General features: G+C 40.1%; 2 protein-coding genes and 1 long non-coding RNA gene across 5 annotated transcripts; 1 reads left to right on the plus strand and 2 right to left on the minus strand.

Moving 5' to 3' along the window:
• Positions 1–311: 311 nt before the first annotated feature.
• LOC119726116 (SMC5-SMC6 complex localization factor protein 1-like) lies at positions 312–22035 on the minus strand. 3 transcript variants are annotated; one of them, XM_038197725.1, is made up of 20 exons: positions 21678–22035; positions 20544–20708; positions 19669–19747; positions 18792–19035; positions 17392–17575; positions 16663–16765; positions 14545–14924; positions 13387–13449; positions 12846–13016; positions 11349–11539; positions 10826–10975; positions 9300–9456; positions 8321–8468; positions 7948–8114; positions 6019–6161; positions 5768–5865; positions 4062–4268; positions 3059–3187; positions 2785–2886; positions 312–1289 (listed from the first exon to the last, which is right to left on the minus strand). In XM_038197725.1, the coding sequence occupies exons 2-20, from the start codon at positions 20685–20687 to the stop codon at positions 730–732; spliced, it is 3420 nt and encodes a 1139-aa protein (XP_038053653.1). In that variant the 5' UTR covers positions 20688–20708; positions 21678–22035; the 3' UTR covers positions 312–729. The 3 variants fall into 3 exon arrangements, with proteins under 3 accessions (XP_038053653.1, XP_038053651.1, XP_038053652.1); XM_038197723.1 differs by having other exon boundaries at positions 2743–2886; positions 21678–22033; XM_038197724.1 differs by having other exon boundaries at positions 2743–2886; positions 20544–20712; positions 21678–22033.
• Positions 22036–25146: 3111 nt separating this feature from the next.
• On the plus strand, positions 25147–31161 carry LOC119726118 (B-cell CLL/lymphoma 7 protein family member B-A-like). The gene is made up of 6 exons (XM_038197726.1): positions 25147–25315; positions 26259–26467; positions 26715–26819; positions 27458–27565; positions 28472–28605; positions 29515–31161. The coding sequence occupies exons 1-6, from the start codon at positions 25218–25220 to the stop codon at positions 29578–29580; spliced, it is 720 nt and encodes a 239-aa protein (XP_038053654.1). The 5' UTR covers positions 25147–25217; the 3' UTR covers positions 29581–31161.
• An 8849-nt stretch (positions 31162–40010) lies between these two features.
• On the minus strand, positions 40011–42481 carry LOC119726188. The gene is made up of 3 exons (XR_005270797.1): positions 41894–42481; positions 41020–41177; positions 40011–40724 (listed from the first exon to the last, which is right to left on the minus strand). It is a non-coding gene; the product is annotated as an uncharacterized LOC119726188 (long non-coding RNA).
• Between the last annotated feature and the right edge of the window lie 29608 nt (positions 42482–72089).

A 72089-nucleotide genomic window follows, 5' to 3' on the forward strand; every position in this document is an offset into this window, starting at 1 on the left:
AATTTTGAATGTTCTGATTAACTGGACTTCATACTGTTAAAACCGTCTTCAATCAATGACCAATTAGCTCAGTGAATCATGATAAATATTAAAGGAATCTTTCTGACACAAGTAATTGGTATTTTAATTTACCAAAAGAGGATAAAAATTATTAAATGCAAAGAATCATTTACATTATGTAAAATGTTTGACCAACATAAGAAGTTGCAACTCATATTTCTGAACTAGGGAAACCATGATTGGCAAATAGAAATAAAAAATAAAAAGCTAGATTTGTACACTAAAACAATCATGGATCTTATTTTTTTTCCTCAGGAAACTTGCCCAACATGTGAGATACCATATCCCAGTTTTGTATGGACTTGCATTTGACTAACAATGACAATTGTTTAATTGTTTAATTGTTTAAAAAACTATTTTTTTTTACATTATAAGGAGGCTAAGGAATGTCTGGGGGTTTTTATTTTTTTTTCTAATTTTATTTTCACTATTCGAAAGGACAGCAGATCTTTGGCAGCTAGCTCATTTATGGCATTTTCAGGTCTTTCTTTCAAGTAAAGTCAACCAATGTCAAAGGTCAACCAGTGACCTTTTTGAAGGTTTTTTTTGGTGGTAATATTTTAGTCTCTGTCTTTGCTGAAGAGCCATATTTTCAGCTATACTTCTGATATCCAGATCTGTATTTAACCAGTCTGAGATGAAGGTTACGCATGCTAAGTGCAAACGTGCTTACAAGCACGACTCTATTAAAATTGTCATGTCGTGGAGCACTTTTTTACAGACATTACTGCGTTCCGTTCCGACCCATGGCCCAATACGGCTGAGGTGGTGAACAAAGCCGGCCAAGTGATTTCGTAGATTACACATCTCAGTAAGGTCGTCCATCAGAGGGCTCCCTATATCGGATGGATTCTGAGAACCTTGGGACTGTGAGTCAAAATCACATGCATCACTGCAAGATGGGGACATTACCATCTTGTACTGTACCAATGAGGGCAGTGTATTCCCCAAATTTGCATATTTGATCCCATTGGTCGACTGGTGGTGGAGGTCGAGACCAGCTTTGATGGATACCAGTTTGTGGGTTCTCAGGCAGGACTGCAGGAGGTGGCAAACCAGAACGCAAAACTGCTCGCATTTCTCCACTGTGACGAATATCTTGGGGTCCTGTATTGTGCCAAGCACACGGGTGTACACATCTTCGGTTGCCAAGGCGTTTTGCATGCCACCAGACAGACGTTTGGAGGGTGTGTCTGGTTGGCTGTGGTAGTGTTTCTGGCTATCCGAATCTGGAAACAAAATTGTTTATGCTTATGAAAGGCGTCATTGCTATCGAAATCAATATACTTGTGCCTTTGCCCTCCTTGTCCCATTTTGAGTGCAAATTGGAGAGAGCTCAGGGAGAAATGATCGGGTGTCTTACTTGGAATGTATGTTGCACACTTTGAAAGTCATCTGCCACAGAACACCACTTATTTTTACAAGATGCATGTCAGGTTAAACATAGGTCTGGCATCATAACACACATTTAAGTAAACACCAATCATTAAATATAACACAAATTTAAGGTATGAATGCGTATGCTAAAAGGATATCAGGGTGGAGTGTGTCAGCATTTCATATGCCGACATCAAGGTCACCAAATGACCTTGTGCATCATCAGCCCCACCAGCACACCTCAACCCATCCCACACCCCACCCCCTACACCGCGCTTCACCCAATCAACCACATCCAGTCCCCACGGCCCATATCCCCCAGCCTATCAAACCGTACCCCCACCCTATCAAACCACCCCCATCCCACCAAACCCCATCCCACCACATCCCTCACACCCAATACCCCACCCTATCAAACCATCCCCCATCCCATCCCCCTCACCACTGCACCCCAATCCCCCACGCCATCAAACTACCCCATGCACCCCTACACCCCATCCCCCGACCCACCCCCATCCTCCAACCCCAAATGCACCCCAACCCCTACCCCATCCCATCCCCCAAACCACCCCACTCCCAATCGTGAATCCCCCTTCAAACTCCCATGCACCCACACCAACCACCCCCATCCTGTCCCCCACACCACCACACCACCCCACCCCCAATGCACCCCCAGACCCAACCCCCACACCCCATCTTAAACCACCCTGCCATCCCATCCCCCCCAATCCCCACACCACCTCACCCAAAAAAACCCACCCCAATCCCCCGCCCCATCAAACTACCCCATCCCATCACCCAACCCCAAATCCCATATGCACCCCATCCCATCCCCACACCACCCAACTCCCATGCACCCCCACCCCAACCACCCCCATTCCATCCCCACACCGATTCCATCCCCACACCCAAACCCCACCCATCCCCCACCTTATCAAAGCACCCATATATCATCCCATCCAAGTCCACCCCCCCCCCATCCCCCATCCCCTATCTGGCCCATCTCCCTACAACACCCTATCCCCAACCCCATCACGCCAATCCCCCATCCCATTCCCTTCACCCTATCAAACCACCCCATCACCCAACCCCACCCCACCCCCATCCTATAAAACCACACCATCACCCCACATCACACCACCCCACCATCCCTCATTTGAGGACGTAGAGCTGATTTCTATTATTTTTTAAATCAAAATAGCAAGAAGCAAAAACCATTTTAATCTGAATGCAGACCAAAGACGGAAATTAGTATTAAATGGGCTCGGATCTGCTTCGCAGCTAGCCAAATATGGGAAAACCTACATGTGGAGATATTCTCTTTGTTGCAGTTATTGTCCCGTTTACCCTTTGAGGCATCCAGTTCCAGGGCACGCTTCATTGGGTCATCTAAGGCTACGTCCAATGGTGCTAATCCTGCTTTGTTTCTTGCCATCAATACTGCTTTACCTGAAGAGAATATGTACAAGAAACATGCTATTTGATTTTACACAAGACCAATCTAAGCTCTGTCAAATTTTTTTTAAAATCTGTTAAATAAAATAAAAAGTTAAAGACCCCCCCAGAGATTTTTTCAAGTAGACCTTTTAATATACCAATCTCAATGAAATATTTGCCTTACCCCCCGCCTTCACTAGCAGTCTTACTACCTCGACATGACCATTATTAACAGCGTCGTGTAGGGGTGTCGTGCCGCATTCTGTAGGTGCTGCTACGAGGTCCAACGAATCCTGACATTTCTTGCCATTACCTGAAAAATTAAATACAAATGTACATGCGCATGCACCATTAGTTAGTAATGCCAGAAAATATGTTTCAATGTTTATAATTTATTAAGCATTTTAAAGGATGGACAAGTACATTCTGTAACCCTTGGACAGGAAAATGGCCAGGTTTGTAGTGACATCCATCATGAGTCCGACCTCACAGATCCATTACAAGTCACCGAGTCCCAAGTCAAGTCACAAGCATTAAAAAGAACTGTCTCTTATTAATGTTAACATGGTTAACCTACTGTTAATTATGATCAGACTTGTGATGGACTTGTTACTGACTCAACTACAAACTCTGAAAAAGAAGATGTTGAAGGACACTTTAGTTTCGACACTCTGAAGTAAAATGTGGACCCTAATGTAGACTCGAGTGTCCAAAGTTGAGGGCCTAACTCGGTCAAAGCTGTCCGCTTTCTCCTGTAGTGAATCTTTTGTGGTTTTAGGACCAGTAATGGAAAATTCTACATAAAAGTAGTGAAGAACCGAATCTGAACTATTGTTTTTGTCGCCGATACCTGGAGTGTGTTTTAGGGAGTCAGGTTGGTGCAGTGGTTAGTTTCTTCGCCTTCCACAGTCATGGCCCAGGTTCGATTCCTGCCTTGATCACATGTGGATTGGCTTTTAGTCCCTACCTGATTCCGTGGGTTTTACCAAGAATATTCTTCTGGTTTTTTTTCCCCACCTCTAAAACTATAGTTTCTTTTCACTGTCTCCTCTCTACACCGAGGTTTCTTCAGGCTATCGAGCTACATTGACAATGACAATTTTAAGGAATCCTTGGTTTCATTACCAGAAAGAAATGACATAAGCTTTGTAATAGGTTAATTCTGTATAGAAAAAATGAAACCTCACCAACTGTGAAGTAAGCAGTGATTTTTTGTTTTGGCCGGTACTTGAGCAGTTCCCTAACACAGTCCACGTGGCCGTGATTGGCTGCTTCGTGTAGCGCCGTCCAGCCGGCAAAGTCCCTCAGGTTGACCTGGATGGCTGGACATGCCAGGAGCTCTCGGACTTTAGCCAGGTCATTCTTGATGCAGGCTACATGGAGTGGAGTCTCTCCTGTTGATCAAACAATACACCCATCCATTAGGCCCCGCCCACTGCACCTAGGCAACCAAGACTTCTACCGGATGCTTATCTTTCCGTGAATAATCATATAAGTAATGTGTGGTGCTGCTTCATTTGCCCTTCATAAAACTGGTACCATTAAACAATACATGTGTTGGATAAAAAAATTAACAGAAAAAGCGATTCATTCTTTGGTTATGTGTCATAGATACATGTAACAGCTTACTGTATGGACTGCCTGCTACTCAAATTAGTAAATGCAACGTATACAAAACTCTGCAGCTAGACTTGTCACCAGGACTCACACACGTGAATCATCACACCTCTTCTCCATGATTTGCACTGGTTGCCAATACGGGCAAGAATAGATTTTAAAGTTTTGGTTCTCACATATCAATGTATCCATGGTATAGCCCCTGTTTATCTTCAAAGTTTGGTTCAGGAGTACCAACCAGCTGCAAAACTGGGTTCTATCCATAAATCTGTTGACAACCCTAGTCATTAAAACTAAGTCCTATGGTTCCCACTCCTTCCAATCAGCTGCAGTTCAGTTAGGCCAAATAAAAAAGTCTTCCGTTTCTGGTAAGGAGCTTGCCCCAAAAGTGGTGCGGCGACACGGCTTCTTTTCTTTTTTTAACTTAGTTTTTTTTTTTAAATGTTCGCTGATGACTGCAGATGGTGCCCGACTAAATTTAGTGCAAAACGTATGGGAGACCAGAAAGACCACATACAGCTTATACTCGATCGTAACCCCATCTAAAAACACGTTAAAAATGTGCAGCAGCAGGATTCCAGTCAAACCAGTCAAACCAGTTTGGCGGTTTTGAAACATCATCTTACATTGAAAAAAAAAAAACTTTTTAATTTTGCCGATGCTCATGGCTTCGGCGACGCGTGTGCAGACCAGAAACCGGAGTCTTTTTTTTGGCCTTATGGAACAACTTGACAGATGTTTTCAAACAGGCCTTAATAGGGTTTGGCTTAATAGGTCTACTGACAATCCATTATTAGGTGAATCAAAGCTGTGATTATAAGTGTCTGATGAAAGTCATGTGTACATGTATTGCATATGACATGCAAGGCTGGTACTGCAGAGGTGCACATGTTGCTGCCCACATGTGAAGTGGGCGAAGCCTGATCCATTGGTCCCTTCGAATCCTGTCAAGGCCAACTTTTTGACTACGTTTTTCGGTCTCTACCCAATTTTTCCAGCTTTCCTTGAATTTAATTTTGAGAATTTTTTTTCTCAATATCTTACAGTGTAATTTTCTATAACATGTATTGTACGCACATCCCTACCGAAAGCCAAATAACAATGAATTTTCGCCCATCCCTACCGAAAGCCAAATAACAATAAATAAATTCACAAATTCCAAACTCCATCCAAGTCTAAGCTTGGCATTTTAATGCTTACAGTGCAGGCCAAAACAGCCATCTATATTTCTATAATTTTTTCTATAATTCCGTGGAATTAAAACCTTTTTCAGTACCTCTCATGTTCCTGCGGTTCACTTTGTTGTCCGCTTTGGTCGCTTTCTTGTAAAACTGGCTGGAGTGATGCAAATTCTTATCAGTGTGGTTGCTTGTCCTAAAAACCAAGGGAATTATAAATTGCATGCTCAAAAAGGTACAAGTTTGTCGTCCACAATTGACCGTAGTTGGAATCTGTTTCCATATTTTACACAGGTGTACCAGTGCTAAAAATCATGAGATGATCAACGGAAACAGAAAACAATCTTACGCCAGGGTCTTGAGGGGCACAGCTGCCGGTTTGTCCTTTCTTGCCTTCTTCCTTGGGTTCGTCGTTTCGTCTGCGATTTCTGGCGTTACACTGGACAGAGTACGTTTTGCCGTCGGGGGTATGAGATAAAAGTAGTAGTTCACCTGTTCCCAAAAATATAGAAGCAAATGATGAGAGATTTCGCTGCTAATGTGAGTGTACAAGATTGTATGTTTGAAAGCGAAAGAGCTTTCCTGTAGCAAGGGCACGTGATTATAGCAGCCACGCGCGTGTGTGCGTCGTGTCAACGCTTGCGCGCTCTTCGCCGAATAAAAAAAGGAACTACTTATGGGAATTTCCTACGGTGCTTCTTAAGACACACCGTTGGAAAGGCCTTCTTTCGTTGATTTCTTCAAAATGACAGCTTGCCAAAAAGAATAATTTCACAGGCAGTTTAGTTCCCTTACTATCTTTCAACCAAGTATGTTATTCAACAATAATTACGCCAGTTACTTTTGGATAGCTGCAAATGATGGACTCTGGCTTTAAATGAGCAGTTCTCTGCCCTTTCCGAACAGGCACATTTTCAACGGGCCCTGCACTAGTAAGATTATTAAATTGCAAAGTTGGCTACCTCATTTTCAGTTTCATTACACTTTTTAGCGTAATATGTATTGAATTTTCCTGTGAGTTTGAAATGTATTGTTTAATTAATTATTCCTAATGAAATTATTGTACCAACTGATATCTCTCTTAGTAGACACCAAAAATAACAATAACTAGATCTATGTCTAAGGACAGAACAGAGGGCTTTTTCCTGGATATACATTTAGGACTTTTTAACAATGCACTTTTAAGCTAAAGTCACCTGACATATGACATCACTTTTCACGCCTATATTTTTTAGATGCCCAGTTTCAAGTAGATCTACATGTAAATGCACCAAATATAAATTTATTTAAAGAAAAAAATATATAAAAATATGAAAAATTCATTAAAAAAAATCAATTGAAGTCATCGTGACGTTATCATTTCAACTTTTCATCTATAACGCATGTAGTTCTGTAGATAAAGGACTTAGAAATGTGCACAATTTTGATCAAGATCTGAGCATTAAAAATGTGCCATCGAAGTCTATGGGATTTGGGATAGAACCAAAAACAAATCTGAATCTGAACAAAAACCAAAGGCTTTTCCATAGATTGTGAAAATGCCAAGATCTACCTGCTTTTCCATTAAGGCCACAAAAAAAAAGTCTCCGGTTTCTGGTATGCCCGCGCGTCACCGTAGCCATGCGCGTCGGCAAAATGAAAAAGTTTTTTTTTCAATACAAGATGATGTCTCAAAACCGCCAAACTCACTGGTTTGACTGGAATCCTGCTGCTGCACAATTTTAACGTGTTTTTAGATGGGGTTATGATCGAGAATAAGCTTTATGTGGCCTCTCTGGACTCCCATATATTTGCACTAAGTTTAGTCGGGCACCATTCGCAGTCATCAGCCGACATTTGAAGCCACAAAAAAATTTTTAAAAACAGGTAAAAAAAAAAAAAAAAGCCGCGTCGCCGCACCACTTTTTGGGGCAAGCTCCATACCAGAAACCGGAGACTTTTTTTTTGTGGCCTAATGAGGAGTATAGAAAGTCCATCCCTAAAAAAGGGATAGACTTTCAAACCCCAGTCTGAAAGGCTTAATCTGATTAACAGTTATGTTACTGAATTGAAGGCTAGTTTTGTGGTTACATATTAAAGTTATGACAAGGGAAGTAGTGGTTTTACTTTTTTCTCTGAATTATCCTGAAATGTTCGCATTCCTCAGCTCATTAATAGTTAATTTTGAGCAAATCAGATTTAGTTTGCCATGGGACATTTCTGTATGATGCTCTTATTTTGAATGGACATTTTTTTCGTGCAGTATAGTTCCCTACACCCAAATGAGTAAACCACATACCACTTTCTTGAGAGACAGAAGCTCGCTTGCCATGTGCCTGTTTTCATCAGACACCACACTGTCATGGTAAGCACTAAACAGGCTTTCTGTCACCTTCAGCTTCAGCCAATCAGGATGCAGCAGGGATAACAGGATGTTCAGGGATTCTGTTTTATCGGCAAGTCCGTCTGCAAAGAGAGATAGGTTTCATAAATAGGCTATGTCACCTATGACGTCATTCCGACATGCAACTGACCAGCAAAATAATTTCCCAAACAATAAACACACATTAAGCAGTAAATGCACACACTCTCAAACCACCACACAAGAGATAGACATATACAATGCAACATCCTGCTCAGTAGCTTGTGAGACATTGGTTTGCGTGTCCTACCTTGCATTGCCATTGAGGCAATCTCCACAGCCAAGTCTTGATGAGCGCCACTCCCAAGGTTTCCCAGGATGCTGCTGTCCCCTGCAAACATCCTGCAACACTCCGCGGCTATCTCAACCAATGTTATAATCATCCTCAGACAGGGGTACTGCAAACGAAAAGTAGGAACGTGTCGCAGGTGATAAAATGTCGGCTTCCATGGAAACAATTCTTTTTCCAAAAAATATGGAATCTGTGAATGAACAGTAGCACTTCCTTAAGACTGTCTCTCTGCGTAAATATACGTGCAACCACTTTTTTCCCTAATGTGCACAAAACCTAAAGTGTCTTTGCGTCAATGCGTTCTAGATCCCTCAAAGGGTTGTGACTTGGAATAATTATGGAAACGGAACTGGCTTAGCGTGAATTAAGGACTCTATGACATACACATTGCGCAAGCCTTAAGTTAAGATAATTAGGAGAGTCGCCATTCACATGAGAGAGTTTAACCAATATTAACAGAGTAAAGGAGTCATAATGTCATAGGAGTCTGTCAGTCCGAATTTCATATGACACCGGTTTAGACTACGTGATAGTTTTTGTTGAATATACATTGATATTTAAAGACGTATTCCCCAGCCATTTCGAGTTTGATCCCAAAAAATAAAAATCATTTGCCATTTTGTCAATCAATATAAAAAATACATCATTCACTTTGAAATGCGCCATTGAAGAAAACAATAAAAACAGACAAATCCAAAGGTTGTAGTTATTTTATTATTTTTTTTACAAAATTCACATTGTTACAATAATAGGATCACCAATCTCAGGCAAGGTGGTGTATCACACATTTCTTACTATTAAAAGGGTAATTCATATTTTATAAGGGTCATTTATGATTTATTTTAATTAATTTATTATAAGGGTAATATATAAAGTCCATACTCAAATACTCAATTCATTCTTAATTTTTCAGTTGAAAAAGGCGTATAACTCTCACCATATCTGCCGTTTCTTCCACCAGTGAAACGGCTCGTAGCAGAAATGTTATCAACTGTCTGACGATCGGAGAGGAAGCCTTGATGTTAAGACTCGGCCACAGAATCTGTGACAACATGCAGTGCCGGGTCTTTCCCCTTTTGATGCCATTTTCTTCCCTGTATACCAACCAACAAGAAAGGTTTAAAATTCAGCAAGAAAACTCGGATGAGTTGTCTTAAGAATTCAGACCTGTAACAAAAACTGACAGTCTCAAGATAATGTATAATCATCGACATACCACTTTCGCTGATTTCAAACTCATACAAAATAAAGATGTATTTTTTGTATCAACAATTTTCAGCAATTTCACGTCATTTCCAGTACCCCGGTATGATAATACCCATCACCCTTTTCAAGGGTGCCAGTGCATGCGAGTCTCAATCACAAAAAAAATTTGGAAGAAAATGAGAGTTTCACAAAGCATTGTTGGTAGCTAAAACCTCCACTGTCAAATCATGTGTACCGCGGTGTCCACTGCGTACACATGATTGGTTCGATTTTGTTTCACCGGTGTACCGGTGAAACAAAATCTAACAAATGAGAGCTGAAATTTTAGGTCATCAGCACAAGTTGACCAGGGGTCCGGTGATACAAGCAAATTTTTTTATTACACTGTACATCTAAGCATCGAATGATAACTGATAACATATTTTTGCTGCCATTTTACATGCTTTTATGCAGAAAGGTTGATTAAATTCCCATGGTGTTCCTGCAAAATTTACTCCTATTTACTGTATTATCAGAATTTTAAAATATATTTGTTGTAATCCCAAGGCGTTGATTTAATCCTCAAATTTTTACAGCAGTCTTTGTTATTCTTAAAGTCAGAATTACGAAGTGAAAATTGGGTTCTTGGTTCTTGGTTGGTTCTCCTAAATACTCCACGTGGGAGTTTATACAGGAGGCCAGAAACACCGGGGCAAACCCCTTCTCTTAGCGATAAGTGTTTACTAGGTTCTTTTACGTGCATTTATACAACACACGGGACCTACGGCTTAACGTCCCATCCGAAGGACGAAGCAATAATGGTTAAGTGCCTTGCTTAAGAGCACAAGTGTCCGCCAGCGGGCTCGAACCCACGTCACTGTTGCCTCTGAAACACCAGAACGTGAGTCCGGTGTTCTTAACCGCTAGGCCATCACACTCCACATTTGGTATATGATGGTATGATACTTCCTAAGCAATTCTGCCACAAATATGCACAAATTCTCCAAAACCCACCGTTGTGCAGGAGTCGAATACTTTGAGTGTATCACCCTCTGCTTTTTCCTCAACCAAGTTCTGCACACACACAAAAACAAGCTATTACAAGCAATTTTTCCTGAACCCTACAATGGGCCAGCCTCCTGTATTTTAAGTCACTAAAACTGACTGACTGATTGACTGACCAAGTCCGAGTATAAATAGCGTGCTGAACTGGGACTTTTGGATCTCGCTAAACTCCCCAAACCTAGTCTCGTTTTCTTCCTCTTGTGTTGAATATACCTGTAACTGAAGGCCTGATAATCTTGTTCTAGTACAGCCACTATGTAGCCAAGCAGTAACTCGGCACTGTGCCTCAGGGCAGCTAGCTCTGTGGTGGATTGTTCAGTGTCCTTCCTGTCAGCCTCGCTCTGTGGCCTCTGCAGAGATTTCCTGAATGAAAAAAAAAATTGTGCCAGAGACAAAAAGTACATGAGGGTTTAGTGGTGTGCTTTTGCGGGTAGTACAGGAACCGGATACCCTATTGTGATAAAACACGGGTATCCGGATATCCGTAAAAGAAACCCAACCCCAAAATTCAAATCCCGTAAGTTGTCTGAGAGGCTTCATAGCTTTATCATGTAAATTTTAACTTTTGAGAGCGTCATCTTTTGCACAAAAACATAAACACGGAATCTGTTTTGGTTTTCCATGAAGCCTGGTTTTCATTTTAGAAAATTTCCCACATATGGCAAATTGGGGGTCCCTCGGAGAGGACCGGTAAATTGTATCCTTCTTCTAACCATTATTTTGTGGGGTCTGGTACCTGATGATGCTGCCAATGAAATCCCATGGCATGTTGATTGGATCGTCACTCTCCAGCCCAAACCATCTGTCGTTGGCAGGCACAAATGACTGTAAGTAGATACTGGACATCTCAGGGGTAGTTGGCCTGTGTAGGCACAGGACAGACTTCAAGAGGTGGATGGCGTGGTTCTTGTAGGCTACATCTGTTGACTGGGAGAAAAATATTTTAAAAAAAACCAGTTTCAGACTAATATCAGCATTAGATGGGATTTGAAAAGACAAGGAAGAAACGAAGGGCAGCGGGTATAGCAAATGAAGTTTTAAGACTTTTTTTAATAAGTTGGTAATTTTTATACGTGCATTTATTAATAATTTAGTATTTGATCATTCAAACCATGGATTTGATCAAATATTTTAATATTCGAAACACTGCCGATTCACTTTTACATGCACTATACCAAAATGGACAAATTGCAGGATTTACGCGGGCTTGTAAAAAAAATATACAAAGAACATCATTTTATATATTTCAAGAAAGCCAACTAGCTGATACTTGAACAGTTTAACGGATGCAAATACTCTTCACAGAGGCTCTTAAATCATGTATGTAAAGTGAAAGAAAATGGCATTCCACGAACAATGAAACCACACTTTACACTCAGGAGACAACCGTGACCATTACCATGATTATTACTCTGAACCCTCTCAGCATTTATTGGGGTCACCCTGAATACATAAATGTGCCAAGATTCATCTGGTTTTCATCACAGCCGCGTTCTACTGAACTGATGGAACTGGGCATTACAATTTTATGAGTTGAAACGTGAGTCAAACAAAGCGGAACCCAAACCCCCAAAAGTACATTTCATTAAAAAAAAAATATGCAGCACCAAAATAATAATGACTAGAAAGTCAAATTCCGAAACTACTTTTAGATGAACATTTTACTGTGTAATCTGACTGTTTGGAATATTAACAAAGAAAATGACACAGAATACTTGTTTCAACAACAATATCTTTATTAACAACCCTGGTTAGGCAAACAATATGATTTATAAAATCCATTTTTTTTTAAGACGGGCCTTCAAAAGGACTTTGTTGAATATTTTTAACTTTTAAATCGAGGTTTCATCACTGGTGATGTTTGAAGACCATTGTGATGACGATTCTTGAAATCGCATTTTTTGGACGAAAGAGGTCTTAGGGTCATATTCTTTTAACGGACTGAGCAATTTCAGTAGCTCATGAAATTGGCTTTCAAGACATTATTATTTTTGGTGCTACATATTTTTTTTAAATATGAAATATAATTTTGTGGGTTTGGGTTCTGCTTTTTTTGACTCGCCCTGTGTATATTACCAAGACTTTTTGCTGAAATCCCGTAAAGAATGATTATTCCGATTAATCTTTGGTATTAGGTATGGTAAACAGTCCACTGTAAAAGCTTCCAAGTGTTCAATGCTTAAAAAATCAGTTAAGTACATCTCCAAACACAAAATGTCTATCACTTCGTTACCTCAAGCATCTTGCTCATGATGACGTGCATCAGGGAGGGGGGCGGGTATTTCTTGGACGACAGGTGGGCGTGTATGCTGTGCACCGCCTTCAGCCAGAAATCCTCCTCCAAGTAAGCTTCAATGAGGTTGCTGACAACTGTGGGAAATGCCATGGCAACCACTGGGTCATCCTGAATCAAGAAACAAAATTTCGCAATCTTTAAATTACGCCAAATATGGCTATTAGGCCAAAACAATTAGTTCTGCTTCCGATTACATGGCATTTGAAAATAGGGTAGGTAGGTTGGGTTTTTTTGGCCATTTTTGTTTGTGTACGATCATATGGAGGCGTCTGCATGTAGTCAAGGGTAAAAGGTAGAAATTGATGGTTTTGGGTGTTTTTTTCCCCCTCATTCTCCCCTTAAAAAAAATTAGGGTAGGGGCCGTCAGAATAGGGTAGGTATATAGGGAAACCGGAAGCAGAAATTTTTTTTTTGGTCTTAACATCAAGATATGTAAAATGAAGCAGAGTAAAGAAGGCCTTGTGAAAAGATAACTTACTTGATATTTTGGAGGCTGCACTTGCATCCAAAACGGCACACGGGAGTAATGACCTGCAGATTGCTGTAACAGTATTAATGAAAGTTTGTTTATCTGTCTGTGTTAAAAAAAACCTTACCTCAAAATTTCAAGAATGATTTGCTGGCCTGATGAAAAGGGCTATTTGTTTTATTGAGGGCAAAACTAACATGCATAGCGCACACATGTGTATACACCTCAAATCTACACTTTACAGTAGATCAAATCACACTTTTTCGAAAACAGCTACATGTACTTAGTCAAAATTGATAGAATGAGTCCTGTACATTATCAAGTTTTGGCAATGGTACTGATCAGAAGGGATCCGTTTTTGGGCCCAGGAAGCTCACTATAGACTTGTTTACATGTAAATTGGTGTGTTCATCGACAGTGAGTCCTGAATAATAATAATAATTTGGGAGGCTAATCATCCTTACTCACAGCTGGTATGCTGAATTGCGAAGGACGCGGCTACAACGTGGTCGGGCCGCTGGCACGTAAAGGCGCCTATGGCTGCCGGCCACATCAACCCATATATGACCACGGAGCACAGCCTGAGATCGAAAGTGTTTGATTTTTCCGGAGGGAGGAAAACCGGAGGGCCCGGAGAAAAACCCTTGTGGCACAGGAGAGAACCAACGCACAACTCTACTCACATGCGATCCGCGGCCAGGATTCGAACCGTGGTCACTTTGGTGAGAGGTGAGCGCTTTACGCACAAGTCACCCATGCCACCCAATATGACTTATACTTGTGCAGGCAATGCAAGGCAGTGCAATAATCAATAATTGTGACACGCATTCGATCATATTCTTATGGAATTTGCACAATATAAATGCATAAACTATTTTTTTTCAAGGTATAATGTATAAATGTAAAATTTATAATAATAATTAAAGGAGGGAAGTCACTTTTGGCAAATTAAGGTCTGGTGTAAGCAAAGGTTCTTGATTTTCCCAAATCACAGTTTAACTAGCAAATCTCATTAAACACTGTCCAAATACACTCTTTCAAATGTAAATCCAAGCAAACACAGCTGTTGGTGCTATGAAAATTGCAATAGAACCACTCGAACTCAAATAGTCAGATTTTAAAACATGATACTATAGGATTTGAGTTTAGATTCTAATATTTGTATACCTTCCTCTTCACTTCAGCTACTGTCTCCTGCACCACAGTGGACGAAAACTTCAACTTTCTCTTGACCACCAAGTCTCCGTTGACGGCACTCGAGTCCGCCCTGCTCCACGGGGTACGACCCGGAGACCGAACTGAGCCTGAGGTCAAAGTTGACTGGGTCAGAGGTGACTGGGTCAACTTCGACTGGTTCCTAGCTCTGCCCACCAACGGGCTACCAGTTACAGCGGAGCTCTGGCTGGATTGGGAGGAGCTGGTCAGTACCAACGACTCTGACGAGGATTGGCTCAGCGTTAATTTCTGTGATCTATTCTTGCCTCGATGCGAGGCTTTGGCAGCTGTTGCCGTCACTGGAGTGAAAATGATATGATTGCCAGAGTGTCCTACAGATACAAATGATTTTGAAAGAAAAAGGAACAATTTTCATATCGTGCTAGTTTTCAACCAAAGTACATTGCCAGCCAAAGTTCAGAGATGAAACTGGCCTATAGGGGAAAGAAATCAGAAAATACGCAAGAACAAAAATCCGTGTCCGAAATCTGGGTAGCGTTGCAGTTACATGATAAAAGGTAGGGGAGTCAGGTTGGCGTAGGGGAGTCAGGTTGGCGTAGGGGTACTTTCCTCGCCTTCCATCGCTGTGACCCGGGTTCGAATCCCGCCTGGGCCAATATGTGGATTGGGTTTTCAGTCCCTGCCTGATTCCGTGGGTTTTCCCCAGAATATTGTTCTGGGCTTTTCCTCCCACCTCTAAAACTGTAATTGCTTCTCATTGTCTTCTCTCTACAGGTTTCTTCAGGCTTGCGAGCTACAGTGCCTAGGGCGCTTTTGAGGAATCCTTGGTTTCATTACCAGAAATGATTAATAATAATAATAATAATAATAATAATACATACATGTATGTACCACAAACCTTGTGCCCAATTTCCGGACACTGCATCCTGTTTGATTTTAAATCCAAACAAAATTTTGTGATTTGAAATATGTTCATCAGTGTATCCATAAAGTTAAAAGTCTGAATTAGTTAGAGTAACGGACTCGTCAACAAAAAATTCAATTCTCACTTGAAAATGTCAAGGAAAAGTTCAAGACAAGTGCACCATTCAAACCTTTGACATGCCAATGCACTCCAACAGAAGTGTTCCAACTGGAGTGTATTGAAAGGCTAATTAACAGCTTGACCACAAAATGCTAGTTTGGAGGGATTATATAGGAGGTCTTGGGGGATCTCACCACAGACTTGTTTACTTTGCTCTCATTGTTTATTGCTGATCAATGAGTTTCCTCACAGCATGGCCAAGCTATCTTTCAATACCCTTTGGCAGTTTTTACAGTGTACCATGCTTCATGCAAATAGTACAGTTGCAGAGAGAGGAATGTGCAAACACATAGTGGAGTCACTTTGGGGAAAGTTTTAGGTGAACTGGAAAGGTTTAACATGTATACGAGAAGAAGAAAATGCATGGTGTTTGTGTATAAACTGATGCCAATGTATTTTGCACCCTCTTTTTCTTTTTTTGTTGTAGCTATCAAGCAGATCAGAGTGCAATTTATTGCTTGCACAGGGCTTTATCGCAATATCAAATTGGGAAGTTTAATTTAAAGGGCCCATGTGATTCAATTTTCTTAATGCAGTCCTTGTAAATGCACCTTTGTGCTATTTTTAAGGGCATTTTGGTGCCTTTAGGCTTTTTATACTAATGATTAGCATATTCATGAGCAAAAGTGTGAAACTTGATGTAAAAGCTATTTTAGCACAAACATTTGCCATCGTAAATGTTCTTGTCTTTGGTGATTCATGGTTATTTCAGTAAACGACAGTAGGCCACTCAGCAAAGTTTTCTCACCAATGTTTGCAATTAGCAAATTTTGGGTTCACAATTTGAACAGAAAACCCCTCAACTGAACAGTGTCTTCCTGAAATGACATCACAGCAACAGCATTCTCATTTGTCTGGTAAAGCCTATAAAAGTTCACTTCAAAAGATTAACCAAAAAAAGTTGTCAAAGTTGTTTTTCAGACATTTTAGAAGAGTAGAAAGTTGCACAAAATAATGTTCCCACGGAAAATCCATGTCACAGGCCCTTGAAATAAATTTAGATGTAGACTGTTTCATGCAATCACCTTGTGAAGTTTTGACACAGCCTGCTCCCTTTGGTGTACTGTTTTCTGACGACGTTTCAGGCTTGTACGTTGCGATGTCGTACTTCTTCTGGTTTGGAATTTTCTATCAAATGAAACATTTAAATCTTCATACATGTATACTGGCTTAAAGAAATTACCCAAGCCAGGCATGATATTTGACGTCCAGAAATAAATATAGCGGGAAATTATGTAACTGCAGGCCTCGAAAAGTGTAATGTCTACAGTAAAAACATGTTGAAAATGGAGGAAACAATTAATGTCAGGTCTATCTTATAATCGTCTATCTTTCTTATGATAAGGCCCCCCAATGAAAAAAGTTCTGCTTCCGATTACATGGCATTTGAAAATAGGGTAGGTAGGTAGGGAAACTTTTTGGGGGGGGGGCAATTTTTGTTTGTGTATGATCATATGGAGGTGTCTGTGTGTATAGTCAAGGGTAAAAGGTAGTAATTGATGATTTTCGGGGTTTTTTTCTCATTCCCCCCCCCCCCCCGAAAAAAAAATTAGGGTAGGCTGGGCTGTTAAAATAGGGTAGGTAGGGTTACTGGAAGCAGAACTATTATTTGTTTTGGCCTAAGCCAAGTTGCAAGCTATAACAAAGGCATTCCTTCACTTTTGCTAATCACTAGTGTTACTTGTAAAATGACACAAGAATTTACTCGTGCTTCACTTGTGATGGACTTGACCGCGGAAATGCTTTCAACCAACCTCAAACAGAAATTCTGCTAAGAATTCCGGAGCCAGGCACGGCACTCCTCGATCCCGTAGGGAGCGCACTTTCTGCTCGTAGCACCTATCTACAAAGGTGTGAGTGAGCAGCTTGGCCAGGCTGTCGGGATCTCTGATGGGGGGTCTCAGGGACAAGACTGTGCCCCCGCCGCACTCAATCAACCTGAAGAAGAAAACATGCAAACTTCGGAATAAAATATATTTGTGGGTCAAGTTTTTTTGAAAGAAGGGAACATTAATTACAAGAACTAGTGATGTGATAAGCTAAATAAGCTGTTTGTCAACCCGGTCAATTTTTTTTATTATTACAGATTTGAGAAGAGAACAATCTCAGCATCACTGCTGTGAAAAACGCATGCTGATACTATCTTTAGTTCAAAAATTTTTTAAGTCGGAATACCAAGAAATGTGATGAAGTGATGTGATGAAGTGGCCCTATTTTGGCCTGCAAATGAAAATTCCCGACAAACGACTCATTTTATAGCTTTATCACATCACAATTGTACTTTACAGGTAATATGCAACATTTGCAAATATAAGAAACAAAACAACCAAATTATGATGAAAAACCTTACTGGACTCAGACTGTAAGTGAATAAAAGTCTCAAGCATCCTGTGAAATCATGGCATCTGGTATGCTGTCATTTTCAAGAAAAGTGGGCATTTTTGTATCACTTTTTAACAACGGTCGGTCGAACACCGTTCGGGGAAAAGAACTGATTTCTTTCACATACTACCACCAATTTACCAAATTAATAGTCCACATTTTGTTTGCAATCTGTTACACATTCATGAACGGGTGCATGCCATCACCAGCTAGTCTGGTTCCCTGACCTGACAATTCTCGACTTCTATAATTTGCTTTGTTTCATCTGAAGCAGGGTCAGGGAACCAGACACGAAGAACAACATATTTTTTCTAGGTTTTCCCAGCATCTACAAACAAAGTCTGGTCAGTGTAACAATATTTGAAAATACAGGGGTGTGAGTGACCACTGATAAAAATAGCTGAAAACAGCCGGAAAAGGTGTAAAAAAGCTGAACTTTGGAAATCTCCTATACTTTTGTACACAGCAAGTGATCGAGTGAAAAAAAGCTGAAATCTAAAACAAAAAAAAAGCTGAAATCAGCTTTAAAGCTGAGATTTCACACCCCTGAAAATAACAGTAAAAGCAAATGTTGTATACATGTACTACCTTTAATTCAATAAAATAAAAAAAATACAACTTCACAACCCCAGGTTATTGTAACAGGGGATGAACAATTTTAAAAAAGGAATTACTTGCCAGATAACCTGAAAATTATGGATGACTTGCGATTGGCTTGTGTTTGACTTGCGATTACATGCTTACAAACATGTCCCCACATTAAATGGAGTACCTTTTGTACACAGCAGGCCTGTTGTTGTTGCTCGTCACCAGTATAATGACCGTCCATCCTGTGAAGGCTCGTTGATTCGTCAATCTGTGGTGGGTCAGCCACCTCTTGGGGGCGCTCGCCATCGACGCAGAGCGCTCGTCTACAATGCTGGGCTCATTGTTGCCCCAGATGTAAGGTTCTTCCTCTAACCAATGGCCGGCAGCCAAACTCGCCTTCACGAAATCGGGCGTTACTATCCATTTCCCTGGGAGTAGACAGTATTGCATTACAATTACTCAAACTGCATCATATGAGGGACTCAGAGGGAGGGCAAATTTTATGGAAGCACAAGGCGGAGAATTTTTTTCAAGAATCTTGCACATCAGAAACAGGTTAAATAAAGCAATTATTTTAGACGTAGCTCTATGATTTTTGGCATTTGGTCCCAATATACAGGCATGCAACTGGGAAGTTTAGAAAAAAACGAGGACATTCAAAACCACCCAAAACTTTGTACATTGTTTTTCAATTTGTAATTTTTCAATTTGTAATTTGTAAATCAGCGGATCCGAGGAAAACTTGCATGCCTGAATATATGGTTGTGCAACTGTACCAAAGAATCGCCTCAATATGTAACAGAAAATTTGGCACACCGCACTTATGGTAAGTATATTTCATCATCACTGGTTAGCAAAGAAGTTTGACCTGTGCACATGGCAACATCTGTTAACTTTGAATTCTGTGCTTTGTAGACTAGGGAAGAATTTCTGTGCTAGTGCATTAAACACAGAGTGGTGTTTGTGGAAATAAAGCCGAGGTTCCAGATTTAAAAAGACCAACACAATTGTGAATGTTGGTTCTTTTTCTTAATTTGCACATGAGCTTTTAAATAAATTACCTGCAGCACAGCCACACAAATACTTCTCACTCCGCATTGGACGCACACTGATGACATGGGTGCTATCTGGCACAAACGTCTGTTAAAGAAAATGTTGCATGAGTCAAAGGGTCCATTTTAGGCAAAAATCAAACTAAAAAATAAAATACCAGGATGTTTCTTAATTTAACGAAGAATGTTAAAGAATTTGGCCAAAAATAATAATTTAATTGAACTAATCCATAATTCACACAGGTGTGTATGTTAGGGGAGAATGCAAAATTGAACAGGCAACTTGAGGTTTAATACCTCTAGGTTTTCAAGGTTTAACAGAGTTTTCTCGGTTACCTCAGTGTTAAACCTTAAGTTACCCCTTGTTTAACCCTAACTTCTGTAGGCATTTTTGGCAGGGGACATCCTCAATCCTGAAAAAAATCCTCCAACTGCCTCCAATGTAAAAATTGCATACATCCTCAATCCTGCAAACTCTTCCGTTATTTCTTGAATGTGGTCCTTGGAGGGGTGACCACTGCCTCAATCCTGCAAAATCCTCCAGCAATCACTGTCAATATGTCAAGGCAGAGCCAGTGACATCCTGGAGCAGTGCGGAGGATTTCTAGTATAATCTACATGTAGGCCTAAATTTATGCATGGCTGAATAAACAATGGCATAAACAACATCAGGTCCAGCCCAAGACCTTGACCATATTTACACAGTACATTCTCCAAAATCAGCCACACAATTTTGCCATATAGCCTCAATTCTGCAAAATCCTCCGTTTTGCAAAGAGGATTTTGGAGCATTTGGAAAGGTTGGGGTTAATTTTGCATTCTTTCCTAATTTGATTACATTGTTGTAATTGATAGATTTCAAAACTCTCAAAAAGAACAGATACCTTTGAGTCGAGGTATTTACCGCCCAGTCTTGAGATGCTTTCGGCCAGGGCTGCCTTTTCGTGATCAGCGAAGCCGGATAAGAGAAATCGGTACTGCTGCCGGTCAGATTGGCGGCGAGCCACCAGTGTTTCTTGCCTCCTCATGGTCTTGTACAAGCCGTTACTCTGTCCGAGGAGAAAGTCATTTGTGAACTGACAGTAGATAAGGGTTGTCGCAATTATATGGATTATGTGAATATTTGATCGTCAACCGAGTATTCAAATAGCTTTTTTGACGGCTGGCATATTTAAAACAAAAAACAACTACGCAATTATCGATCGCACGGCACCAACCGTAAACCGTGTACAACCATTTCTAGAATTCTACGCCAAGAAACTGTTCAAAATTACAAAAAAAAAATTGTCATTTGAATTTAGAGAAGTCTGCTTTAGTTGAAACATGGAGGAAGGGTCATTTTGAATGATAAAAAAACACCCTGGAGTCTAATTTGATCAAAAGTAAAGAGGGGACCGTAACTAGGCCTACATACATGATCGCCCCACAACCAGACAACGCGATTGAGACAAAATGTGCCAACTAACTTCATAATCATGACTATCATAACGAAATGATTAACCTGAACCATAATGCGACAATTGCAGAATACCCCGCCACTCGATCTATCCACCTCGTAGCCGGCTACGAGGTCACGGTTGGTTGACCTCAATAAACATTCTCAGCGCTACTTGTATGTACTATGCGTCATGCTCCATTGCACTCCCACTTCCTAACCGCGTAGCCGCCAACAGGGTAGTTGGTTTGGACTTTGAATTTTTTCAGCAACTCCTTTTGTGTGCTTCGTTCTCAAGCACATTCAAGGGGACTCCCACTCCGTATCCGCGTAGGCGCCAACAGGGTGGTTGGTTTGGACTTAGATTTTTTTCAGCAACTCCCATTCCTTTTGTGTTGCTTTGTTCTCAAATAATGGACCCCCATTCAGTATCCGCGTAGCTGGCATGGACTTGAATTGTTTCTTTTCCAGTGATTCCAACCTCGTAGCCAGAGAATTTAGGGGTGTATTTCCGAGTGGCGGGGTATTCTGCAATTACTCCCATAATTATTTGCAACTACCCAGAAATGCACCATGCACCTACCGATTTAAGCAGAAAATCCACGCTCAATGATTACTGCCTCAACCTAGTGCCGGGGTAAATCACCAGCAATGTCACTCAGTTGTGAACAGATCAGATGCAAAAATGGTTCGCCCTGAAAAATGAAATGGTTTCCTTCGGCCGGAAGAAAATAATCATTGAAGTTGAACAGCCCCAAACAACCTAGCAATACAACATTCCACTTCATCTCAGCAGGCAGTATACTTCGTGTAGGGTTAGGCTTCAAAGCCGTAGATTTTGGAAAAACATGGAATGACGAGTAGGGCTACGTGTGCGCATGGAGCTCCATGGTGTCCATGATACGAAATCCGCGCTAAAATCTAAATTAGTCTGGTACCCACTGACACTTCAGCTACGATATAAATGAAGTGCATAGGGAATCTTTCCCGTGAGGTTTTCAAAACCTCGGCCTCTTGTCAGCGTCGGCTGAACAAAGTTGTGACACTGATATGTCGGCCTATAATCCCCCTAATTTTGTCACTTAGTGAAAGTATTTTGTCAAAGGTTTATTTACGATAATTACAAAAATAAACAATCTTAATTTTTCTTCAATTTGTTTTTAAGTAAGATTTGAGGCTTTGCATGGTGGAGAAACCATGGAGGTACCTCCATGGAGAAACTAAATAATGAAAGGTTTGCGAATTGCGGAAACACCATGTGCGAATAATTTCTCAACTAAGAGAATGGTTCTGAAAAGAACCAGAGGTATAAACTCGACGTTCCGGTCAGTATGCTCTGACCGTCTTCAGCTTACTGCAGCAGGAGAGGCATTTTACCCAAACACTTTTTGCAGCTATACACTTTTCGGTCTAGTTTATTTTCTTGCACGGAGACAAAATTATAGAGGGCGCGCTGCATGAACAGTGGTCACTATAGACCGCTTGCAGACGCGATCGATAATTGACGCGCGAAGGTGCTCGACGCCATGTTATGGGACAAAATGTGCATAGATAGATATACGCTTGTCCCACAACATGGCGTCGCGCGCCTTCGCGCGTCGATTATGGAACGCATCTGCAAGCGGTCTATAACAGCGTCAACACGGACACCTCACTAGTGTGTTGAATATTAAAAAAGAAGACACTCATGGTTCGGGTAATATCTCAAGAAATACTGAATGTATTAACTAAATATTTCCTTGAGTAATTGTTCGTAATGTCTCACGATCGCCAGTTCAATTTCATGAGAATTTATCAACAAACAAAAATAATATGACCAAATCAATTAATGTCATCGTACATGACAAAAATACTCTTAAGGTTCGGGTGATAAGTCACGATTTACTGGTTGTACTAAATGGAAATTCAGTCCAATAATTCTTCATGATGTATTACACTCACGAGTGTGATTTCATGCGAATTATTCCGACAAAAAAGAAAATGAGATCGAAATTTTTTTAGGGTTTTAAACGTGAAAAATATGATCTGAACGAAAGCAACGTTCATGGCAAAAAAGTAACACTCCTTTTTCGAGCAATAATCCAACAAATTTCTTAAGAAGTTACTTTGTTTCACTTTTTTTACACAAGGGCATTTTACCCAAACACTTTTTGCAGCTATACACATTTCGGTCTTTTTTTTCTCGCACGGAGACGAAATTACCTACCCGTTTATTATATAATGACTGTTCGTATGATTGTAATTTTGCTTGTCTGTTTGCATGTGTACGGTATCTGTTATGTTTTTTCTGTATGGTTTTATCTGATTGTTCTTGTCTTTGTTTTGATGCTTTTTTAACTCGTTTGTATGTTTCATTGCTTACTTGTTTATCACTTATTGTGTTTCTTACTGAATTATTTTATTTATGTTACTTTTTTTATTTTCATTTAAATTCATTTACATATTTAGCAGATATTTATTTACCCATTTATTTATTCATATATATTACCCTCCATTATTATAGCATTTTTAATTTCCAGATTTATTTTTAACTTCTCATATTACTTGTATTTAATAGTTATATTTTAAAGTTATTGCATGTTACCAACCTAGGATTGGATGAACAGGCTTTTGAGTCACAGTGTTTTCACTTTTGTTCATCCTGGCCATCTTAGATTGGATTGTCTTTACTCTGCTTGTTGAACTCCCTCCCACTTCCACTCTTCCCCAATCCGCTCCCCTTCTATACATTCCTCATCCCCACCCCCATTTCTTCCCCATCTCATTCTTACCTACTGTACCTATACACATCTATTCTTTTCGATTGGTATTTGTTACACAATTTATATTTCATCTTGACTGTCCTTAATGTATGACATTTCTTACATTGTATGTACATGTACATGTTTGTATTTTGAATGTTTTGGCCGAATAAATAATAATAATAATAATAATAATAATTGTTTTTTCAGTATAGAGGGCGCGCCGCATGAGCAGCCGGCCATTACCAGCACGTTGTCGTAAAAGTACCTCGATCCGGTCTAAACTTTTTATTTGAAATGGGGCTTGCGGTCGCTGCCGAAGTTAATTGAACATGATGGGGAGTAGTAAACAACCGTCTGATATTTTGTACACAAACCCCCGGTGTAAAGGTTTTGGCATAGAAATTTTCAGATACCAACTTTTACGACAATGTGTTTGTAATGTAAGTACATTATTTTGATTCTACCAAATCACTGCACGCTTTGTGGGGACAATAACACAATAAAATTCTGTTTTTATTAAATTGCAATGGCGTTTGTTGATTACCTGTTATTACGTCCGAAAAAGAAACTTCTTAAATATCATGAAGAATGGTAGTTAAATAAAGTTCATATATGCAAAATAATAGTGTGTCTTTGGCGTGAAAATTACAACGCACCATAAAAAACTGGACAAAATTGCAACCATAGTTTTGGATGTGCGCCCTCTAAAGGCCACGTATGGCCAGCCATGCATGTAATTATTATCACCACCACACTGGTTGTACAGTGGGGCCAATCACTCAAGAACTACATTGAAATTTCGTCTGTTGATTGCTTGTGATTTTAAAGACGGTTAATATCAAGACAAATTGAAAAAAATTCAACCCCCCCCCCCCAAAAAAAACCCCACAACTCGTTGTGGGGCCAATAACTAAAGTATTATCTGTTGTTTTACATTCAAATTTCGTCTGTTGGGTGCTTGTAATGTGTTAAAGACTAACTATTAATATAAAGAAATTATCCAGCAATTAAATTAATGTAACCAAAACATTAACGTGTCTTTGGCGCGTGAGAGATCACAAGTTCTGTAATTCAACAAAATACACACTCATTGTGGGGCCAATAACTCAAGAAATATCTGTTGTATTACATTGAAATTTCGTCCGCTGATTGTTTCCGATATTTTTTACGGACGAATTATTGACATCAAGAAATATTGTAAAGCAATGAAATTAGCGTGTCTTTGGCGTGAAAAAAAAATACAACGAACACAATAAATATCCGAACAAAGTTGCAACCATAGTTTTGGATGTGCGCCCTCTATAGGCCATGCATGGCTAGCAGGTCCTTTGTACGATTTACATATCGGAAGCCCAATATTTCTGTCCGATATTCTTAAAATGATGGGTTCATCTCGTTCAGCTCGGGCCGAAACCCGCAGCCGTGCTAAAGATGAAATCAAACGTGTCATGCAAGCCATTGATAAGGTCCGAAAATGGTAAGAAACGAGCAATTTTTATCAGTCAAATCCCAGTCGCATAAAGGCATAGGCCTATCTGCCTATGTCATGTATGTCGTGTATGTCACTATGTGTCGTTGTTTAGCCTGCATGTACATTGGCATTGTTAGAGTCCCAAGGTGGCGCACTTCGACTTTTCCCCAACTTTCTGCATGCAGTGTTGCCAAACCTCTTTCTTGACGAGCCTCAAATTAATACAGGTATTGTAATGCCTGGTGTTGAAACCTTTATTATCTGATAGTCAAAAAGCAAAAAAAAAAAAATTGTGTCTGGAAATTGGGCACAAAATTGTTCCCTGGAATGTCAGACAACTCGACCGTGACAACTCGACTCGAGATGACTCGACCATTGAGACAACTCCACCGTTGAGACAACTCCCCCGTTGAGACAACTCCCCCGTTGAGACAACTCCACCGCTGACATGGCTGAGAGTGAGACAAGTCAACTCGGGACAACTCGACCATTGAAACAACGCAATTATTATGCCGAAACCTAGCCTACCCGATCTCTTATGTCCGCCAATCCCATGTGCAAATGAATGGAATGGCGCCATCATTTTTCTTAAACTACATTGTAAATTAAGCCAACCCCATCCAGCAACGGACGACTTGTCATTCCTAACGCACATGCGGTCTGAATGGTCGATATACATCAATATATAGGCCTATATATATATATAAAAGAGTAACATTCAAGTGCTTGCTGGATATTTATGTCAAATGTGGTGCATGGCACGGCTTTTTCTGGGACAAATTAGTTATATGCAGCTCTGTAATTATTATCAGGTTGGCCCCAAATTGCATTTCATAATTTGTAAACTTATCCAAAACTGAATACTTGACAAAGCTGCAAATAATATAAACTTACATAGTTATATTCTACATTTGTATATTAAGAAAGATGGATGTATATTTGTCACTAGGGAGAAGAAATGGGTAACCATCGGAGACACATCAATAAAGATCTTCAAGTGGGTACCTGTTGTGGAAACTAAAAGCAAAGAGAAAGAAGGCGAGGAGAAAAAGGACGAGCAGTCCGCTGACGCCAACAAGGAAAACAACCCAGAGGGCATGGGGCCATCGGGGTCAGAGGTCACCGACTTGGCCAAGCACCATGGAGAGACTGCCAAAGGTATAAAAGGCTGCATCCAATTTACCGGGCTACGGCTTGGAAATTACACACGAGTCTATGAGAAGCGGCTGCAGCATGTCCTAAAGACTCGTGTGTAATTTCTAGCCATTGCCAATAATTCGGATGCTGCCTGAGGATCTCTACAGACTACATCATGTGTAGCATCACAAAGCATTCCTTTGATCCCTTTTCTTCTTCTATTTTGCCCTCCTATTTATTTACACTTTTTTTTTTGGTGTCCTGGCAGATTCGGCCAAGCAGGGCAGTCCAGGGCAAGGAGAAGACCAGCAGGTTGGGCAAGAGCCTCTCAGACACAGGGATGTCACAGCTTTGATAGAAGACGCCAGGCTCAGTAAGTGTAGCCCTGAAAGGGTTTGGGCTAGGAACCTTCCCGAATGCTCCAAATTCACAGCTCTGTAGGAATCCAATGTCACATCCCTCGTACTTATCTTTCAGTTTGCAGCAAACCTTGTGTAAAGTAACAATGGCTTGGCTGTACTTTCTTCAATCCGGCAAAATTCTCTGAACACTTCGCTTGATTTTATTTAGGAGGAATAAAGTTAAAGTTAAGAGTTAGGACTGGCAGCATTACTTGGCCTCACCCTACCATACCCTCCAATTCACTTCAGTATTCCCCCAAACAGACATCCCAATGTGTCATGCAGCTGCCCTCCAACATCCGCCACTGCACCAAGTCATCTAATCCATGCTCTCTAGGGACCAAGGTTTATATACAGGTCTGTTGTGAGATCATCAGATCCTCTTAATCCCATTGAAATAAGCACTATTGCTTAACCACTAGATAAGCAATCTAATACAGTCCATTGGCTGGTAAGCCAAAGCATTCTCTACACCTCAGTTAGAGGACATTGACGTATCCAACTATGCGCTAACATTACACCTAAAGAGCAAGGGTTAATGTTACAGTTACATGTAAAACAGCTCCAGAAGAATCTTACGATCTACTATTTTCTCATTCCTGACATGTAGCTCCCTCATCAGCACTGAGCCATGACGATTCCACGATGGACTCAACCATGGACTCTAATTACAGCAGCGATAATGATGACAGGAGCAGTACAACAGGCGTCAGTGAAGGTATGTAGACAGACATGAGCTTCTGTTGGAGATGGACTTTTGTAACAGTTTAATCTTTGGGAGGGGGCTTTGTGTTCTGTTGTCTGTTTTTTTGGCGAGTCCCGCCTCAGGGTTGCTCTTGCTTCACAGGCGAGTCACCTGCTTTGGGGGTGAAATATGCTTGTGAAGAACTTGTCATCACACACAGCCTTATATACACGGCCTTACATACGTATACTTGAGAGGAGACCTTTGTTTCCCTTCTGTTGTTATTCCTATTGAAATCTCAAACTCCATAGTGTTTCCCTTATGGGGTGGATTGATTTCTAAAGACTTTCTAAAGGTCTATTCTATCGTGTTTTTTACCCAATAAGGAACCCTATACATTACTAGTTTGTTTATGGTGTAAATCAAGGATTTTCTTTTGCTCCTCTAAATACCTTTTTCCTTTGTTTGTTCTTTAACTTTTTCGCAACAGCTCTCGTTGGTTTTGTTCAAGTTTTCTAATTACAAAAGACAAATTTTAGACAACCACCCTTTGAACTTGCCTTTGGAAACAGTGAAATGTAGTTGTGTTCTGTAGTTCTGTAATGGTTGACTGTGTAGCGAGTTGTCCTCAAAACATCAGAATTTTCCACATTCAGTTGAATAATGGAGGATGCCAAGGATTATTGGCCACCACTAATGTCGTTTCTCACTAGATTGCATGACACATACAAATGTTCATGCTCACATTATGAGATGTTTATTTAGAGTGGACTCAGGAAGCTTCATTGTTGAATGGTTGAGACACTTGCACCTGTAATCATTATTCATGATAGGGCGCAGCTAGGATTCAAAAGTTGATATGGCAAGAAACTTTAGGCAAATTCCACACACATGCGGAACTGTATTATTTAACAGGACTTTTTTCTTCTTACCTGTAAGGTGGTGAGCAGAGAAATTTTGGCAACTTGAAGAAAGACGACACCACCAGTCAACCTCTTGAGCAGACCCCTCAAACGACACCCGATGAGTCAGATCCCAAGACATCTGGCACACATACATCACCATCTGAAAAAGTAAGCTACAAAGTTGTGTCAAATATAGCAGCTAGGCTGTCTTGAAATTTTTTTGGGAAAAAAACAACTAGAAAACTTTGTCCAGATGAAGTGTTGTTCCCTTTTTTGAAAGACTACAGGTACTGATTCCTTGCTATTAATGCACTATACAACACAAACACATAATTTGTTTAGCTAATTTATGATTGTCAATTCATTTTTGTCATCTCAGAAAGAAACAAGATCTCTCAGAAAAACAGAAAAGCAATTGTTAATTGCCAGTCTTTGCCATGCATCAGACATTAAGACACTGTGGTCACTGGCCTCTTATTAGAGCAAGAAGTTACGTGGCAGTATATGTAGTCTCGTCGGTCAGTCCATTCACAAGTCCAATCACAATCTACATGGGATGAGCAATGATGAAGGAAAGTCTTCGTCATTAGATAGCCTGTAACAACTTAGGACTGAAGGATTTATGATACGCCATAGAAGTGTCACGTCATATGGGGTCCTCTCCAATAGTGGCGTGTCCAAACAATATCTCGTCCACCATTTTTACCATACGTTTTGCACAATTAATTTAAGAATAAGTAGGATTGGAAAATGAAACAGTGCTTCGGAGCTGACTTTATATGTAGTCTTACTCGGAACGTGACGGATGCCGTTATTTTTTTTCTCCAACTGATAAAAGAATTGATAAAAAAGTGGTCACTGTGCTATCGCTACGTAAGGCCAGGTTTGTTTGGTTATAGTACCCTGGGCATTGCGTGACTTCGATGGCGTAAGACGTAACATAACCCCTACTGTGTAATGACTTTGGATGGACTTGTGATGGAGCATGGTTTAAACAAGTGGATGACAAACAACATGCTACGATTCCACTCATTTTACTATCTCTGCCAATGATATTATGAACTTTTGTCCTTGCAGCCAGATGATGTCAGCGAACCTCCAGCAAAGCAACCCAGACTCCACGCAGACACCACATCAAGCTGATAGCTCTAAAACTTTGCACATCTATACACACCTTCATTTCACCCCCTTGTGGCTTAGCGGATATACTTCGTCTCTGTCATGGGCCTTCAGTAGATAAAGTGCTTTATTTGTATCGGCAGAAAGGCTGGTTCCAACTTGGCACTTGAGCAAACACAAAATGCAATGCATGTATTGCGGTGTCATGCAATGCACTGCAAATTGGCAAAAGTTGAACAAAATTTCTACTCAAGTGAATTTCGTTGAGGATTCGTTGTGGTGTTAATTGTGCTTTCACTTCACATCCATGTGGAGAAGCGTGGAATGAAGCAATTTTCACCGCAACATAAGCTTATTTCATAGTACTTGAGGTCCAAGTAAGGGTTTTTACCTATGATTTTTTGCTTAAATATCTCCATATTAAGGCGTAGCCTTTTGTAACTTTTGATGCATGTACATCATGGTTTGAGGGGAAGAAGTGTAAAATTACCGCACCTGCAGTCTTGTTCAGGGTGCCACTTCAAGCCTAGTAGAATGGTCAGTGGTAATAAGACTGCAACCGCAATCACACAGAGCCATACCTGGAGGGAATTGAATGCTTTAATTTAGTCACAATGGCATAAACTGCCTGAATCAGTAATATCGAGTGAGAGGCTAGGCTTTTTCCTGTGAGGAACTCTTGACAGTGTCGGGTGTTTTGTTCTGTGAACACATGGATACCGCCAGCTGCATTTGCACATGGTGCAAAAAATATTAAACTTTGTTATAGCAATGGACTCCATGCACACTACATCCTCAGCAGTTGCAAAGAAAACAATTGGGAGATTGGGAGGAGGGGTATTTTGGACGTATTGCTGATTGGGCCTGACATTCAAGCAAAGATGTTTGTGTTTCACACCATATGCACATGAGCCAGCAGCCGCATCCCATCCCCCTAACTGGAGCCCCAGCCTGCTTAATATTCAGACAGTTGTTAACATTTTGCAGTCTTGGAGATCATCAAATTGGAGATAAACCCAATGGCATTGTTTTGTTTTCTTGTTAAGTTCCAAATTGGTCCCAATTGATTCTAATTGGTGAGCCTCACATAAGTGTTTGTATGTACAGACATACATTGTACTCGGTATGGAAAATCCTATGGACTGTTTTGAGAAGCTTATTTCTGTCCTTGCTCTTTGAGACCAAACATTTTGTACAGGCAACTACTTGGTTTTTTTTTAAATGTTTCTGTTCCTTTTGTACATAAAGAATTGTTTAGAGTGATGATGAACTAACCATGTGTCGAGTAGTTATCTGTGTTTATGTATTTATATCACCTGTTAAATAGAAAACTGTGGCTTATTAGTGGGAGACGGGTTCAACCCTCCACCCCGGAAAGGTTACATTTGTGTCAATTTTGTGTCTTCTTTAGCTATAGTTGGGTAGCAGTGATACGACCACATGTTGTTGTTTTTTTTGGTTCTGTATTGTATCACGTTCTACATTTGCTGTAGATCGTTGGCCACAAATAAAATAATTATATTTGGTGATTGTTTGCAATTATGAAATTCTTGGTTAAGTATTCATGTATGTCAATAAGTGTACTACGCCATCTCTTGTTTAAAACTCCAATGCTTCTGCCAAATTATTTTTTTCAGCGAGCAATCTAAGTCTGGTGTCAAATTCGTGAGCAGGGTCAATTAGCTGACCCCATTCCTCTGTCGGTTCTGCTTGTCTGTGTTCATGGAATAGGGTTGGGTAGAAGAAGGTTCTTAATATGCGTTCCAAGAAAGTATTGACCAAATACAGTTTTATCAAACATTTTCGTGCATGGAAGCACTATTCTTTGATTTACACCACGCATGGCTTCATTGTCCAAATTCGTGTTGGAATTCACCGTGTGTACTAGTTCCGCAAAGTCGGGTAAATATAAAAGTTGGGCATAAAATGGGAGATTTTTGTCCCTACTGTAGACGCGGGTTATATAACAATTGACAGTTATTATGAACGGCTATCCGAGTCTCGCTCACGCCTGCATGTGTGAACCCTTGCCACCACTACATGAAACGTGTATATGAGCAGCGACTTATTAAAGACAGGATCAGGATTATTTGCAATTATCCTAAAAAGTAACCCACTGAAATATTATTATTAGAAATTTACTTCGATTGAAGATCGCACAGGCACTATACACCCCGCGAAATTATTCCCACTGGCTTGCTGTCCTTTAGATGAAACAAAATCTTTGGGTGATTTCCAACGATCAGTCAATTGGCTTATGTTTGGAATAAAGAGTTATACTGATCAAATCGTGTTTCGTGATCAAAAGGTTTTGCATTTTTTGTTCATTTTTCTCGAATATTGTAATATCCACTCAGCTGAAACTTCAACAGGTTAGGATTTGAACATTCCTCGGACTTTTTGGTCCTTCATGCCTGAGCACATTAGGCCTAATTACACCAATGGGTTTTTTAATCAACAAACATTATGCGGCCTAACTCAACCAAAGTGATATCACAGCAACACCGTCCTTGGTTATTTAGAAAAACGTAAAATATGAGTACTTTACGCCTGTACATTAAAACGGGGGGGGGGGGGGGGGGTTCTAAATTTACAAACATGATTATATAAACATAAAGCTCAGAAATTAAAGTAAACCCTACTTAAGTCGCATAAGTGGGGAGAAAATGGCAATATCAGTATAATTGCACAGGGATAGGCCCAATGTATTAAAAAAAAAAGAATACAGCCACCATTTTCACTGACGTCGTCAGTGGAAATTTCCCTGTAATATACATGTATTTCTATAATGACCTTCAAAAAACAAGCCTGCAGTCGATACAACATTGTCTGTGACTTGCACTTCAACTCAAAGCACTACAGTATGGATCAGACTTCCGTTGAGATGATAAAAAAAAGCAATCCATAGGCATGTTGTCGCTTCTGTAAAGAAATAGTTTATTTTACTTTCATGTGATGTGAAGTTGGGTAAACAGTGTTTTGAAATTAGTCAATATTATTTACCAAACTAGTATGAAACTGCCTGAATATTGGCTAATTTGGGTAAAACTGACTACCTTTTGGGAAGAATTTTCTACTTTATTCTACTTTTTTTGCAAATTGTAGAATCAGAGATGAAATGACCCAATGCACCGTAGTATAATATCAATTTGCAATTTCGAAATCATTTCCTCAAGCAAACAAATTCTGTAACGAAAAAAGGGCAGTCATTGTTTGCGAAAACAAAATTCCAGCATTGCCAAATGCAGACTCGCATTCGATCTGTTATTTTAGATTAAGAACTATAACGTGTGGGTTAGGCCTACATGCATACACTTTTTATGCCTTCCCTCGAGTTTGAGTGACAGGCTACCAAATATGGCTGCGAAATTGTCATTGGCCAACAGAAAATATGCGTAGCGTGGATTATGAATGTCCATTGTTGAGCCGCCATTGTTGAAATTTAAATCACAAAAGTGCCAGAGTATTGTGCAATAACAGCTAATTTTAGAGAGTACGGGGATTCCCTTAAAGTAATGCGGTCTGTGCATGTCATTTTCCCAAAGATTGTACACTACTGGATACCCCATGGTGGTTTATTTCAACTGACAATTGTTTTGTTATCAAATGGTTCAGGTTATTTATTTGGTAACTGTTTGAATCTCGGAGAAATATAATTGTGCATTTTATCGTAAAGAGTTGATTTGTTTTGCATTTCATCAGTTGTCTTCTTCATTTTCGTTGTAAATTTCAATCTTTCGATGAATTAAGCATAATGCTCCTGGTTATACCCTGAGCTCGTACACCCCAAAAGAGACAATTATTTAGGTATTTTAAAAGGCCAATTATTACTAATTTTCAATATCTTTTACAGGAAGGTTTCACTTTTTTGAAAGTTCAATCAGGGCTACCCCAGTTTTCTGCATGGTTGTAAGACAAAGTAAATTTGATGTCGGCGCTTAGAAAAAATATTCAGACGACATCCAAGGAATGTCGACCAATCGTGGAATACCCAACAAGACTGTGACGAACAAACTAATATATTAGAGTTGAGGAACGTAAACCATTGCACTTTTGCCAGTCGAATCTGACTCGCCAACACAGAAACATCCTCGGAAAACAGCTCAAATTCCACACTCGTATTGGAACCACCATATCCATGAAATAACCTGCTTTCGTTTTAACTTGTCGCTTTTGCGACGAGCAATTTTTGTAATATTGACCCGGATATTGGCAAAGTTGTCTAATTTCTGAAAGCGTTCCGGCACTCAGACCTTCATGTCTTATCGGAGGTGAGCACTTCTGCAATAGGTCATGGCGTCCGGTCCATTGCTTCTACTACTAATGACTATGACTTTAATTCACTGCCAAATGTGGGACATGTCTTATACGATCAAATCTATTCTGTATCACAAGCATAACGTTACATTTTCAGGCATTTCCATTAAAAAAAATATTTTTGAATATTTTATATTGGCTTATATTTTATATGAATGATGGATAAATACCAGATATGAGAATCTTGGTGGTTTTGTTAATTGAAGATGTAGAAGATTGTTACCAATGTACATAGTTTTTATATTTTGAAACTTTGATTATAATTTGAACTAGACTTGACTCAAGTCGGAAATGCTATAAGTCGGTATCTTACAAAAAAAGTTGCGAAAATCACTTAGTTTACGCCTTTCCTGATGCCCGACAAGGTACACTTCAGCGCGCGTTCTATTTCAGTGCCGTATAACAATGCGCACACACTGTATGTAGGCCTACATTGTACAACACATGCATTACACGTAAATTTGTGTGCATGTATTCATGGGCGTCGCCAGGATTTTTTCTAGAGGGGGGGCAAAAAATTTGTTTTGCCAAAAATGCTTGCATTTCTCAACATATTCTCGATTTATCAGTTTTAGAGGGGGGCAGGGAAATGTGGCCCACTCCCCCCCCCCCCCTACACCACTTTGTCTTCCCGCCTCTTTTTCTTTTCTTTCCTGTTTTCTCTTTTTTCTTCTTCTTCTTCTTCTTCTTTTTTTTGCTTTTCGGGGGGGGGGGGGGCAAGTGCCCCCCCTTGCCCCCTCCTCGCTACGCCCATGCATGTATTGCAGACATGTGCATACAATGTGGTGCAAAAGTAAGCAATAGACCGCTTGCAGACGCGTTCGATAATCGACGCGCGAAGGCACGCGACGCCATGTTGTGGGACAGGCGTATATCTATCCACGCACATTTTGTCCATTAACATGGCGTCGCTCACCTTAGCGCGTCAATTATCGAACGCGTCTGCAAGCGGTCTATTCCGACTTGATCAATCTGCCATCAGCACCCCCTCGCGTGACGTGAACGCGCACGTTTTCATCGATGCATATGCAACACCATCTCTATGCATATGCAGCAACATCGCTTGACCAATCAAATTGCTAACTTTTGCACCACATGTATGCACATGCTCTGCAATACATGCAAACCGATGCGAACACATGTACGTGTAATACGCGTGTTGTACCAGTGTGTGCGCATTGTTATACGGCACTGAAAAGGAACGCGCACTGAAGTGTACCCTGTCGGGCATCTGGAAAGACGTAAACTAAGCGATTTTTGCTACTTTTCTTTTAAGATACCGACTTAAAGCAATTCCGACTTGAGTCAAGTCTAGTATACGATATGGATTATGACAGCCGCGTTTTTCGCTAAAAAAAACCCCTGTATCTGTGGTTGTAAAGGCACGAAAGGGGTACGTACATTTAAAACAAATCTTTGCTAATTTAAACATTAGGAACATTTAAATTAGTAGTTCGTTTTGTTATTCGGCGCAGCGCGCGCAAGCATTGGCACGACGCACAGGCACGCGCGTTAGATTTTGAACACTTTTGTTGCTTCAAACGAACAAAATGCACAAATTACAAATGATGGACTATATCTTTAATATGCATTCATAAATACCTAAGACAGTTTACGCATTCCTGTTGGACGAGAGCCCGTCACGTGGCCGGTCTTAAACGGATGATAAAGACATGGCTAGCTGGTCTTAAACACTTTTCCAGTGTCACAATAAAATATGGACTCCTAAAAATCCAGTGCCTCTTATCGTTTCGTTGGTTGAACGTTCACAATCCTCACGTAGGCATGCGCAACACTACCAGGGAACTTATAGTTCTAAATTCAAAACGCAACGCGCCAGGTGCGTTCTGCGTGACATCGCGCAGAACACGATACGCGCGCGTCAATCTCCAAAAAAAGGGTTGTTTACATCTTACTCGCCAGCTGAACACTCAAAGAGGGATGCAAGAGGGATGTTTCAAAAAGCATGAAGTGAATTTGTTGAACAAAATCGGGATGTTTTAAACGAATTATATGATTTTCTTTTTACCGAAAAGGTATTTATGAATGGGAATAAATATGTGCTCCGTCGGTACTTATCACTCTGTTTAAGACCACTTAGAGTCTGGGAGCTGATAATTACCCTCGCCTCCGGCTCGGGTAATTATCAGCACCCAGACTCTAAGTGGTCTCTTAAACAGAGTGATAAAAACCTCCGGAGCACACATTAATTTATTCCCTTATTATACAGTATTAGGCCTACATGTATACAGTAGTGGGTTTCTCAATCCCTGTAGCTGCATACAGTGATCAGTGTGTTTGTGATGTGGACTAGCCATTTTCGAACGTATTCCCTGAATCTATTTTATTGTAGGGGACCCAATGATACCCCTGATCTTTAATTTAGTACGTGTACTGAGTTCATCACGAGTTTTAATCATTGGAAATGCGGGCCCAAGGACCTTAAAATGTAACAATATCAACTGATATCAACTTTAAGTTTTTTTCCGAGGGGTTTAGACTTAACTACACGGGCATATAAATACCGCCAACGCGGGTTTTGGCCAGTGTGGCCACTGCTTGAAAAAAATTCAAGATCTTGAAAAATTGAGACCCAACTTGAAAACTTGAAAAAAAAATGAAAAAGCAAGAAATCTTGAAAGTTTTCAACTAAAAGTACAAAACCATCTGTTTTGTAGAAACTTTGACAACTTTTTCCACTGAACACCCGAGCTTTTTAGAGACTTTTATTTTTACTTTGTAATTCTTTTAGCATTGGCGCGCTATACATGTACTAACGGTCATACCCTGCAGTGTATGTAAGCTTTATATAGGCTAGGCACTGCGACGCGCGCTTCATTACATGCCCTCTCCGGGAGAGGGCATTGTGACCGTTTTAGCCGATTTTCGGCTAACTTTGACAGAATTTTTGTTAAAAAAAGAGTTTGACTGAAAATTTGACAGTATGGATTTTTTTGGCAGATTTCTGGCAGGATTCTGCAAAAATGGTATTTGGACAGAAAATTAACGGCACATTTGAAAAAAAAATGGCACATTTGTTGAAAAGAGCTTCAATCCTTTCAAAAAAACCTTTGCATAATGGGACAGGTTGGCTGGTCTAGTAATTTTCATAGGCTTGAAAAATCTTGAAAAATTTTAGATGGCGATCTTGAAAAAAACAAAAACAGAGTGGCCACACTGGTTTTGGCACCGCCTGCCCGACTCTTTGCAAGTAATCATGTCCTTTCTTTTACTCCCATTTTTGTAGCGTAAAATTCATTATTTTGTGGAAACTTTTGGGGTCAGATGGCCTACTACCTTTACCGCAATTTATCATAGACTGGTTTAATAAGGATGGGGATGGCTTTTGTTGAATTGAAAATGTGGAATTTAGGTGAAGTTTGAGGTAGTGTAATCAGGGGTGTGAAATCTCGGCTTTAAAGCTGATTTCAGCTTTTTTGTGTGTTGGATTTCAGCTTTTTTCAGCTTTTTCCCTCACTCGCTGTGTACAAAAGTATAGGAGATTTTCAAAGTTGAGCTTTTTCACACCTTTTTCAGCTGTTTTCAGCTATTTTTATCAGTGGTCACTCACACCCTTGTGTAATGTTGGAACTTTAACGTTGATTTTTGACAATAGTGACATGTACATGTATGTGCGTTGTGACTGTGTAAAACATCACATGGGTTAACGTGCAAGACTTACGAAATTAATTGGATTGTGGGATTAGATTTGGATTTTATGTGACATCAGTAATTTAACTGTTAACACCTTTACATGTGTGGGATATAGTGTAGTTACCCTTGAATTTTGGATCGCTCGCTGTCAAGTTTAGTAGGCATGGCGGCCGTGTTGGATACTCGGGGAGGGTTTGTGTGTGTGCGGTGAGTGTGCGTGCGATCGTCGGTCAGCCAGCGCGCGGGGTTGACCTGTCTGCTTGATATGTGTCCCTGACCCGTGTAGCCGGCGCTGCCTTCATGCCTATTCAGTTACATGTATGTTGTTTTAAGTTCAGTGTGGCACGAATTGGTTATTATTGTTTAATGTTTATTGTGTATGTTTATTGATAATGAATTATGTGTAACAAAATTAACAGACCGCCTGCCCGACTCTTTGCAGGTAGCCCCTGCTAATAACACTCGTGAACCTGCGTGCCTGGCCCCCTCCTTCCTCCCCCCCCCCCCCCGCGAAAAGAAATTCCCCGCATTGCGCAATCGACTCGGGGATTTCCCCGATCATTATTTTTCCCTCGAATGAGAGAAAAGCGGTTAGTCATTGTGCGTGAAAAAAACTTCCCGCATTGCGAAAAGCGGTTAGTCATTGTGCGTGAAAAAAAACTTCCCGCATTGCGCAAGGGGCCTCGGGATTTCTGTTGGCTGTGCAGCCTGTACCATTTTCCCGAAAGGTTGTACATTAATCATGGATGTTTATCATAACCGACAATCTAGATGTTTTTCTCTTAAAATTGTATAGTTATTTTCGATAACTTTTTGAGTTTTTGAGAAGTATTATTGTTCTTACGAAACAAGCCTTTTTTTATCGCAGAGAAGGGATTTTTTTTTTCGTTTTGATACTTTTTTTTTTATAATATATTTTCCGTACCTACCCCCGAGCACGCATGCCCCTATTCTGGCTGTGCATATTATATGCACGCACAGAGCAACGGGAAGAAAATCGTTTGTTATACAAAGTTCAAGGTAATAGCTTCTGTTGAAGAAAGTTCAAGTTAATAGACTACGTGCAATCCATGGCATCATACAGTTCCTTTTGCAATAAAATTCCCCCTTTTGGCAGTTGAGTTATCAGGGCTTCCGAAGTCAAAGGTTTCTGTCTACCAGTTCAGTCAGACAAAGTCAAAATGATGCCGTTCAAGAAGTTCTTTGCAAAATGCCGAGGATGCCCAAGTAAAAACGACCAACGGAGCACACCTAAACGAGGCGGTAGAGAGCAGACTATTGAGGAACTAGTACTCGATCGTTTACCTCTGGAAACCGACTCGATCGACGCGGAAACGTCCACGGAAAGCAGCTCAAATTCCATCAGTAAGTATAAAACACTTAAATCGGGAATAAACATGCATCAAAAGTCATAATCACTGGAATGTAGATGAAATTATCTATACATTTTAATTGTTATTTTCGCTACAATAATTTGTCGCTTTTGCGACTTAATTTGTTTGGACTTGTTATATAATAATTTTAGGCCATCAGCTGAAACTCAAAACCGGCTGTAAAATGAGTTTCGTTCCAGCAACACTGGGTCTACTTTTTTAATGCACATATGCTGGGTTCAGTACATCACAAACACTATGTCAAAAGTTCTCCAGCAAATATGCTGCAGTTTTTTTTACACCTCATCAAAGTTTGCCAATGTTATGTATGTATGCTAAAAACCCCACATTTTCCAGTTTGAGGCCTTGCGTTGGCACTTCCAATTTCAAAACTACGCACGTACAGCACTATAGCTTGTCATATCCTAGAAACTCCTGACTCTAGAAACTCCTGGGTCAGACTCAGTCTGCTCAGTCCTTTTCCGGGTCAAAAATTGACCCCATTTGGAGTCATAAATGACCCCTTTGGAGTAAAAAAAAGACATGTTTCTCGGTCATTTTGACTGAAATGTGTATTTTTTTTTACCCAGAAAAGGACTGAGCAAATTTGGATTCAGATTCTGGGTCAATTTGACCCAGGAGATTTTGGAGTTAAAAAATATCTTTTATGTACATTGGCAATTGGGTCACACAGAACATGACCTTTTGTTTTCTCATCTGGTAGACATCACCACAGTCCCTCTTCCAAAAAATATTTCACTGTAATCTAACTTATTCGGCAGCATACAACAATGCAATTATTTTGAAGGTTTATAATGCAGTGGTGGAACCAGCTCAAGATTAATGAAAGTGAGGGGGTGCCCAAAATGGAGGCGTCTTTAGAGTAAATAAATATCTGCACATGTAACCAGCAGAAGAAACAGGAAAGCAGACTAGACATGTCCCTTAAAACAAAGCAAACTAACGCATATAAAAAAAAAATAATGGGTGCTATGCCCCCAAACCCTCTGGATCTGCTGTGGTGAACCAGGTACGTCACTTAAAGAACCTTCTACTTGTAAGAAAGACCACCTTTTTTGGAATGAAACAGGCTTTAAATACAATTATAAATCAAAGGACCATCAGATAGAAGTCAGAGTCTGGTTTAATAATTTCAAAAATCAACCATTGTACATTTATTTGCTATCTAATCAAAACAGCCATCTTGGTTTGGAGAAAAGCCTTAAGATCAGTCTTTTGTCAAAGAAAATTTCAGCTTTTTATTTATTGATACATTGATTAGCACGTATAAATGTTTGCATGTATATCTATAAAAAGAAAACAAAACCATAACTCATGCTATTTTGTATGCTTACACATTAAAGAGAGTGATTTGGCTTGTCATATGTGGCTAGTCTCACTGTTAAAATTCACAGAATTTGCCTTTTTTACTGGAACTAATTTTTAATAATTGAAAAGAATTAAAATGAATAAAACCAACACTAATGAACAGAAGGATACAATTATGTAGTTTTGAAATCTAGAGTTACTCATTATTTTCATTATAATGTCAAATGCTAACTAGTCGTACTGATACAACTTCAAGTAAATGTTATCACTACATCAAAGTTCTCATCAAATCTTGTGCAGTAACGGCCTAACAACAGGATGGAGCGTATGTCTTGCTTTCTAAGCCAAAGTTTCAGTTTTGAATCCTCCTCTGAAGTCCCCAGAGATTCAACTACACATCCAGCAGATAAAGTAGCGGTGTAGATGATGTCCCATATATCAAGGAAAGAGATCTGTGGATATTCTCTTCTAAGCCGATATGTCAACTTGTCAGTTCTGTAAAAAAAAAAAAATAGTAAAATATAGACAGGTTTAGTATCTGATGATCAAAAACAATGATTACTGTGGATGTGCTTTAGAAGAAAGAAAACAACTTGTTCAATCTAGAGTTAAATTACTAGAAAGATCACGTGCCCGATCGTTTTGCCTTCAACTGTAAATATGTAAACATTGGTAGCTATTGAGAACCAACCTTTTCAGCTTCCAAAGCAATATCAAGAAGTTTTCATTTTGAATATTCTATTAAAGTTTATTTCTGTTTGCACTCTGAATAACAATCAAAACATCTTACCGATATAAAGATCCAAGGCCAGTTCCTTCGGCTTCTAAATCATTTCATGATTCCAACAGTTCAGCAAGCTGGGACATTCTCATGAAACTAAGTTGTTGATCGGGGTTGAACAGTCAGTTGCAGAACATCTCCCTTTTCCTGACGTTCATCCTTTAGGCCTATATATATAGAATCAAATAGTAAATTCTATAAAAAGCTATTTTGCTATTTTATACAAAGGGAAAGACTACCCTCACACCTCCATAAAAGTATCATTCAACAATGGAGAAAGAGACTGCACAACATTTTATTATGGGATTTTGTGCAGTACCCGTTGTACTTTGGCATCTTAACGTTAGACATTTATTTTCAGTGTCGGAGGTACTCGGTTTGAATCATGGATGATGGAACTAAAACAAAAACCCCTTTTTTACTGGGTTTTTCAAATAAGATCTATTTGTCATTGAAGACATTTTTCTTCATTGACTTCAGAGAATTTTTCTAAAAGGAAAGTAAAGTCCAAAACCATTCGGTAAACAAGTGACGTACCCAACAGTCCAATGCCGTAGAGAAAGAAAAGGTGTTTTTTTATAACCAGGAATCTGTTATCATTTTGAATGGTATCTTTTGCAAGAAAATAAAATTTTCCTATGCATTTTCAGTTGACGCAATCCAAATCGATGCGGTTCTGTGCATTCACGGTGCATCGTGGTGACCACCAGCTTTGTTTTCGCATTGCGTTTTTATCGTTGTGTCACCCCAGTTTCCCTCAAAGAAATTAAAACCTAACCTTACCCTTAATTCAAGACAATTAAACCCAAACATGGATTTGTTGGTTCTTTTTTGGGGCACATAAATACACAATCGCCTTTATTATAATGACATGTAGGCCTACCTCCAACGGAAGTTCTGCTTGTTGTACTGTCCTTGAATTGAGGTTTTCATCGAAATCAAAATCCTGGTTGAGTTTGTGTGCAGCATGACACAGTTATGTAGATAGGCAATTCAAAGAAACTTGAACTTTGCCCGGAGCTTTTTCGGTGAAGAAATCTGGGTCTCAGCTGAAGTGTCTGGTTTGCGTTTTATTGCAGCACCGAGACGTTTACTTATAAAACCGCCACGGGTGAGATCGGCCGGCCGGACTACCTTGTTTACATGCGCCGGTAGTGCATGATGTAGTACTGTACAGTACGATACAGACATAGCAGATCCACTGCCCACACATCGTGGGTATATTCGGCGATGTCATTGTGAAATTCAGCCACTCTTTGGCACAGGAAATGAACTTACTATCACCGGACATCAGATCCTTCGCATTTCCCCCCTCAAACGTGACAGATTATGAGTGCAAACACTTCTTTTTTGCACCGGTCGATGTTTACGTTGACGCACTTTTGCCAATGGACGCCGCCATGTTTGTTAAATGTCATGACCTGCGACCTCATATCTGGTGTCTAATTGGACAGTTCACGTCACGTGGTACGATGCGTTATACGCAGCGGTATTTTTTTAACGTAGGCGCGGTACGTTTTTGAACGTCCACAATGGACAAATAGTTCGCTTTTTCGAGTCAAATTATCAAAAAACTGCTGGACGAAATGTGGAGAACTTTTGTAGTATCATTCTTTGGAAGTGTATTTCGGTACAACTGTTAAAAATTTTTAGACCCGCGATTGCTGGAGCGAAACGAACGAATTTTCCAGTCCAGCTGACGGCCTATTTGTTGTTTTTGGGACTGTTGTGCTTTTAACTAACTGTCACAATATTCAAATTTGCCTGATTGCTGAAACCTTTCCAGCTTACATTTAGTTATACTTGTTTTATGTCAATCTTCAGACCTTTGTGTCTCATCGGAGGTGTGCACTAATTCTGCTGAAGTGCATGACGTCCCAATTGCTATCCGCCATAAGCCTGCCAAAACAAAGGCGACTTGCCGCATCCTAAATGAACTTGACAGAGTAATGAGAGATGCCGGTGGGGAGCTCCTCAAAATAACGAAAGGGTCCATACGGTTTCACTTGAGATTCCAATCTCTTGAAAACCTTCAAAAGTTCAAGGAGAAGTGTTCATCGGGTGAACTTGGGAGAGAACTCACCGGGATCCTTCTCAGCAAGGATATTATCGAGTCATATGCGGGGAGAGGCGAGTTGGCCATTCAAGTGACCTTCAGTGAGAGCGAGTACCGAAAAGGGTGTGATTTTTTCAAGGATATTGGTAAGAAAAATAATTTGAAACCATAAACGTGTACTAATTATATGGAAGTCACTCATGGAGTTACAAATAGAATCATGATAAAGTAAGCAATGACGAAATATTAACGCACTCTTTGATGTATTTACCTTGCATGTTTCAGGAAAGGATGCCAAGGATATTCATGTTCAATTGCCAACAAGAATCCGCAATTGGTCGAAGGAGCACGTTCGACATTGGCTCCTCCAAAAGGACTTCTCTGACTCTGTAGCTACGCAGTTCTATGAGGAAGACGTGACGGGGGAAATTCTCCTTTTGTACACTCCAAAACCTTACGTGAAGATTTTACCTTAACAAAAGGGCCCGCGCGTAAGATCTGGTGTCTGAGAGATGAATGGGCAAGAACGACGGACGGCGAGACTTCACCTTGTGTGGAGCGGGGAGCTTCATCATCGTCGTCATCGGAGAGAGAAATAGTTAACTGCCCGATGAACAACAATATACACTTAGATAGCAGTAAAGGTGCCATCATATTTGTCGCAGGGAACAGCGTCAAAACACAATCTTGCAGTAAGCTATGGAAATTACTGAAAAGAAATGGTTTTAAAGGAAATATGCAATAGGATTTTTATGACTTAAATACATTTAAAACAGCTTTCTTGCCAATTTTTTTTGTGGGTAATTTTGAAGGACTAATTTCTGTACTGTTCACATGCACTTTCTACTTTCTACTTTCTTGTCACTTCCAATGAAAACAAGTATCGAGATCTTGTATATGTATTGTTGCAACACATATAGAAATGTGCATGAAAACAAGATAAACTAAAATTCCACTGCATGTTTCCTTTAAAACAGTCCCTCTGTAGGCATGAAATCACCGTAGTGTGCCTTCATTAAACTGCATGTCTTACATGAAATTTAAAATATAATTTCAACATAATTCGTATTTGCTTTTTTTATATTTATTTTGCAGACTGTGATTTGCTTTTTTTTATATTTATTTTGCAGACTGTGATGTGCATTTGCAAGTGACTGATGCCAACAGTGGGGTCAACATTGATCCAGAAACGAAACTAGTCTTTGACAGCATGAAGGCGAGCGTGCAACAGAACCGGCCCGATACCTTGAACACGCTGGCGGCAATTGTTCGAGCGTGTGGTGCAAATCTCCTGAAAATCGATGAAGGGTCTATACGACTGGTAGTGCAGTTCAGTCATCTCAAAGGCGTAGACACTTTCCATGAGAAGTGTTTGTCCGGGAAACTCGCAGCAAAACTCTCCAAGATTCTACTGACCGAAGACATCAAGAAATGTGCATATTATAAACTGGCCATTTGCGCGACATTCCCAGAAAGCCAGTACCACAGATGCCGATCGTACTTCATAAACTCCGGTAAGGAAAAACGGCAAATACAATGTAGTTGAGCTCAGTGACACTACTGTTCGAATCAACCAGAGTAAGAGATCATTTTAAAACAAAAAATACGATGCATTAAACTGGTAAGATTATTTCAGAATTATGTCCGTTTAATTTAGACACCACTGAAGTTGCAACCAAAGTTCACCTGGATCCTCTCGAGCCTAACCATCATCAACCGCCGACAAGTTCTTTATATGCGACTGTGAGTATCTGGGAGAGAATTCAGACTGCTACTAAAATCAAGCAATTATTTTCGGATTCTTGATGTAAGAGTATCATTGTAACCCATTAAATATGTTGACGGACGGTCTTTAAAACAGAAGTTTGCCATTTTAATTATCGGACAGCAAACAGTCGAGAAGAGTGCAGCTTTCACTCCATTTATTATTATTAATCATTTCCGGTAATGAAACCAAGGATTCCTCAAAAGCGCCCTAGGCACTGTAGCTCGCAAGCCTGAAGAAACCTGTGGAGAGAAGACAGTGAGAAGAAGTTACAGTTTTTTTAGAGGTGGGAGGAAAAGCCAAGAAGAATATTCTGGGGAAAACCCACGGAATCAGGCAGAGACTGAAAACCCAATCCACATATTGGCCCAGGCGGGATTCGAACCCGGGTCACAGCGGTGGAAGGCGAGCAAAGTACCGCTACGCCAACCTGACTCCCTATGTATCAAATATCTGCATCAAGCTTTGCTGATTTTGCATTGAAGCGCCAGCTAGGCAAGGTTATTAATGGATTTCACGTCACACCGATATAAATTCGATTTAGACCCTAATGTGGGCCTATGTTATATTATAATTTATTAGCGTTTTCTTAAGTGGACTTATGGAATGTTTTCTCTGATGAATTTCCCTATATGCTTACTTTCTAGTTAACGATTCCAGATGTTAAACTTCTGAGATTCAGTAAAATAGTAATTGAAGTTAATCATGCATTACCTTCTCTTGCACCATTTTGAGGTCCAGTTTATTACTGGGACATTGATTTACACCAGACTAATTCTTTTTCCTTCCAATTTTGCAGTTCATGGTTTTTACTACACATGCTTCCTCCCCATTAGGCCACCAGGTGGAATGAGACTTTTGTACTGGTGATATATCCAGGCGTTATTCAGTCGTGCAGTTGCTAAGGCAAAGCGTCTGCCGTTGTTAAGCAAAGCTAATCCGATTACGTACTTAGACGCTTTGGCAGAGCAGTGAAATTCATACACCACAAAAAACATGGCCTTTTGAACGTTGTGTTTCCAGAAGGCGTTCAACTTCAGATGCCGTTTTCTCCGATTGCTGGTTTTTACTGGTATGCACAGCCATATGGTTGCGAGGGTGAAGCTTGGCTGGTTGTCAAGTAAAGCTAATCCGATTTCGTACTTAGACGCTGTAACAGAGCAGTAAAATTCGTGGACCGGGCCCCAAAAAACATGGTCTTTGGAACGTTGTGTTCTCAGAAAATATGCTCAGTTTGATTAAAATGTTACATTATAACAGAAAAAGACATTCTAAACTTCATGTCAGTGAAAAAAATGACCGTCATCGATGCAGAAACCACAATACTGGTTACTGGTAAAGCAGACCTTAAAGTCTGGAAAAAAATCGTTCGAAAACGTCCCTAAATCTATGTATTTATATCCATTTCTAGGAATTTCCGAAAGTTGTTATTTCACGAGTAGTTGAACACTTTTTCTCAGTATATTCCGAATTTCAGCTTAATCTGTTGGTGCTAACGCTTGTGTTACAGCCCAAAATATCTCTAAGGAAAAAATCTCGACGAGGATTTTTTCGACCCAACCCACTTGCATGGTTTTCATAGCGCCGTAGGCGCTACGGTTGACCAATTTCGGCCTGGCACAGCTGTGCACAGCACAATAACGGCGGGTATCACATTCATTAGCGTCACTTTTGTGACTTGGCGTGGGTCTCTGTATCGACCAATGGAAGCCGGCAAAAAGGGTGATATTTATCAATTAATAACTCGTGAAGGAGGCTTTTATGCACATTTTATGCAAATTTTTACTGCACACCATAATGGGTTGGAACCTCATTACTATTTGTGAGGCTTGAAAAGATTAAAAGACATTGCTAACGCCAGTGTTATACAGCTTTCAAATATGCACCTAGCCAAGCCTATTTTTCCAACTTGGATCATTATAAGGGAAATAAACCCTGAAAGTTGCATGAATATACGGTCTTCCCAACGGGAGAAATTAATTTTCAAAGATTTCGCCCGCCAACGTCAACATGTGTGTGTACATGTAGTTTCATTCAAAATAAAGTGTTACGTAACTTTTAGAAATCGCCCTTCGCAACCACATGGCTGTGTACATAAGTGTTTCTTCGTGGTGTCGGTGACGACATGTGTGCATCTGCCTCTAATCGGGGACCCCCATTGTCCCTCTTTGGTGTGTAGGCCTACTTATATGTAACTTATATGTTTTGCACACATCGCCAAATTGGGGACCTTCGGGATTTGGGGACCCTATTGTCCTCTATTGTTCAACGTCCCCTATTAAATGCAGAAAAAAACTCACACACACACGCCGTCACAGATTTACGCCACTGAACAGGTACATTATTTAATCTCTCCAATATAAATACTGTATGCATTTTTCTGATACTTCGTGTCTTTGGTCCTGTGCCACTGCCAGCTAAATGGAAAACAAAAGTGGAAAAGTTTGACTTAACATATCCATATCAAACTTCGTATGAACAGTTTTAATCTCGCACTTGAATATAATGATCAGACTATGGAGGCGAGCCCACTAGTAGTGAGCGACACTCTCTCGGGAAATCTTTCTTCTGTGACACCAATAATCAAGGGACGTGTGCATCATACCCTATCTTTTAAACTATTGTAGTATTCAATAGCAGAAAGAACTTAATTGGTTCAGGACAGCTCTTTAGTTTCTTTCTGGGAGCCCGGGACGAAAATAACCCCCTAACTTCCAATGTATAGGCCTACATTGCTCGGTTGTTCATCCTCTGACCCTCATCGTACTGACGGCAGAACGTGTCACTAAAAATAGCAAACCATGCTGGTTAGACGTTATGGGTCGTACTTTATATCTGATCCCCAATTAAAGAAATTTTAAGATAATCCTAAATCACTAATTATGTCTTTTTCCCCCAGCTGCCGGATTATAAGACGGCGATGCTTTCCCGCCGCTATAAGCCGCGTGATGCGATTGAACTGCTTGAAGAAGGCCTACTGAGCCCAAGGAGGCCTTCGATATCGTCTTTGAGATCACTCGCAAGCGAGGTAAGACATTTCCTATGTTGCTATTATACTAAACTGCTATAGCCCATATTTCAACAAAATGACCCAACTGACGAGCTATATTAGCTTCAAATCACTCCTACGACGCGTGACCAACAAATTTGTAAAAACATACCTCGCTGTGCAGGTGTAGCCAGCGGGGGGGGGGGGGGGGGGGGGATGTTACAATTTGTAAAAGAGTGCCCCTGTTTTTTTTAAGAAGTGCCCTTTTTCTGAACAAGTGCCCATTTGAAAAAGAAGTGGTGCCCTTTTTTGTGCAATAGGCTGTACCGGGTGCCTTTGTTTTAATTTCATGCATGTGTCGCCCTGAAAAGCACCCTATATTGTCTGTTAGCCTTGTGTATAATCGTCGGTTTAGAACAGCGCCCCCATCGACATATGATACCAGTCCGTCCCCCCCCCCCCCCCCCCCCCCCCCCCCCCCCCCCCCCCCCCGCTTTTTGATTATACTGAGGCCAAGTGCACAGTGGAGACAAAAACGCGTGTGCATTTCTCCACGGATGTGCAAGTACCCTTCTCAAGAAATTGTTACCCCCCCCCCCCCCCCAATAAAAATGACCGTGCTACGCCAGTGCAAGCACAGGACTCAATGCGACAAAAAAACCCGGAAACTCCGGAGGTGCTGCCTGAAATTACTCGAACCGTAAGCTTGCCTTCGACCATATACAAACAAAGCTGCTATTTTTCAAACTTATGTATTTCTGCCCCAACAAGCCTTTCAGCTTCAACTCTCTATAGGCCTACGTCGATAAATCTTTCTCCTTTTACAAATGTCAAAACTCAAAACATTTGCAAAAACATATTTTACTTCTTCCCCTAAAGCACCCCAAAATCAGGTGGGGAGCAGGGGTGGGGAGCGGCGGGGGGGGGGGGGGGGGGGGGGGGGGGGGGGAGGAGTATAAATGGTAATCCTCTGAATGAGTTGATGGACGTCTTAAACCAGAATCTTTGTCACCTAAATCATCGGACAGCAAACATTCTAGCTAGTCGAGAAAAGTACATCAGCTTCAACTCGTGTATCCTCGATCCTCCTATTTCTGCGCATATAATAAGCAGTTTAAAGATATAGTCCATCATTTCGACGCTTTGCTCACGAAGTGACAAAAACCTCGAAAATCGATCATTATTCGATTTTGAGTTTTACTAGCCATTTTATTATAGTTGTCTCAAGTAACAATTTGACCAAGTTTCAAGGCAAAATATTGTTTACTTTCTTAATTATTGTAAACAAACAATTGACAAAAAGCCTGAAATTCCGAATTCTGTTACTGCAAAGTAGTCGAAAATGTCTTTTGAAAAAATGAATAACTTCAAATGCGATTATCTCAGTATGAACTTTTGTCACATTTTGAGGTTTTTGTCACTTCGTGAGCAAAGCGACGATTTGTAATTTGTGCATTTTGTTCGTTTGAAGCAACAAAAGTGTTCAAAATCTAATGAAAAATACTGAATAACTAACCTGAGGAAGTTTCAGTTCAGCTTCAGCTGTATATTCCGAGAAAAACAGCATTCGAGGATCTCAATTTTAAATCAAAAGTTGCTGAAACATGTTTTGAAAAGTTTTGAATTGCAGCTATACGCGATGTCGCGCACTGATCCGACGAATTATAGCAACCGCGCGCGCCTAGCCTGTGCGTCGTTCCAATGCTTGCGCGCGCTGCGCCGAATAACAAAACGAATTAAATTTTCATACGGTGCGTCTTAAAGCTACAATCCATCATTTGTAATTTGTGCATTTTGTTCGTTTGAAGCAACAAAAGAGTTCAAAATCTAATGAAGGATACTGAGCAACTAACCTGATAAGGTTTCAGCTAAGCTTCAGCTGTACATTCCGAGAAAAACAGCATTCTAAGATCTCAATTTCAAATCAAAAGTTACTGAATCATGTTTTGAATTGCAGCTATACGCGACGTCGCGCACTAATCCGACGAATTATAACAACCGCGCGCGCGTGTGCGTCGTTCGAATACTTGTGCGCGCTGCGCTGAATAACAAAACGAACTACCAATTTAAATTTTCCTACGGTGCTTCTTAAGAATCACCGTTGGAAATGCCTTTCTTTCGTTGATTACTTCAAAATGACAGCTTTCCAGGAAAAAAATCATTTCACAGGGAGTTTAGTTCCCTTACTATCTTTCAACCAAGTATGTTTTTCAACAATAATTAGGCCAGTTACCTTTTGGATAGCTGCAAATGATGGACTCCAGCTTTAAGACGCACCGTTGGAAAGGCCTTCTTTCGTTGATTACTAAGGGAATAAATGTGTGCTCTGGAGGTTTTTATCACTCTGTTTAAGACCACTTAGCGTCTGGGTGCTGATAATTACCCGAGCCGGAGGCGAGGGTAATTATCAGCATTCAGACTCTAAGTGGTCTTAAACAGAGTGATAAATACCGACTGAGCACATATTTATTCCCATTCATAAATACCTTTTTGGTAAAAAATATCAAATAATTCGTTCAAAAAATACCGATTTGTTCAACAAGTTCACTTCATGCTTTTTGAAACATCACTCTAGCAAAATAATTGAGTGTTCAGCTGGCGAGTAAGATGTAAACAGCCCTTTTATGGAGATTGACGCGCGCGTGGCATGTTCTGAGCGATGTCGCGCAGAACGCACCTGGCGCGTTGCGTTTTGAATTTAGAACTATACAATTCTGACTCGCTGGTAGTGTTGCGCATGCCTACTAACGCAGTTAACGTGGAAGCGCACACGACGGCAAATTCCTGCGCAAAACGCAGAAATCGAAGAAACGGATGCCGGTCTGTACGGGAAAATTAGGACGACCCGAAGTGTCCGACCCGGCGGAAGACTATGGAACGCCAAACGTACCAATTTATGATGTTACCTATGGAACGCCAAACGTACCAATTTATGATGTTACCGGGTAAACGTAATATGATGATGTCATCAATGCATTATGTGATGTAGTCAATGCATTATGTGATGTAGTCAATCCATTATATGATGTCGTCAATCTATTATGTGATGTCGTCAATCTATTATGTGATGTAGTCAATGCATTATGTGACGTTGTCGATCCATTATGTGATGTAGTCAATCCATTATGTGATGTGGTCAATCTATTATGTGATGTGGTCAATCTATTATGTGATGCAGTCAATCCATTATGTGATGTAGTCAATCCATTATGTGATGTCGTCAATTTATTATGTGATGTCGTCAATCTATTATGCGATATAGTCAATCTATTATGCGATGTAGTCAATCCATTATGTGAAGTAGTCAATCCATTATGTGATGTCGTCGATCCATTATGTGATGTAGTCAATCCATTATGTGATGTAGTCAATCCATTATGTGATGTAGTCAATCCATTATGTGATGTAGTCAGTCCATTATGTGATGTCGTCAATCTATTATGTGATGTAGTCAATCCATTATGTGATGTTGTCGATCCATTATGTGATGTAGTCAATCCATTATGTGATGTCGTCAATTTATTATGCGATGTCGTCAATCCATTATGTGATGTAGTCAGTCCATTATGTGATGTCGTCAACCCATTCGGGAGTTACTGCGTAATGAATTGACAACACCGCATAATAGATTCACTACATCACATAATTCGGGAGCCAGGGTGACCGTTTTAGCTGAATTTCGACTGAATTTGACAGAATTTTTCGGGCCAAAACGAGTGAAACAGAAAGTTAAGCAGATCGATTTCGTTAAGGAACAAGCAGAATTTTGTAAAATTAGTAATTTGACGGAAAAATATGGCATATTTGAAAATATAGCCGATTAGTTTTGAAAAAGCTTCAATTTGAAGCTGCCTGACTGCATACTTATGCCAGGATAGACACGTGCAGTAAAAAAAAAAATCAATCAATTTTTTTAAAGCAAATTTTATATTACTTTTGTTTAAGAAAATTATATACTGCATGTGAGTATCAGTGTTTATAAATGAATATCGTTTAATAATAGATGATTTAGCAGATTTTTGTTAAATCTAGCAGATTTTGAAAGTGCATCTAGCAGAATGCCTGCCAGTACCTCACGGTCACCCTGGCAGGAACTATATAAAGGGATATAGCTCACAGCGTATTGCATTGACCATGATGGGTATACTCACGTGAAAGCATGCAGGCGTGTGCTGCGTTAAAGTTGTGAACATGTGACTCTCGATATCAGACGTAATGTTATCCTAATTATCAGATTACCATGAAAACAGTGTCTGTTTTGATGACACTTCGGTCATTGTTATTAATTATAATAATGGAACACAGAACATGTTTAAATTATCCCTCGAGCCCATTGACAAGTACCTAGCACATGTGTCACAGAAAAAAAGCCAAATCGTGCCCAACAATATTGTTGGTAATTAACCTTTGTGTTGATCTTTTTTTTTTGGCTTAGGCAAACAATATTGCATGCTTTGATTAAAGTTTTATTCGAAAATTCATTAAAGACAAGAGCCTGGGTTTAGGGATAATCAGTATATTAAACCAGGCCCCACTAAATTTCCAGGCGCTTTTTCTTTCTTTCTTTAATCTGAATAATATACTTCTATTTTTATGAAAGTTTCTAATCAAAAAGATAAATATGTATACAGAATGTATCTCAATTTGTTAATTGGTATTAAGAATCTTTCATAGCACGACAAGTTTATGACCAGTTACACGGTTAGCGGATTCATAGGTATATTAGTCAAGACAATCTGATATTTTAAAAGGCCTCAATACATACTACGACCAATAAGGTGGGACATAACCAGTTAATTACAGAAGTTGACATATTCAGCATTTTCAATTTGTCTGGTAGGATTACATGATCATAATCAAACATTTACTGATCTATAACCACACTACCTGTTAGTACTTTTCTTGTTCCACTAATTCGTAATCCCATCCCAATTTGCCACCCATCGATCATTCCTGAAATAATTCGTTGTCTTTCGCGGCACATGAAAAATTTAAGTCTGTAATGATCTGTGCCATTCTAAAGCTTAATATGCCCCCCCCCCCCTTCCCCACCTCTGATAGCCTGCAGGCAGTAAGGTTTAACCCCCTGACACACACAAATTATAACAATAATCACCTGGTTTTTTTTTTATAACCACCTGTCCACAACAATTGGACATAAAAAAAACCTGACGGCCCTGACCTCCGACTCCCCTCCCCCCCCCCCTGCAAAAATGCCTGGATCCGCCATCCGCCCTTCTGCTCAGTTGTTTTGAGCATGTGAACCTAATTAGCCTGCCCTTGGATCTCTGTCTCCAACAGATAAACTGGTTCATATAAATCTATCAACAAGCTTAATCTCCTTCCACCATTGTTTTCTTAATTCCCTCTTCTTCTCAGTTACATAACAACTCACTGGATAATTTGTTCGCATGCCTGTCTCAAACAGCGATGCTATAGCTAGCACATCCTCAGCAAGGTCCATCTGGATCTGGTAAAACTATTAAAAATGCCCAACCACCCTAGGGCTCTCTTCATACACTTCCATGTACCTATATTCTCCATCGTACACAGCAAGACGGCTCATTTTCTTGATGAAAACGAAATCATTCCAAAATTGAAGCATACCGGTGCATCATGAATTTATGATAAAGAAATTAACTACAGGGCTCCGAAGGCGCGTCTTAAAAGAGCGCTGACCGTATTTATTGCCGTATAATAAAACCTGACAAGACACACGACATTTATATAATTTGACGTCGCCGATGATGAAATTAATTTTAGCAAAATGTGCTCGGTACTTGTCATTGGGCTCAAGGGATAATTTAAACATGTTCTGTGTTCCATTATTGTAATTAATAACAATGACCAAAGTGTCATAAAACAGACACTGTCTTCATGGTAATATGTGTCTGATATTAGTGATAATAGGATAACATTACGTCTGATATCGAGAGTCACATGCTCACAACTTTAACGCAGCACACGCCTGCATGCTTTCACGTGAGTATACCCATCGTGGTCAATGCAATACGCTGTGAGCTATATCCCTTTATATAGTTCCTGCCAGGGTGACCGTAAGGTACTGGCAGCATTCTGCTAGATGCACTTTCAAAATCTGCTAGATTTAACAAAAATCTGCTAAATCACCTATCATTACACGGAATTCATTATAAACACTGATACTCACATGCAGTTTATAATTTCCTTAAACAAAAGAAATATAAAATTTGCTTTAAAAAAAATAATTGATTTTTTTTAGTGCACGTTTCTATCCTGGCATAAGTACTTGACAGTCAGGCAGATCAAATTGAAGCTTTTTCAAAACAAATCGGCTATATTTTCAAATCTGCCATATTTTTCCGTCAAATTACCAATTTTACAAAATTCTGCTTGCTCCTTAAACGAAATCGATCTGCTAAACTTTCTGTTTCACTCGTTTTTCTCCCGAAAAATTCTGTCAAATTTAGCCGAAATTCAGCTAAAACGGTCACCCTGGCTCCCGAATTATGTGATGTAGTGAATCTATTATGCGGTGTTGTCAACCATTACGCAGTAACTCCACGTAAATGGGTTGACGACATCACATAATGCATTAACTACATCACATAATGGATTGACATCACAAAATAGATTGACGACATCACTTAATGGATTGAGAACATCACATAATGGATTGACTACATCACATAATGAATTGACTACATCACATAATAGATTGACGACATCACATAATGGATTGACCACATCACATAATGGATTGACTACATCACATAATGGAGTGACTTCATCACATAATGGATTGACTACATCACATAATAGATTGACGACATCACATAATGGATTGAGAACATCACATAATGGATTGACTACATCACATAATGAATTGACTACGTCACATAATGGATTGACTACATCACATAATGGATTGACTACATCACATAATGGACTGACTACATCACATAATGGACTGACTACATCACATAATGCATTGACTACATCACATAGTAGATTGACCACATCACATAATGGATTGACTACATCACATAATGGATTGACTACATCACATAATGGATTGACGACATCACATAATAGATTGACGACATCACATAATGGATTGACTACATCACATAATGCATTGACTACATCACATAATGCATTGACGACATCATCAAAGTACGTTTACCTGGTAACATCATAAATTGGTACGTTTGGCGTTCCATAGAAAATCGGGCTACAATAACACTCGTTAATTTGGCCCAGTCATTTAAGCTCTATCAGGCGCGGGATCCAGGGGGTGAGACTAAGGGGGGGGGGGGGGAGAGACGAACCCCCTCAGCACGGGGCTGATGTTGAAAACGTCACATAATGATCAACGACATCACATGATAGATTGATAACATCACATAATCCAAAACGGATTAACATTATGACAACATCATATAATAAAATTGACGAATCACATAATGGATGACTACATCACATAATGGATTGACTACATCACATAATGGATTGACTACATCACATGATAGATTGACTACATCACATAATGGATTGACTACATCACATAATGCATTGACTACATCACATAATGCATTGACTACATCACATAATGGATTGACTACATCACATAATGGATTGACTACATCACATAATGCATTGACTACATCACATAATGCATTGACTACATCACATAATGCATTGACTACATCACATAATGGATTGACATCACATAATGACTACATCACATAATGGACCGACGACATCACATAGTAATGGATTGACTGCATCACATAATGCATTGACTACATCACATAATGCATTGACTACATCACATAATGGATTGACATCACCGTGCATTGACTACATCACATAATGGATTGACTACATCACATAATCGATTGACGACATCACATAATGCATTGACTACATCACATAATGGCTTGACTACATCACATAATGGATTGACTACATCACATAATGGCTTGACTACATCACATAATGGATTGACGACATCACATAATGCATTGACTACATCACATAATGGCTTGACGACATCACATAATCGATTGACTACATCACATAATGGCTTGACTATATACATCACATAATGGATTGACGACATCACATAATGCATTGACGACATCACATAATGGCTTGACGACATCACATAATGCATTGACTACATCACATAATGGCTTGACGACATCACATAATCGATTGACTACATCACATAATGGCTTGACTACATCACATAATGGATTGACGACATCACATAATGCATTGACGACATCACATAATGCATTGACATCACATAATGCATTGACTACATCACATAATGGCTTGACGACATCACATAATGGATTGACTAAGTCACATAATGGCTTGACTACATCACATAATGGATTGACGACATCACATATAATGGATTGACGACATCACATAATGCATTTACTACATCCCATAATGGCTTGAAAAACATCACAAAATGGATTGACGACATCACATAATGGATTGACAACATCATCAAATTACGTTTACCCGGTAACATCATAAATTGGTACGTTTGGCGTTCCATAGTTTCCAGGGTGTGGAGCAGGCTGCAGTGCGCGTTGCCATCGACGGTTTTACGCATAGCCGGCGGAAGTACTATACGCAGTGCAGACTTTCGATTGGTCAGACCGCGCAAGGCATGCAGTATTGGAAAACAAATATAATTTTTGCGAGACCTGCAAGGAAAAGTCGATTCAACTTTATTCAAGTTGGTTCAACCATCTTTATATATAAGAGAGAGTTTTACTCGGTCTCCCGCGGCCCGAAGTGTCCGACCCGGCGGAAGACACCCTCCGCATTTTTCCACGGACGTGGAGCGATTTTGGCGCCGCGGGAGCTAGACCGCGGTCTCAGATCCTTTCAGGAGCAAACATCGTCTCAGAGGCCCAGTAAATCTCTCCCTTATACATAAATTATAGATAGACCCTATGTTTTGTACACGATCGTAAATTGGGGACCTTCGGGAATTTGGGGACCCTATTGTCCTCTATTGTTCAACGTCCCCTATTGAATGCAGAAACAAACTCACACACACACGCCGTCACAGATTTACGCCATTGAACAGGTATATTATTTAATCTCTCCAATGTAAATAAGCATTTTTCTGATACTTTGTGTCTTTGGTCCTGTGCCACTGCCAGCTAAGTGGAAAACAAAAGTGGAAAGTTTGACTTAACTTCGTATGAACAGTTTTAATCTCGCACTTGAATATAATGATCAGACTATGGAGGCGAGCCCACTAGTAGTGAGCGACACTCTCTCGGGAAATCTTTCTTCTGTGACACCAATAATCAAGGGACGTGTGCATCATACCCTATCTTTTAAACTATTGTAGTATCCAATAGCAGAAAGAACTTAATTGGTTCAGGACAGCTCTTTAGTTTCTTTCTGGGAGCCCGGGACGAAAATAACCCCCTAACTTCCAATGTATAGGCCTACATTGCTCGGTTGTTCATCCTCTGACCCTCATCGTACTGACGGCAGAACGTGTCACTAAAAATAGCAAACCATGCTGGTTAGACGTTATGGGTCGTACTTTATATCTGATCCCCAATTAAAGAAATTAGATAATCCTAAATCACTACACTATGTCTTTTTCTCCCAGGAGTGTGAGCCTCTTCAGCAGGACATCTTTGATGACCACTTTGAGCGGCTGCCGGGTTTTAGGACGCCCTTCTCGTTCAGCCGCAATGAGCGTGATGCGATTGAAGTGCTGCCTGACGTGGGCACGGTACTAAGGAGTCGTTCGATGTCGTCTTTTTTTGATAAACCGTTATCACCCCGAAGCGAGGTAAGACATTTCATATGTTGCTACTACACTAAACTGCTAGGCCTATTTTTCAACGAAATGACCCAACTGACGAGCTACTTTAGCTCCAAATCACTCCTATACGTCGTGACCAACAAATTTGTAAAAACATACCTCGCTGTGCAGGTGTAGCCAGCGGGGGGGGGGGGGGGGGGGGGGGGGGGGTGGATGTTACAATTTGTAAAATAGTGCCCCTGTTTTTTTTAAGAAGTGCCCTTTTTCTGAACAAGTGCCCTTTTGAAAAAGAAGTGGTGCCCTTTTTGTGCCAAAGGCTGTACCGGGTGACTTTGTTTTAATTCCATGCATGTGTCGCCCTGAAAAGCACCCTATATTGTCCGTTAGCCTTGTGCATAATCGTCGGTTTTGAACAGCGCCCCCATCAACAGATGATACCAGCCCGCCCCCCTCCCCCCGCTTTTTGATTATACTGAGGCCAAGTGCACAGTGGAGACAAAAACGCGTGTGCATTTCTCCAAGGATGTGCAAGTGCCCTTCTCAAGAAATTGTTAACCCCCCCCCCCCCAATAAAAATGACCGTGCTACGCCAGTGCAAGCACAGGACTCAATGCGACCAAAAAACGGAAACTCCGGAGGTGCTGCCTGAAATTACTCGAACCGTAAGCTTGCCTTCGACCATATACAAACAAAGCTGCTATTTTTCAAACTTATGTATTTCTGCCCAACAAGCCTTTCAGCTTCAACTCTCTATAGGCCTACGTCGATAAATCTTTCTCCTTTTACAAATGTCAAAACTCAAAACATTTGCAAAAACATATTTTACTTCTTCCCCTAAAGCACCCCCAAACCAGGAGGGGAGCAGGGGTGGGGAGCGGAGGGGGGGGGGGGGGAAGGAGGGGAAGAGTTTAAATGGTAATCCTCTGAATAAGTTGATGGACGTCTTGAACAACAAATCTTTGTCACCTAAATCATCGGACAGCAAACATTCTAGCTAGTCGAGAAAAGTACATCAGCTTCAACTCGTGTATCCTCGATCCTCCTATTTCTGCGCATATAATAAGCAAATTAAAAATAGCAAAGCAACCACTTTTTACCTCAACAAAACTATAATTGTTGGCTCACGATCATCCATCATATCGATTAACAAAACGAAATTCCCTTATTTGTGGCGACAAGCGGGAAATTCCAAAGCGTGCAGTTTTGACGTAAACACATTCCTGCCCAATTCTGCGCAGTGGACGCCGCCGCTTCATGGAAAATCTGTGCTGTCCGGGCCATGTAACTCAATATGGTAGCATTTTTTTTATGAATGAGTAAAGACTCCTTGGTTTTAAGGAAATATATTTCCTTGAGCTTTTCAAACATATTTTCTTTTCTTTTCCTTTCTTTTTTTTCGATGCCAATACACAATTACAAGATCAAGTTTAATATAATGGTTGAATCCTCAATAGATAATTAATTGATTCAAAGGCCTATATTTACATATTTACATAAATACGTTTTATACATTTTTACATATGTAATGTAGATCCCAGTGCATACTGTTATTCTGATTATACCGATCAACTGAGACAACTGTCAAGATGACAGATTGTAGTTATGACCAAAAAAACCCCCAAAATTATATAATAAACATGCCAGTAGAACCTGCATTTTAATACTGACGACAGTTAGAGACCAAGAAAGGTCACCGTGCGATCATATTGTCGACTTCTGCAGGCCCAGAAGCATCCGCCTGCATTAGCTGTAAAAAGCCTGAATTCCCGGTACAGCATTAACTAACTTTCCACATTGTTTTTGGCTGCTGGGTTACAGTTCGTGCATCAAAGGATATTTTGACGTAACGGCCCTAAAAGTGAAAGTCACTATAAGAAATAGTCGCCACGCGGACGGCCGCTGGGAAGATTCCTGAGCAGTTAGGAATCCGTCGGGAAGTAAATATACCGTCCCAGTACTGGTTGCATGTACACTCCTAATTAATGGGGAGACATATGAATAAGGGCCCAAGAACACCAAGTCTTCAGAACAAGAGACAATAATAATTTATTAACCCCTCAACTGTTCGATGTCGTTCTTAACTTATTCACTCAAAAAGCTATGCACCAATAAAGAATACAGAATCAAATACAAACTAGAGGTTGTAGGAACAACCACACGGTGTTGGGCCATGGATTACCGCAAACTTTGCCACACACACTAACTCAAAATATGCATGTTTAAATCCATGTTTGACTTTTCAACATGCCGCCAGAGGGCGCTCTAACATTTGATGACTTCACCTGTAAAATTGTTGTACAGTACTGCCTAGGCAGACACTCGCATCGTTGAAAGCAAGTTCGCATCTTCTGCCAATTTCAATTAATAAGGCACTTCCGGTTTTAACCGGAAGGAAGGGTCACGTGATTTTGCAATTAAAACCAAAAATGAAGACCCTGCAATATTGTATCGATTGACATAAAAACAAAATCAAATCTGAAGCAGTTGATTTCATATTGATTTTCAAAGATTAAATATGGAAATATTTATTTGCTTGTAATATGACACTTGATGACGTCATTGTGACGTCATCGCCAGAAACCTCCAGAGCTATATTTACTCTGATATATGTAGCCACATCTTGATTATATCTCTCACGGTTGATTTTTTAGCAATTGATTAAGGTCTTTTCTTTATAACTTCCGGTCTAATGACGTCATCCATTTTTTTTTTTCGCGCACAGGTCTTTTCTGCATTAAGTTCATCATGTATGTTAAGTTTGAAGCGATCACCGCAAATTTCGTCACATACATCAAGTGATAATGCGTTTTCGCCGTTGTTTAAACTGCCGCTAGAGGGCGCTCTACCATTTGATGACGTCACCTCGTTGAAAGCAAGTTCGGATCTTCTGCCAATTTCAAATAATAAGGCACTTCCGGTTTCGACCGGAAGGAAGTGTGACGTGATTTTGCACTTTATACCAAAACTAAAGACCCTGCAATATTGTATAGATTGCCATAAAGAACAAAATCAAATCTGTAGCCTTTGATTTTACATTGCTTTTCAAAGATTAAATCTAGAAATCTTTGATTGCATGTAATATGATACTTGATGACGTCATTGTGACGTCATTACCAGAAACCTCAAGAGCTAAATTATCTGTGCTGTATACAGCCAAATCTTGATTATATCTATCACGGTATATTTTCTAGCAATTTTTAAAGGTTTAAAGGTCTTTTTATTGTAACTTCCGGAACTTGATTTGTCAATGCATGAATTCCCAATCCAACGAAAGTGCCTTATTATTTGAAATTGGCAGAAGACGCGAACTTACTTTCAACGATGTGAGTGTCTGCCTAAGCAGTACTGCTCACCGCACACCCTCTACCCCCGACCCCGGCAGTACGTCATCAGACCGGAAGTTACAATAAATTCCCAATCCACCGCAGATGGTCTTTTTTGTAATTACGTCATCATTACGTCATCATGGGTCACGTGACGTCACTCGAAAGTTTAATAATTTTAATCTTTGAAATTCCATATAAAATCAACCGTGAGAGACCGGAACCTGAAATTTGCGGGAATCGACATGGTAATACATGATCTTTTTTTTTCCTTTGCGCGTAAAATCACGTGACCCTTCCTTCCGATCGAAACCGGAAGTGCCTAATAATTTGACAGTGAAAAAGATGTGAACTTGCTTTTAACGATTTAAGTGTCTGCCTGGATTGACCTTTCAAAAAAAATTATATTACAAGCAATCAAAGATTTCTAAATTTAATCTTTGAAAATCAATATAAAATCAACTGCTAAAGATTTGATTTTGTTCTTTATGGCAATCGATACAATATTGCAGGGTCTTCAGTTTTGGTATTAAGTGCAAAATCATGTGACCCTTCCTTCCGGTCGAAAACGAAAGTGCCTTATTATTTGAAATTGGCAGAAGATGCGAACTTGCTTTCAACGATGTGAGTGTCTGCCTAAGCAGTACTGTATAAACATATTACAGGTGACGTCATCAGATGTTAGAGCGCCCTCTAGCGGCAGTTTAAAAAACGTCGAAAACGCATTATCACTTGATGTATGTGGCGAAATTTGCGGTAATCGCTTCAAACCTAACATACATGATGAACTTAATGCAGAAAAGACCTGTGCGCGAAAAAACATGGATAACGTCATCAGACCAGAAGTTATAAAGAAAAGACCTTTAAACCTTAAACAATTGCTAAAAAAATCAACCATGAGATATAATCAAGATGTGGCTATATAAAGCAGAGTAAATGTAGCTCTGGAGGTTTCTGGCGATGACGTCACAATGACGTCATCAAGTGTCATATTACAAGCAAATAAATATTTCCATATTTAATCTTTGAAAATCAATATAAAATCAACTGCTACAGATTTGATTTTGTTTTTATGGCAATCGATAAAATATTGGAGAGTCTTTATTTTTGGTTTTAAGTGCAAAATCACGTGACCCTTCCTTCCGGTCAAAACCGGAAGTGCCTTATTAATTGAAATTGGCAGAAGATGCGAACTTGCTTTCAACGATTCGAGTGTCTGCCTAGGCAGCACTGTACAAAAATGTTACAGGTGACGTCATCAATGTTAGAGTACCCTCTTGCGGCATGTTGAAAAGTCAAACATGGATTTAAACATGCATATTTTGAGTTGATGTGTGTGGCAAAGTTTGCGGTAATCCATGGCCCAACACCGTGTGGTTGTTCCTTCAACCTCTAGTTATTATTATTTTTTAGGATGCACGCGTTGCAAAATATGAGTTAAATTAAGGTGAATGCGTAGAAATAGGAGCGCGTAGCTTTAGGTGGTCTGACGATAATAATGCTATTATGTAGACTAAACTTGTTTTGGTGGTACCAATAATTCGTCCTTTGCATGCTTCTGCCATAAGCATGCAGAGCTGCCAGATCGAGGCTCTGCATGCTTATGGCGAAAGCATGAAAAGAGCCAATCAAGGGACGTGTTCATCATAGCGTATCTTCAATCCTTTTTTTCCCAGCAGTACAGGGAGATGGTCGACAAAGATGAAGACACCCATTCGACAGATAGTTACATGTCCCTTAGATTATAAACTGATGAACACACAGAGCTGCTGCGTCAGCCTCTTCAGCAGTGCACCGAGTTGTTCGACCCAAGTTCCACAACCCAACCCCCCATCACAGGGCCGCACGCAAGAGTCTACAATGTATTTAGAAAGGACTTTTGCCGAGGCATGAGCGCCAAAGAAACAGATTAGTGAAGGCTCCCCGTCCTGACAGCAGTAGCTGGACCACGTCAAGTGAACCATCTAAGGAAAACTCTGTGCCGAAATCTGTGGCCCCTATTCGGCGTGAGACCCAAAGTAAAAAGTCACATAAAAATATAAAGAACGGACTCAATTCGACACAAACAAATTTAGGGCACACCGAAGGAGCCAACTGAAATTACTCGACAATAGATTTCTTACTCAGTGAAGGCGCTTCAAAATTACAGCTGTTTAACAAAGCGATAAAGAATGAAGAACAAGGCCGGGACCAGAATGTACCAATAAGCCTATACAAAACCATCTGGAGCTTGCCTTCAATATTGCGGCTGACTTCTGGGTTACATGCATATTCCTTACCTAGTGATGATGCTTTATATTGGAGCTGTTAAACAATGCGATTTGAATGAAGACGAGGCCGGTACCAGAATGTACCAGTAAGCCTAGACAAGAGCTTATCTTCGATATCTTCGCCGACTGATGACTTTACAATATGACGTGTTTCACATACAGAACGAAAAACAAGGCCTGTACCAGAATATAAATAGGCTAGTAGGCCAACATAGAATTCCAAAAGGGTACGTGAAGTTCACTATTAAAATTCTTTTTCGCTTGTGTTTCTTTTGTTCTCAATCTAAAATAATAATCATGTATCCCAAAGAATAAGTTATCACTGCTTTTTAATTTACAAAAGAAAATTAAAAACAGGATGATGACCGGGCTTTGAGGTGATATCAGGGGCGGCGGAACGCTTTTCAAACTGGGGAAACACTAAACGGGGTACCGGTACCGGAAGGGGTTTGCCCGGTGTTTCTGGCAGTGGCTGCAATATGCGCCGCAGCACCTTGTAAACCCTTATAAGGTGCTACATAATGGGTCTCATATTGCTCATAAACTTTATTTACCTTTCTTTAATGATATACATATCTCCAGCGCCTTGAGTACCTAATAGTTGGTAGATACGTGCGCTATATAAGACTCCGATGTTATTATTATTATGATTATTATTATTATTATTACTACTATTACTGTAATAGGGCGACAGGTTTTGCGAACTCCGTCCACAATAGGGCGATACACCTTATTGGGACGACAAAATAACTGTCGCCCTTTTATGAAAACGACCCTTAGGACAAGGAATTTTGCTATCGCTAACCATATAGATCGATTCCTCATGGTCCAATTAGTACAAATACTAAATTTCGTGGAAAAAAACATAAGGTGAACTTGGGTTAGGTGACAGTTTAGGTTTGTGCACAAGTCTATGGGAAAGTCAAATGGTGGCGCCTTCCATCGGTGTCAAAGTGAGAGCCCTTCGGCCTCCGCAATGGCGGATCCAGAACACTTTTTGGGGAGAGGGGGGCAAACAAAATTGGTCCCCCCCCCAAAAAAAAAGGTGGGTCCACACATTCACGGCGTGGGGTTCGGGTTCCGCTTAAGGGCCTGGGTAAAATGGATGTTATATGCTCCGTGGTGCGATCTGAGGTTTCCGACCACTTTAACCAACTTTTTTGAAAAGATGGTGCCGTACGTCGTGGCTGACTTTTTTGGTGACGTCACCAAAAAATAGGGGTTTTCTTGGGGGGGGGCATGGCCCCGTTGCCTCCCCCCCCCCCCTTTGGATCCGCCCTTGGGCCTTCGGCTCACCGCACACCCTCTACCCCCGACCCCGGCAGTAACCTCTCTGGGTCCGCCCAAGAATTTAACTAGTTATGTCGAGAGACCTTTTTTTATCGCGAGAGGGGCACTGTTGCTTTTGATGGCCAGCTCAGTGACCATTTTATTCGTGTGAGGTGAAGCACTGTTATTTTTAAAGGCCACTTTTTCATGAGAGGGCACAATTTTAATGTTGCAAGCGGGGCACTAATAAAATTATGCTTCCGAGGAGCAGTTTTCAATCTCGAGAAGTTATCGCAAGATATATTGTTAATGCGAGAGGGGCACTTGTGTTTTTGAGGGGCAGTTTTGCGTTACAAGAGAGGAGACAATTTTATTTGTAGCGGGATCGTAATATCCCCTGCACCCCCCCCCCCCCCCCCCCCCCCGGTTCTGCCTCCCTAGATGATATTGATAAGGAAATAGGGTTTTGGGTGCAAAAAAAGTGATGTGCCGCCGTCGGCCAGTTTTTTTCGAGTAAAAGTTGTAGAAGTGCCAAAAACCGCATTCGACCAATTTCCTCATCATAGGCTATGTGTGCAAACTTAAATCACAGCCAAATGTGAGAACCGCAGTTCTCATGTCTTATACAATCAAATCTATATAGTACCAACTTTCTTTGTAAGCTAATTTTCAAGCATCACAAGCATTGGGTTACATTTTCGAGCATTTTCCATTCATTTTGTAAATATGTTGAACTAATGTATGAGAATGATAGATTAATACCATTATATACACACTGAGAACAAGTTTTTTATTAGATGTCTGATTGTTACCAATGTGCATCATTTTTTCATTGTTATTGTTAAACTTTGATTATAATTTGTACATGTATGTATATTAAAATTCATTTGTGTAATTTCAGGAGACATAATTATACAGGGGTGAATCAAAAAACGAAACGAAAAATGTCGGGACCATTGTTTTAGTGAAGTTCTGCATGTACCACTATCAGAATCTAGGATATGAAAGCCCAATTCCTAAGCTTTCTTTTAGTACCGTTAAGTTCTGTCCACAGATCACAAACTTGAAAAGGTAAGTGTTCTTTCAGCAAAACGAAAACAACTCACATAGGGAGGGGTGTGAATTGTTTTCGTTTTTCTGAAAGAACGCACACCTCTTTTTGTGATCCGTGGACAGAACTTTAAAACGGTGGTTGTGTTTAAAATTCCCTAACTTCAAAAAGTAAATGAGTGATTTGAATGAGTTTTGGACTTTGTGACACGCTAGATTTTGAAAATGCTACATGCAGAACTTTAATAAAATAATAGTCCCGACATTTGTTTTTTGTTGTTTTTTTACTTTGCCCTGTATAGCGTGTTTCCCAATCCATGTAGCTGCATACAGGAATGTGTGTGTTTGTCAAGAATATGGACAGACTGTTGAAGAATATCGACGGTATTTTTAAGAATAATGACGTTTAACGCCACGGTTGTCTGCGATTGGGCCACGGATGACCAAGGTTCTCCTACGAATACAGCATACATGACCTTAATTTAGCAGAATAATAGCATATCCGGGCATATAGACATTCGTAGCGAATTCGTAGAGATTTGTACCACGGATGAGCTACGAATCTCCAAGAATATGTACGAATCGCCACGAATAATATTACGAATTAGTACGGTTGTTCCACGGATGTCCCACGGTTGCACTGACTACGGATTGATTTTCATGACGATTCCCCGCGGAAGTTTCGAACAGTTTAAAACTTCCGTAGCCCCTCCACGAATACCCAAGGAAGGATAATTACAGAGGTACTAAGGATGAATATGGTGTTCCGACGGTTTATCACGAATTGCAAAACCAGGGTATCCGTAAATCGTGTGACTGTCGGTCCTACTAAAGCGCGTCAACAAGCGTCACCAAGCGTCCACAAGCGTCAACAAGCTAGCTCAACGGTCGTCAACGAGCATGAACAAATTTTGTACATGCTTTTGAACATTAAAAGTAGCTTTATATGGTAGAAAAGGCAATGAAGAACATCTTCTGTATATCAATTAAAGTTCAAATTATTCAAAAACATTTTTACGATTTTAACGCGAAATGTACGACGAATTTGTCGATTAAAGTTGGCCGCCATCTTGTTTGGATGGCGCTGTACACTTCACGCATGCGTACTAGGGCTAAGCTTCACGTAAACAAGATGGCGGCCAACTTTAATCGACAAATTAGTCGTACATTTCGCGTTAAAAAAAACAAGTTTTGAAATAATTTTAACTTTAATTGATATGCAGAAAATGTTCTTTGTCGCTTTTTCTACCATATCAAGCTACTTTTGATGTTCAAAAGCATGTACAAAATGTGTTGATGCTCGTTGACGACCGTTGAATCTTGTTGACGCTTGTTGACACGCTTTAGTAGGACCCGTGACTGGGGCTTTATAGTCACAACTCCAAAAACTGCCTGAATCAGTGATTTCGGGAGAGAAGCTGGCCTATTTCTGTGAAGAACTCTGACAGTGTAAGGTGTATTAGAACTTTTTTCTGTGAAAACACATCATGTCGCCAGCTACATTTGCACTGGTGGCAATTGATATCAAGCAAACTTTGCAGTATAGTTATCATGCACAATAAATCTAGTTTTCGAGAAAGCCATTTTCGATCATATTCCCTGAATCTACTTTATAAATTGTAACTGTTGAATGGGATGTAGGCCTATAAGAACGTTTACACACTCTTTCATTGTGAATGGAGGCAGTGATGGCAATGTACCAATAATCTTCTATGCTGATCGCAGAGTAGGAAACTTGTGAAGATTACTTAGGCCCCCTTTACACAGGGCTGCGACCTTGGTACCAGTGTTGTAGTCGAGACCGGATAGTCCGAGACCGAGACCAAGACCGAGACCTGAAGATTCGAGACCGAGACCGAGACCGAGACCAGCCCCTTCAAGGTGGACCGAGACCGAGACCAATATGGTCCGAGACCGAGACCGAGACCGAGACCGCTGATAATAAATAACAATAGTCGAAATAACAAAAACAAGACACGTTATTATAGTTGAAAAATGTAACCTTTCTATTCACAAAGAATACAGACCAAAATTTTGACCAGTGGCAATGTTGACAAATTGATACATGACACCTTACTTGAGCAAAAAGTAGTTACACTTAAGAAATATGGGCTTTGACATGTTGTCTACACCCAATCATGACAAAAGTAAAAGTTAAAGGGAGATGTTTCATCTGTAATAGGAACTCGGATCCTAAACTCCACAGTCACCCCCTTGGTTTCAGCTATGACTTCTAACGAATATTTAAAGATGAATTTTAATTTTACATTGCCTTTTTTTTCCTAAAATAAATTTAGGACATAACTTCTAACAAGACTTGTGTACTTGATTTTAAAACTTGGGAGCTAGAAAATGTTGAATTAATTTTTAAATTTTTGTCATAGAATGTGGACTTGTACATGTAGACCCACAAGTTGCGAGGTGGTAGCCAGAATGTGCCAGATATGGATTTTTTTCTGGGGTACTTTAAATAATGGGGTACTTTAAAATGAGCAGCCAGAAAATGGGGTCTCATCATACACTCTCATGGCAACAGTGAGTGGTAACTGTTAAGAGTGTGTGAGTTCAAAGCTGGAAAATCAGGTTAAAAAAAATACTTTTTCTTCAAAATACTGTCCCAAATTAAAGAGAACATTGTGTGGGGTCGAAAATATAACTAATTTGAAGCACCTCATTTATTATCAGAATACAAAATGCAAGTGATTACGCCCACAGGGGTGGGCTAAACTACACAATCCACGAAAATGGTTGACCCTTATTGCATAAATTGTTACAAGTTTATACTTTGCTTTATGTGGCCGACTCAACAGATAAAAGCCGAACTTGTTCCACATCGTTCAGTGACTGGTACTGCTGCAGTTTTACATGTACTTTGGGGACTTCCCAACGTGCAGTCGAGTCCAAACCAACCGCGATATATAACAAGCTTGATCTACTGGCTAGCAAATGTTTTAAATAACAACGGTAATGAACGAAGTGAACACAAAGTAATCGATCGAGCTGTAAAAGCTACATATTGCCGGTCTCGACCCGAGACCAGCCAAAATATCGAGACCAAAGGGGACCGAGACCGAGACCAAGACCGAGACCACAGCTTCCGAGACCGAGACCGAGACCGGGACCGAGACCAGCAAAAAGTGGTCTCGAGACCGGTCTCGAGACCGAGACCGGTCTCGAGACCTATAACACTGCTGTGCATAGAGTTAGGAGCCAGAAGGAAATACGATGTGCTAATCCAGGAATCAGGTCTTCTAACTTCCTTAGTACGACAGAGACAGATCGTAGAGCTAGGACCTAAGCAATTGTTTCTTGTATCTTCTTGTTTACATCAGACTTTCACTTTCAGTCAGTGTGTGCATGCTTTAAGACCATTATTGCACCCTTTGATGGCTTTATAGCTTTCTTTATTAGGTTTTAATTTTAAGGATTGATTTTAAGTTCGAATTTTTTTTAGGTGCCTTCGCTCATTTTGCTCTGTTTGATTATAAATGTTGGTTTTAGTACTTTTCGTTAGTTTATTTGGCTCTGTGTTTTGATCTGGATTTTAATTTCTTCAAATTTTAAAATTTGATTTGTATTTTGGTTTTTGGTTCAGTTGTTTTGGTTTATTAATAACAGTTGCTTGTTTCTTAAGTCTTGAAGTTTTTGGCAAATATATTTTTTGCGTGTGAAAATCTAATTTGTTTCCTGACTCTATTATTTCAGTTCCTCGCGCCGAAGTATTCCATTAAAAGATCCTGGATAAGTTTAGTTTGGTTAATAATGTGAGAAAACAAATAATGGTTCATGTTCATCCAATGTCCTCATTTTACAGGTGCTTAATACACAGCTATGTGGAAAGTGTTCTAGTCCTCGTGTCTTATACACATGAGCGTCGTGAGGGGGGGGGGGGGGGGGCGCCAAAGGGGCGCTTGCCCAACCCCCCCCCCCCCCCCCCCCCCCCCCCCCCCCCCCCCCCCCCCCCCCCCCCCCCCGCCCTCTCCGGAAAAGCAAAGAAAATAAGAAAAAAAAAAGGAAAGAAAGAAAAGTAAAAAGAAATGGGAAGTCATATTTGCTATTAATTCAATACACATTTAACGAAATGAGCGTCTGCGGGGGTGTCAATGGGTTGGGGTGGGCATGTCCCCCGCCCACCGCGTCAAACAAAAATTAAGAATTTGCACAAGGATTGAGAAAGCACAAGGATTTCTTTTTTGGGGAAAAAAATCCTGGCGACGCCAATGCTAATACGATTGTGTAATTCTTTTTACAATTTTTTTTTATATGTCGGATGTAGCGTATGGGAAAGATGGAATAATTATATAATATTGGATGGCTTTGAGGTGGATACAAGAATATTTATCATTTAAATCATCATACACAAACAAAACACACTATACTCATTAATTTGGGATTGTGCGAGCTGCAGCAACCAATACTTTTAATTAGCTTACACTGTTTCATCGACTTCTCAAATACACATCATTATTACTGATAACTTTGCACGATATACATCGAGATGTATATCAACATAACAAACTGTGAATTCGACCCATTGCTTTTGGTGATCGCCAGATACGAAAAACCACAAACCTTTTTGGAAAAAGTGGAAACGTATGCCCTGACCTATGCTGACCACCGCTCTCAGGCTAGCTAAGCAATGATAATGGGAGGTTCTTAAAACAACGTATTTTAAGATAGAATTACTTTAGCCATTACAATAGCATATAATTAAATAAATAACGTGTGTTGCGTTGCTGCTAGCAAGCGTGAAGTGACGCGTTTCTCCGCTAGTATCACATACCACTACCTATTCAAAATTCCCGCTCTGACCATCGAACCATACAATCATTAGCATATCAATGATAAATTCGATGCATTCTAATTCATTCTGGACTCAACCGAATACATCAACATATTGCACGAGCTATGACAATTCGACTCGTGCAATATTGTCATAGCCGAGTGCAATATATTCTTGTATCCACCGAAAACAAGCCATCCAATATTATTATTATTATTTATATCAGGCTGTCTTGATCCGCAAGAAGCAAAATTCAAGACACTGTCTTCATTACATCTTTTTCGTTTACATCAAACGTTTTGAAGCTGCCACTGTAATTGTTAATAGTGCGCGTATACCTGACCTTCTGCGCACTGCATGCGCGCAGCGTGTTCCGTGTTCGACGGTGTACGTGCGCGCTACGCTCTGTTGAGTGGTTGACAACTGTGACTTTCTATGCTCTTGATCACTGATCTCCATATATACTGTGTATATGGAGATCAATGCTCTTGATCAAGCGGGAACCTGCGAGAATGCCCGGATTGACTGCAATAACAATGTTATTGCAGTCAACTTTGTATGAAAGCATACAATATGCTGATTTATTTTTTACCGCCGGAAGCCTGATATTAATCATTATGGGAATGATGGATTAATACCAGAAAGATTATACACAGTGAGAATCACGATTGTTTTTATTAGATTAGATGAAGAAGATTTTTACCAATATAAAACATTTTATATTTTGAAACTTTAATTGTTATGTATATCCGTATACTTTAAAATTAATTTGTGCGACTTTTTACATGTACATGTATTGTGTTTCTCAATCCCTATCGCTACATGACAATGATCAGTGTGTTTGTGATGTGGACTGTATTATTGTCATGCAGCTCTATGATTATTGTACAACACTATGATATTATGGGATACTGGAGGGAATTGCATGCATATTCGTCACAACTGCAAACACTGCCTGAATTGGTGATTTCGAGAGAGAGGACGGGCGTTTTTTATATGCGAAGAACTCCGACAGTGTCATGCATTAAACCTTTTTTCACCCTGTGAACACACATGGATACCGCCAGCTGCATTTGCACTGGAGGCCAAAGATAAAGCAAACCTTGCTGTAGCTATGGACTGCATGCACAATATACCTCATTAAAGAGGAAGCAATGTTCGATGGTGTTACCTGAATCTATTTTATAAATTGTAAACTGCTGAATGGGATGTTGCCATCAGTTGCTGGATGACACAGGATGTCTATGGGCGTTTACACAATCTTTCATTGTGGATTCCAGTGATGGCAAGCTAGTATACACATGATCTTCTCTGCTGATCAGTGGCATATCCAGCAGGGGGGCACTTTGCCCCCTGGCAGATTTTTTGACAACTTTTTTTGTCAGCAATGATTTAAATAAATATTTATAGAGTTTTTCTGACATCAATCCCACCAAAGAAAACCCGCTCAACAACCATTACAATGCGCCGTTATTATGTGCATATAATATGTAGTATGCATAATAACGGTCATTTTTGAAGAGCGCCCCCATTGTCTACATTCCGGATTTTGGCGCGGATGGTGCGGTTGCCCCCCCCCCCCCCCCCCCCGACATCAAAAGCTGCATACGCTGCTGCTGCTGATCGCACAATACAACAGAGTTCAATGAACACCATTTCAATACAGAAACTCGGCCAAACCACACAATGATTTATGAACAGGAGATGCTCTCAATGATGTCCCGGTATACAACTAAAATACACTGACAGTACTCTTTTTTTTTACAGTGTAAATAGTG

Source organism: Patiria miniata, unplaced genomic scaffold (assembly GCF_015706575.1).
Source record: "Patiria miniata isolate m_02_andy unplaced genomic scaffold, ASM1570657v1 HiC_scaffold_2, whole genome shotgun sequence".
Taxonomy (NCBI): Eukaryota; Metazoa; Echinodermata; class Asteroidea; order Valvatida; family Asterinidae; genus Patiria; species Patiria miniata.

What these genes read in the sequence shown, in the direction of transcription:
- LOC119726116 (XM_038197723.1), bottom strand. Translation starts at nt 20,687, where the DNA reads ATGAGGAGGCAAGAAACACTGGTGGCTCGCCGCCAATCTGACCGGCAG. An exon ending in CACTGCTTACTTCACAGTTG is followed by an intron (nt 3,188 to 4,061) that starts GTGAGGTTTCAT and finishes TTAATTTTTCAG; the next exon opens with GTAATGGCAAGAAATGTCAG. An exon ending in ACTGCTAGTGAAGGCGGGGG is followed by an intron (nt 2,887 to 3,058) that starts GTAAGGCAAATA and finishes TATTCTCTTCAG; the next exon opens with GTAAAGCAGTATTGATGGCA.
- LOC119726118 (XM_038197726.1), top strand. Translation starts at nt 25,218, where the DNA reads ATGATGGGTTCATCTCGTTCAGCTCGGGCCGAAACCCGCAGCCGTGCT. An exon ending in TACAACAGGCGTCAGTGAAG is followed by an intron (nt 27,566 to 28,471) that starts GTATGTAGACAG and finishes CTTACCTGTAAG; the next exon opens with GTGGTGAGCAGAGAAATTTT. An exon ending in ATACATCACCATCTGAAAAA is followed by an intron (nt 28,606 to 29,514) that starts GTAAGCTACAAA and finishes TTGTCCTTGCAG; the next exon opens with CCAGATGATGTCAGCGAACC.